The 72,089-nt window shown below is 43.1% G+C and overlaps 3 protein-coding genes across 4 annotated transcripts; all 3 read left to right on the top strand.

The window, feature by feature from the left end:
- Positions 1-553: 553 nt before the first annotated feature.
- Positions 554-2,748, top strand: LOC123744697 (small nuclear ribonucleoprotein Sm D3). The gene is made up of 4 exons (XM_045724285.1): positions 554-677; positions 1,862-2,000; positions 2,134-2,326; positions 2,496-2,748. The coding sequence occupies exons 2-4, from the start codon at positions 1,875-1,877 to the stop codon at positions 2,561-2,563; spliced, it is 387 nt and encodes a 128-aa protein (XP_045580241.1). The 5' UTR covers positions 554-677; positions 1,862-1,874; the 3' UTR covers positions 2,564-2,748.
- Positions 2,749-7,208: 4,460 nt separating this feature from the next.
- LOC123724074 (calcium/calmodulin-dependent protein kinase kinase 2-like) lies at positions 7,209-24,137 on the top strand. The gene is given in 18 exon segments (XM_045686989.1): positions 7,209-7,267; positions 7,317-7,617; positions 8,178-8,225; positions 12,961-13,014; positions 13,613-13,664; positions 15,367-15,405; positions 15,408-15,499; positions 15,684-15,720; positions 15,886-15,907; positions 16,308-16,399; positions 17,085-17,284; positions 17,409-17,462; positions 17,649-17,722; positions 17,816-17,903; positions 18,122-18,253; positions 20,855-20,967; positions 21,597-21,650; positions 22,428-24,137. Coding segments are annotated over 18 exon segments (1,584 nt in total). The 3' UTR covers positions 22,501-24,137.
- A 2,971-nt stretch (positions 24,138-27,108) lies between these two features.
- Positions 27,109-56,082, top strand: LOC106566205 (dual specificity testis-specific protein kinase 2). 2 transcript variants are annotated; one of them, XM_014134109.2, is made up of 10 exons: positions 27,174-27,434; positions 46,424-46,592; positions 46,772-46,968; positions 48,117-48,238; positions 48,354-48,402; positions 48,765-48,914; positions 52,165-52,341; positions 52,663-52,746; positions 53,704-53,790; positions 54,540-56,082. In XM_014134109.2, exons 3-10 carry the CDS (start codon positions 46,786-46,788, stop codon positions 54,639-54,641), a joined length of 954 nt encoding a protein of 317 aa, XP_013989584.1. In that variant the 5' UTR covers positions 27,174-27,434; positions 46,424-46,592; positions 46,772-46,785; the 3' UTR covers positions 54,642-56,082. The 2 variants fall into 2 exon arrangements, with proteins under 2 accessions (XP_013989554.1, XP_013989584.1); XM_014134079.2 differs by lacking the exon at positions 46,424-46,592 and having other exon boundaries at positions 27,109-27,434.
- Positions 56,083-72,089: the final 16,007 nt, after the last annotated feature.

Genomic DNA, 72,089 nt, shown 5'->3' on the forward strand with positions numbered 1-72,089 from the left:
CAAGTTGCTGAGTTGCTGCAGGGGGTGCAGAGCTGTTGGCCGTGGAAAGCATGGCCAGCCGTAGAAAAAATGCTTATTGAAATGATCGATTATCGTAGATTTATCGGTGGTGACAATGTTCTGAAAGCTGTTAGAATTATAAGTGTATGTATGTCCCTTAAGGTCTTTGTGTAATGTGATATTGTACCCCTTAGCTCAATTGTCCATTGTATATAATCTATATATACTTGTGTTCCCTCATGTACTCTCTGTTTTGATTTGTTGTTAATAAAAAAATAATAATTAAAGTCTGGGTTTCCCCTTCTGTCTGTGACTGTAGTTGAATCAGAGTTGAATACACAAAGGAAGGAAATGAAAGGAAATGGCCTGTCAGATTGTCTGTATGTTTAATCTATCTAAACACGTTCATTTTACAATGGGGTCGTCTCCATCTAAAAAAGTGGGGCGCCTAAACTTCTTTAGCAAACCTAAGATCTATAATAATATATCGAGGAAGACAACAAGTCACATGAGGCATCGCTTTATGCTTTAACCGGAAGTTCTTCCTTTCTCCAGTTGCATTCTGGGTAGTCGTAAAAAGCACGAAATACCCTCGCCGCTGATTCATTGGTCACACGTTGCAGAAGCTTGAAAGTTGGAAGACCGCGGAAATCAACAAAGAACAACTTTAAATAAAGGTAAAAACAATGCTACATTTGAAGCAAGTTGCTAGATTGCTTCTACTATCCAGCGAGCCTAAACCAACACACCCATCCTTGCTAGTTTGCTAAAGTAGAGATCCCCAGTTGAGTAAGCTAGCTATGTAGCTACCTAGCTAACTACATTTTGCAGTTTAAATATGTTTGGGAGGCAGGTAGCATGGCGGTTAACACAGTGACGAAAGGTCGATAGTTCAAATACCCGAGCCTACAAAGTGAAAATTCTGTCGATGTGTCCTTGTGCAAGACACTTAACCTGCATTTGCTCCAAGGGCGCCGTAACTACGATGGCTGTAAAACAACACATTTCACAGCGCCTATCCGGTGTATGTGACAATGTTTTGAATTTAACATTTTTCTTATTTACCTGGCTCAATTGTGGAGGTAACGATTAACCTTGATACTCACTTTCCAGTAGAATTGAACATGTTTGTTTTCAATTTAGGCCACCTTGAAGGCTATGCGCAGGCTGAATCACAACGTTAATACAATTGTAACCCAGGCCTAAACCAGCAAGCAGAGGTGACAAAGAAACTGAACTCCATAGATAAGAAGACATCCTCTGATTGGCCAAGTAGAGTTCTGATTACTGTGACCCACCTAGTTTAAAGAACAATAGTCCAAGACTTAAGTCAAACCAGGCATATCCATTAGCAACTATGAAGACCAGTGTTGATCTGGGTCAGCCAAGTGAGTGCATGGACTGAAGACCAGACATTGAAAGAGTCAGGGTTCCAAGTAAAAAAGTGTGGTAGTGTATGGAAGAGTGGGGGGTAGGGCAAACAGCAGGACTTAGGCTGACCAGGGGTGCACTTTATTTATGGTAGGCTATAATCTAACCCCTCACGCTGAAATAAAATGCTTTAGTTTGCCTCTTTATACCTTGTTAATTATAGCTTAAAAAAAACTTAACTAGGCAAGTCAGTTAGGAACACATTCTTATTTACAATGATGACATACTGGGGAACAGAGGGCTAACTGCCTTGTTCAGGGGCAGAATGATTGATTTTTACCTTGTCTGCTCGAGGATTCGATCCAGCAACCTTTCGGTTACTGGCCCAACGCTCAAACCACTAGGCTACAAGCCGCCCGTAATAAGGTACAAATTGTTTTCTATCTCTGGAGACACTGTCAATCTAAACCTGGTCTCGTTGTTTCTACAGGACCTCTGCAAATATGTCCATCGGCGTGCCCATCAAGATTCTGCATGAAGCAGAGGGTCACATTGTGACCTGTGAGACCAACACTGGTGAAGTGTACAGAGGCAAGCTCATTGAGGCTGAGGACAACATGAACTGCCAGGTGTGTCATCTGGCTGCCTTTAGGGTTCAGACTATAGTTTTTTAAATTTATTATCATGTAAGGGAGGGATTTGTTTGTCCTTTTTACAGAATTGTGTGTAGGAAGTATATCAACTCTTATCTCTAACTTTTAGATGTCCAATATCACTGTGACTCATCGGGATGGCCGTGTAGCCCAACTAGAGCAGGTCTACATCCGGGGCAGCAAGATTCGCTTCCTGATTTTACCGGACATGTTAAAGAATGCTCCTATGTTAAAGAGCATGAAAAACAAGAACCAGGGCACAGGAGCAGGAAGGGGGAAGGCAGCCATTCTCAAAGCCCAGGGTGAGTGCTACTGCTTCTACATATACCACTATGGAAAATGATTGAGGGCGAATAACACTAATTTTCACTCGACTATGAGTAGTAACTAATTTTTATATGTATATATATATTTTTTTTTGTTGCTATACATCTGGTAACTTCTGTTCTTATTTAACTGTCTTTTCTGCAGTGGCTGCAAGAGGACGGGGTCGTGGCGGAGGAATTGGAAGAGGAACCATTTTCCAGAAGAGGCGATAGTATCTGCAATGGTTAAAGATTGCATGGTAGTGTTTTTAATATTTTTTTCTTAAGAGAATACTTTTTTCCTTTAGCCAGACATTTACATTTTGCAAGACGGACACATGTTTTTGACATTGTAATTTTTTTTATATATTAATGTATATTTGTAATAAATAGTCACTTCCCCTGTCTGCTAACTTCTATTTGAGGTGCCTTTTGGTCTCTTATTGGGTGATTGTGATATGACCCTTAATGGCTGTGACATGCAATTACTTTGAGGAACTTTCATATTTCACCACCCTTTACCTAGCTATCTGGGTTGTAAAATTACGTGTGTGTACAGTGGGGGGGGAAAAGTATGATCCCCTGCTGATTTTGTATGTTTGCCCACTTAAAGAAATGATCACTCTATAATTTCAATGGTAGGTTTATATGAACAGTGAGAGACAATAACAACAAAAAATCCAAAACATGTCAAATGTTACAAATTGATTTGCATTTTAATGAGGTTAATACGTTTTTGACCCCTCTGCAAAACATGACTTAGTACTTGTTGGCCACCAGGTTTGCACACATCTCAGGAGGGATTTTGTCCCACTCCTCTTTGTAGATCTTCTCCAAGTCATTAAGGTTTCGAGGCTGATGTTTGGCAACTCGAACCTTCAGCTCCCCTCCACAGATTTTCTATGGGATTAAGGTCTGGAGACTGGCTAGGCCACTCCAGGACCTTAATGTGCTTCTTCTTGAGCCACTCCTTTGTTGCCTTGGTCGTTTGTTTTGGGTCATTGTCATGCTGGAATACCCATCCACGACCCATTTTCAATGCCCTGGCTGAGGGAAGGAGGTTCACACCCAAGATTTGACAGTACATGGCCCCGTCAAATGATGCGGTGAAGTTGTCCTGTCCCCTTAGCAGAAAAACACCCCCAAAGCATAATGTTTCCACCTCCACGTTTGACGGTGGAGATGGTGTTTTTGGGGTCATAGGCAGCATTCCTCCTCCAAACACGTTGAGTTGATGCCAAAGAGCTCCATTTTGCTCTCATCTGTGGCCGTGTGGCTCAGTTGGTAGAGCATGGTGTTTGCAACGCCAGGGTTGTGGATTCGATTCCCACGGGGGACCAGTACAGAGAAAAAAATGTATGAAATGTATGCATTCACTACTGTAAGTCGCTCTGGATAAGAGCGTCTGCTAAATGACAAATGTAAATCTGACCACAACACTTTCACCAGTTGGCCTCTGAATCATTCACATGTTCATTGGCAAACTTCAGACGGGCATGTATATGTGCTTTCTTGAGCAGGGGGACCTTGCGGGCGCTGCAGGATTTCAGTCCTTCACGGTGTAGTGTGTTACCAATTGTTTTCTTGGTGACTATGGTCCCAGCTGCCTTGAGATCATTGACAAGATCCTCCCGTGTAGTTCTGGGCTGATTCCTCACCGTTCTCATGATCATTGCAACTCCACGAGGTGAGATCTTGCATGGAGCCCCAAGCCGAGGGATATTGACATTTCTTTTGTGTTTCTTCCATTTGCGAATAATCGCACCAAATGTTGTCACCTTCTCACCAAGCTGCTTGGCGATGGTCTTGTAGCCCATTCCAGCCTTGTGTGGGTCTACAATCTTGTCCCTGACATCCTTGGAGAGCTCTTTGGTCTTGGCCATAGTGGAGAGTTTGGAATCTGATTGATTGCTTCTGTGGACAGTTGTCTTTTATACAGGTAACAAGCTGCAGTTAGGAGCACTCCCTTTAAGAGTGTGCTCCTAATCTCAGCTCGTTACCTGTATAGAAGACACCTGGGAGCCAGAAATCTTTCTGATTGAGAGGGGGTCAAATACTTATTTCCCTCATTAAAATGCAAATCAATTTATAACATTTTTGACATGCGTTTTTCTCTATTTTTGTTATTCTGTTTCTCACTGTTCAAATAAACCTAACATAAAAATTATAGACTGATCCTTTCTTTGTCAGTGGGCAAACAAAATCAACAGGGGATCAGATATGTTATATATTACACACATACACAAGTATGTGGACACCCCTTCAAATGAGTGGATTTGGCTATTTCAGCGCCACCTGTTAATGACAGGTTTATAGAATTGAACACAGCCATGCAATCTCCTTAGACAATCATTGGCAGTGGAATTGGCCTTACCGAAGAGCTCGGTGACTTTCAACGAGCTGTGCCAGTTAACTGTTATTGTGAGGTGGAAACGTCTTGGAGCAGCAACTGCTCAGCCACGAAGTGGTAGGCCACACACGCTCACAGAACGCGAGTGCTGAAGCAGTGTACAAATCAGTTGTCCTCGGTTGCAACACTCACTACCGAGTAACAAACTGCCTCAAAGTAACGTCGGTACAATAACTTCATCGGGAGTTTCATGAAATGGGTTTCCACTAAATGTTCGACCAGCAGTTGTCTACATACTTTTGGTCATGTAGTGTGTATCGTTTTTGTACCACACGGTGGAGCCAGAAATCATCAAGGCTATATTCTCCTATGCCAAGAAAGGGCAATTCCATGGCAAGTTTGTTTCAGTTATGCTCCGAAAAGCTATTTTCTTTTGTGAATCTTCAGGAGGAAATAATACAACCGTTTGTTTGAGAGGGTCCATCACCCCACAGCATTTCACCCACCGGCCACACGGTGTCTGCCCAACTGCATTGGTCCGTCAGGATTTTTGCTAACTATCACAACGATACCCCCGTTTTGTTTCTCTATGTAGCTAACCGGCAACATCAGCGATACTTCATACCTCAAGTGGCTAGCGCGCGGAACACCATTAACGTTAGTTGACAGTTGCACTTTATGACAAGGTAAGTTTTGTGCGACGATTAGCTAGTAAGTATTTCTACCACCCATCACGTTAGGGGTCGAAGGATTGTTTTTGTGAAGCGCGAGCGCCGCTTTTTCCCCAACATATTTCTGTCTGGTGAAGCTAACTAAGTTGGCTAGCTCTACAACCAAATACAACGATACGTGGGAAATCTGTCAAGGTGTATTGAAAATGTAACGTTTTAATATCGCTTTTATAAATAAGCATTTAGCTAAAACATGACCTTATTTAGCAATAAATAGCCTAAACAATAGCTAAACTATTTTAAATTGTAATCTTCTTTTAGGGTTAGCAAACCAGCCATTAGCTATTAACTATAACGTTAGCTATGTAACATATCCTGTACAGCAGTAACGTTTGCTGTTGTGAATGTGAACCTTGCATGGTTCTCTGTTTTGTCTGTTGGTGTGTGCATGTACAGGTTATAAGCATCTTCCTCAGAATGAGCCACCTGGGTACTGAATTGTGGGCTTGCAGAATAACGTTGACATTTAATGCAAATTACTTCCCATTCAATTGTCAACAGACCATATCGATAAGTCATAGGCACTAAGTACACATCATGATATCAAACTTGCCAAGTGTTTGCTTGCAACAACTGTTTGGTCAAGTATATTTGAAATAGGGCTAATGGGTTCCCAGATGTTTAGCCGTCAATCCCATTGAGTCCACTGCATAAATATTACAGTAGTTACATCAGCTATAGTCTGCTTGAGAGAGGAGACTCCTCTTGCCATTCACAGGGGCTTATCTGGTCTCGGGCTATAGATCAGTGACAGGGTTGATCTGTTAATGATGTTGAGAATACTCCTCTGCTACAGATGGCCCTGTGTGAGTGGTGTTGTCCTCAGATTGAGGGAGTTTTATGAATAGAGAAAATGTGAAAGAGTGTTGAAAAGAGTCAAGGAGAGAGCAAAATAAATCTACTCCAAGACTGGTGGTAAAGAGAGAGGGATGGATAGGAGAAAGGGGGCCACCTGGAGGGGGCTTCTCTTCCCTCACACATTTTCCTCATTGTGATCTTGACTTGGGGACGAGTGTTTATCTTATTCTGGCTGCTTTGATTTTCTTTATCTATGTGGCACACTCAGCTCCCACACCCCTGAAAGGCAGAGTCAACATCAGAACACATAATGGCTAAGATTGGGGGGGGTACTTGAGATAGAGGTAAACAACCTTGGTTGGCTAGAATAGATAACCAAACCCCTTATGGAGGCTTCAATGAGTCCAACTGTTCAGAGATGTTGTTTCTGATTCCAGCCATATTTGGAGTTGTTAGCACATGGAGAAACTGTATGCTAGTAACGTCGTAGCCTAGCCTAAGTTCATACAGCTGTAGGTTGATTGGTTCTCAAGTTATGAACTTGCTCTGTGTTAGCATAATTTTACTAGGATTTGTTTGTTGGCACCTCAACTAATTTTGAGTTGAAAGAGCTAAAAAGTTGTTGCAGGTTGGAGTTCCAGGGGGTCTGGCTCATCTTGCTATTTTGCCCATGAACAAGGTCAGGACCTAGGCTCTATGTCTGTCTACAGACCTGTGTTGTAACTGATAGCCTAAATGTCAGACATTGTTTTTTTCATCCTTCAAGTTCTCTGTGTTGAAAGGTGAAATATCATTTTATTGTGTGTTTTCTCTTAGCTGTCTGCTGTTCTGAGGTAGACCACTGATGGAGCAGCGGCCAATAGGCTCTGGGGACAGTCTACGTCATGTTTCCGTGTGTTTCCTCCTGGCCCTCTGCTGAGCCCCGTCGCCCTGTGGCCATGCCCCTCTGCCCACACACACTCACACACAGCCCCTGCTCTGCAGCGGCCCTGCCCCAACAATGAACCCTCACCCCCACCCTGTCCCAGACTACATGGAGTCCCTCATCGTGGTGACCGAGTACGAGCCCAAGGGGGGTGAGGAGGTGGAGGACATGGACAGCTCCGAGACCGGGCGCACCCCTCTTCAGAACCCCCTCCTGCGGCCAGCTGTCCCACGCTGTGGGCCGCCCCGTGGCCCTGTTCCCCATTCCCCAGGAGCACCGGGGAAGACTAAACCTGTCGGACAGGAAGCTGTCCCTGCAGGAGCGCTCCCAGACGGCCTCGTCTCCCTGCAGCTCCCCAGGGCTCAACGGCCGCTTCATCTACCCCTCGCTGCCCTACTCGCCCATCACCTCGCCCCACTCCTCCCCCGGCTGCCCCGTGAGGCCCACCGTGGAGTCTCACCGCGTCTCCATCACTGACCTGCAGGTAGGCTACGGCCTTTTACCCTCCCACTTGGTGTTTTTAATAAAAACACAATTTTTGTGTTAGCCAAATTCTATGAACACACATCAGCTGAACATGTGCATTTGTCCCCAGTGGTAAATGAAGCAGCATACTGATATAAAGGTTGAGTCTATGTGAAGGTAAGGTCCATGGTCTCATTAGATGCTAGCTCACTCCCCATTAGATCTCAGAAGCATAGTCCAGTAGACCCCATGTAGAGATGGGCTGTGTCCCAAATAGCACTCTATGGTCTCTAGCTAGGTTGTTACCCTGCTCATTGAACACTTCTACACTTGACTGGATATAAACTAGCAGATCCCATTACTGATGGTTTGTACAGACTTCAATTTTGAATGTTTAGTCATGCTGACTTTTGGTAGTTTGTTTTCCAAGGTTATCCATAATGAAGGTTGTGTTGGTAAGCACATTGCTTTTACATGGATTGTTGGTTCTGCTAATGCTATACTTAATGTGATGATTGTTGCAGACCAAGAAAAATGCATTAGTCAGCCAATTTTCTTTTTTTTCTCACTCTCTCAAAGGACTGTGTGCAGCTCAACCAGTACAAGCTCAAAGATGAAATCGGAAAGGTACTGTCGTTGCTCTTCAAAGCACTTCAGATTCAGATAAACTTTATTATACCACCAGGGGGAAATTCATTTGGTCATGTGCTTAAAAAGACGGTACATAAAACATGAAAACGCAGAAACTACACAATAGAATTCATTAAAATTGCCATACTGAAGCTACACATTTAAAGTGAAAGTGCAATATGCTGTATACTCACGGAACCAACAGACTATCTGTTGGTATTGGTCTTTTTGTATTTTATTAGGATCCCCATTAGCTATTGTAAAAGCAGTAGCTACTCTTCCTGGGGTCCACGCAAAACATGAAACATAATACAGAATGACATAATACAGAACATCAATAGACAAGAACACCTCAAGGACAGAACTACATAAAAAAAAAAAAAAAAAAAAAATGGCACACACAGCCTACATATCAATGCATACACACAAAAACTATCTAGGTCAAATAGGGGAAGGCGTTGTGCCGCGAGGTGTTGCTTTATCTGTTTTTTGAAACCATGTTTTTGTTTATTTGAGTAATATGAGATGGAATGAAATTCCATGCAATAAGGGCTCTATATAATACTGTACGCTTTCTTGAATTTGTTCTGGATTTGGGAACTGTGAAAAAGACCCCTGGTGGCATCTCTGGTGGGATAAGTGTGTGTGTCAGATCTGTGTGTAAGTTGACTATGCAAACAATTTGGGATTTTCAACACATTAATGTTTCTTATAAAAAGAAGTGATGCAGTCACTCTCTCCTCAACTCTTATCCAAGAGAGACTGGCATGCATAGTATTTATATCAGCCCTCTGATTACAATTAAGAGCAAAACGTGCCTCTGTTCTGGGCCAGCTGCAGCTTAACTAGGTATTTCCTTGTAGCACTGGACCACATGACTGGACAATAATCAAGATTAGACAAAACTAGAGCCTGCAGAACATGGTTTTTGGAGTGTGGTGTCAAAAAAGCAGAGCATCTCTTTATTATGGCCAGACCTCTCCCCATCTTTACAACCATTGAATCTATATGTTTTGACCATGACAGTTTACAATCTAAGGTAACACCAAGTAATTTAGTCTCCTCAACTTGTTCAACAGCCACACAATTCATTACCAGATTCAGCTGAGGTCTAGAATTTAAGGAATGATTTGTACAAAATACAATGCTCTTAGTTTTAGAGATGTTCAGGACCAATGTATTACTGGCCACCCATTCCAAAACAGACTGCAACTCTTTGTTAAGGGTTTCAGTGACTTCGTTAGCTGTGGTTGCTGATGCGTATATGGTTGAATCATCAGCATACATGGACACACATGCTTTGTTTAATGCCAGTGGCAAGTCATTGGTAAAAATAGAAATGAGTAGAGGGCCTAGAGATGTGCCCTGCGGTACACCACACTTTACATATTTGACATTAGAGAAGCTTCCATTAAAGAAAACCCTTTGAGTTCCATTAGATAGATTTGCTCTGAATCCACAATATGGCAGAGGTTGAAAAGCCGTAACACACATGTTTTTTTCAACAACAGGTTATGGTCAATAGTATCAAAGGCTGCACTGAAATCTAACAATACATCTCCCACAATCTTCTTACTATCAATTTCTTTCAACCAAGCATCAGTCATTTGTGTCAGTGCAGTACATGTTGAGTGCCCTTCTCTATAAGCATGTTAAAAGTCTGTTGTTAATTTGTTTACAGTGATATAACATTGTATTTGGTCAAACACAATTTTTTTCCAACAGTTTGCTAAGAGCTGGCAGCAAGCTTATAGGTCTGCTATTAGAACCAGTAAAGGCCGCTTTACCGCTCTTGGGGAACGGAGTTACTTTGGCTTCTCTCCAGGCCTGAGGACAAAGACATTCCTCTAGACTCAGATTAAAGATATGACAGATAGGATTGGCTATAGAGTCAGCTACCATCTTCAGTAGCTTTCCATCTAAGTTGTCAATGCCAGGAGGTTTGTCATTATTGATCGATAACAATCATTTTTCTGCCTCTCCCATACTAACTTTACAAAACTAAATCTTGCAATGCTTTTCTTGAATTTTTTTTATGCATGAATACAGTTGCTCACTGTTCGTTGTTGGCATTTCCTGCCTAAGTTGGCCCACTTTGCCAATGAAATAATCATTAAAATAATTGGCAACATCAAAACATTTTGTGATGAATAAGCCATCTGATTCAATGAAAGATGGAGTTGAATTTGTCTTTCTGCCCATAATTTCATTTAAAGTACTAAAGTTTTTTTCCATCATTCTTTATATACAAATATTTTTAACATCATCCATATAAGAGTCACAGCAAAATCTTTTGTATGATCTCGTATATACTATTTTAGGCCCAGCTGTTGGAACTTTGGCTTTCCTGGATTTAGCCACTATATTGTGATCACTGCATCCAATGGGTACGGATACAGCTTTAGAACAAAGTTCTACAGTAATAGTAAACATGTGATCGATACGTGTGGATGATCTTGTTCCTGTAGTGTTTGTGAACACCCTGGTAGGTTGATTAGTAACCTGAACCAGATTACAGGCACTGGTTACAGTAAGAAGCTTCCTCTTGAGCGGACAGCTTGATGAAAAAACAGTCAATATTCAGGCCCCCAAGAAAGTAGACCTCTCTGTTTACATCACATACTGTACAGTATCAAGAATTTCCCACATATTATTTAGATACTGACTGTTAGCACTTGGTGACCTATAGCAACACCCCAAAAGAAAAGGCTTTAGATGTGCCAAGTGAACCTGCAACCACAACACTTCAATACCACTTGACATAAGATCTTCTCTAAGTATTACATGGATATGGCTCTGAATATGTATGTATGTATGTATGTATGTATGTATGTATGTATGTATGTATGTATGTATGTATGTATACACAGCAACACCTCCCCCCATAAGCATTTCTGTCTCTTCTATAAATGTTATATCCTTGTATTGCTACTGCTGTATCATCAAATAAATTATACAAGTGAGTCTCAGAAATGGCTAATATATGAATGTTATCTGATGTTAGCAAGTTATTAATTTGATGAACCTTATTTCTAAGGCTACATATATTAATATGGGCTATTTTCAGCCCTTTCCTGGGTAGCTTATCAGATATAGACATAATACTGAAAAGAGCAAGCAAAGCAAGAGAAAAAATATACATTCAGAAGTCCATTAATCTCTGTGTGTGTGGGTGGGTGCGTGCACGTGCTGCGGGGTTGAAGCTACGAACCCATAGGCTTGGCTCTCTCATCCCTTCCAGGCTTCTGGGAGGGAGGGTGGACAATGAGCCTGTCGTAGCGGATGTAAGCAATGTCCCCATGCGCTCTGGCAGCTTTCATGGCTGGGATCAGTTCTTTCCTCTTCTGGTGCTCAGCTTCAGGATAGTCATTGAGGAAGATATGCATTCCTTTCAAGTTCTTGGCTCTTTCCAGAACAGCTACCTGTCCTTGAACCTCAGGAACTTGACCACTATCAGCCTGGGCTTTCACCTTGGCCGGTGGTATGTTTTCCAGTCCTGTGGGCGCGCTCCACCTTAAACGTCCTGTGGTCCATCTTCAATTTCTCAGAGATCATTTCCCCTCACTTTGTCCTCCGACGCCCTCCAGGTCTCGTGGAGATTCTGCAATTCCGTCCACAACCATGTTGTTCTGCCTTGATTGTCCCTCGAGATAAATCAGATTATCTGTCATTTTTATCATGGATTCACACACAGAACTGATGTCCTCTCTCAATGACTTTCAGATTACTGTCATCTTGCCGTTCTCCTGTTTCAACTCATCGAGCTGACCCTGGGAGAACTGCAAACTGATCTTAGTGGCTTTTGGAATAAGAGTCCCCATTTCTTTCCGTTTTGATTTTATTTTGAAGAAGTCCCCATTCCTCTATCTATTTCCCACTGCATGTTAAAAATATGGAGGATCATTAAGGGGGCAGTTGCCATCATTCTCAGTTCTCCTTGCCAGCCTTGTCCTCATTTCAAATTCCCTGAAAATCCATAGCCCAGGGAGAGTTAGAGGAGGATGAGAGGCTGGTATAAATAGCCCTAGTCTTCTGTCCTCTCCTTGAGTAGTGTGCATGGCACTGAGTGGGTCTGTTCTGTTCTGTGTGGAGTAGTAGACAATGGGAGCCTGTCAGGATGAAGTTGGAGAGAGTTGTGTCCTGCTATCACCTCATCTCTAGTCTGGGATGGGCTTCCTGCTGTAGCCCCAATCTGTTCTCCCAGCTGGGACCTGCACGTGTGTGTGAAGGAATCGACTTTCCAACTAATTTGACTAAGCTCTGTATATGTGTGTGGGTAGAGAAGCTTGATAGACAAACTAGATTGTGTTGCACAAATCTAAGCTGTGGGTGGGTAGATTTGAATTGGACTGTTGATTTTGAAGCTGCTCCTCATTGAGTACTCAGTCCATACATTTTACATTTTAGTAATTTAGCAGACACTCTTATCCAGAGCGACTTACAGTAGTGAATGCATACATTTAATTTAATTTCATGCATTTTTTTTTGTGCTGGCCTCCCGTGGGAATCGAACCCACAACCCTGGCGTTGCACACACCATGCTGGCGTTGCACACACCATGCTGGCGTTGCACACACCATGCTCTACCAACTGAGCCACATACATTTCCGATGGGTCAACTTGGGATAGCTATTCTGTGTGTGCGTGCATCCGTGTTTGTAGTTTTTATTTGTGTGGATGATTGACAGCTGCTGAATTTCACACTCTAACTGTTCTCCTGTTCTCTGACAAGGGCTCATATGGTGTTGTCAAGCTGGCCTACAATGAAGACGACAACACCTACTATGTGAGTCCTGCTGGCCACCATGCACACACACACACACTCTCTCGCACTGTCATCATTAGGACTGATCGCTATGAAGTGTTGTCACAATACCATTATCGCCATACTCAGAGGTATCATGGCAAAGAAACAAAACATGAAGCGGACCAAATTGTCTTGAGGAAAACAGCCCTAATGTTAGAAACAAGCAACCTTATGTTGTCACGCAGATCACATGTTTATTTTCCAAGCTATATTACACAATATGTTACATACAGTATTTTTTTTTTTTAAAGGACCAAAAGTTTAGTCTGCTTTGTGTTTACCTTTTGTCATGTAAAACCCGGTATTGTAGTATCGCGATACTGTTATCATGATAACCCTATCGCTATGAGGTGTGACAGTATGTGAAGCATAACAGAGGCAATTGGTTGTTCTGTAATTCTGTAATGTGTTTCTTGTATTGTGTAAAAGTAGGGTAATGTTTCACATCTACTCCTTCCTCTATCCAGAGAAGCATTTAACTACACTCCTTTTTACTGTACCTCTCTCCATACTTTGATATCAGACTTCTCTCCTCCCTCCCTCCCTCCCTCTCCTTCTCTCTCCTCCCCTCCTCCAGGCAATGAAAGTGCTGTCCAAGAAGAGGCTGATGAGGCAGGCAGGTTTCCCACGTAAGTACAGAGCCTAGGGCAGATAGTCAATCCATCAGGGAGTACATAGCCTAGTGCTTGGACGATTAACGCAAAATTACCGACATTGCCTTCCTCTTACCGAAGCATTTTCCGTACGTGAGTAATTTTCTGTGATTTTACTACACAACGTTCATGTACATTGTTCTAAAACCTATGCATTATGTTGATTCCTGCTTTGAAAGTATCTGCCTGGAAAGATGCAGAGCAGCAGGTGCAACCCAGGGTGTCAATAACACTTCGAAATTTGACGTTTAAGCAACTTAGAAATGTAACGTTTGGAGAAAGGTGGATAAACATCAGAATCGGAAGCCAAATTGGTAAAACCATGAGATCTTGTTGTACATCAAGTAGCCTAGGCCTAGCGCTGGAAAGTTTTTGTAGGACATTAGCCTACATTTACTGATAGATTCATTAATTAGCCTACATGGCTATATAGCAACAATATCATATGTAGAGTTAGCATTTGAGTTCCCACGTCCTCAAATGGTGAATAATATAGCCTATAGTGCAGTATGCACAAAGAGGTACCATAAGCCACCTCCAACGTAGTTTTAGAGAATTTGGCAGTACATCCAACCGGCCTCACAACCGCAGACCATGGGTAACCATGCCAGCCCAGGACCTCCACATCCGGCTTCTTCACCTGTGGGATCGTCTGAGACCAACGACCCTAGCACAAACTGTCAGAAACCTTCTCAGGGAAACTCATCTGTGTGTACATTGTCCTCACCAGGTTCTTGACCTGACTGCAGATCAGCGTCGTAAACTGACTTTACTGGGCAAATGCTCACCTTTGATGGCTACTGGCACGCTGGAGAAGTGTGCTCTTTACAGATTAATCCCAGTTTCAGCTGTACCGGGCAGATGGCAGACAACATGTATGGCATCGTGTGGGCAAGCGGTTTGCTGATGTGAACTTTGTGAACAAAGTACCCCATGATGGCGGTGGGGTTATGCTATGGGCAGGCATAAGATACGGACAACAAACACAATTGCATTTTATCTATGGCTATTTGAATGCACGTAGATAGTGTGACGAGATCCTGAGGCCCATTGTCGTGCCATTCATCCGCTGCCATCCCCTCATGTTTCAGCGTTATAATGCACGGCCCAAGTCGCAAGGATTTGTACACAATTCCTGGAAGCTGAAAATGGCCCAGTTCTTCCAAGACCTGCATACTCACCAGACATGTCACCCATTGAGCCCGTTTGGGATGCCCTGGATCGACGTGTATGACAGTGTGTTTCAGTTCCCGACAATATGCAGCAACTTCACACAGCCATTGAAGAGTGGTACAACATTACACAGGCCACAATCAACAGCCTGATCAAGTCTATGCGAAGATGTGACGCGCTGCATGAAGCAAATGGTGGTCACACCAGATACTGACTGGTTTTCTGATCTACGCCCACCTTTTTTTAAGGTGTCTGATGCATATCTGTGAAATCCATAAATTAGGGCCTAATGAATTTATTTAAATTGACTGATTTCGTTATATGAACTGTAATTGTAAAATCTTTGAAATTGTTTCATGTTGCGTTTTATATTTTGGTTCAGTGTAGTTACATTTATCACAATTTGACTTTTTGTCCATATCTCCCGGCTCTACTAGCTAGTACACTACTTTGGGATTCTGCTGCAGTAGGCCACTACACTCTCTTTGCTCCTGTCCACCTGCAGGGAGACCGCCCCCCGCGGGCGCCAAAGCAGCCCCTGAAGGCCCCCTCAGCCCAAAGGACCCCTGGAACGGGTCTACCAGGAGATTGCCATCCTGAAAAAGCTGGACCATCCCAATGTAGTGAAACTGGTAGAGGTGAGGCTCTTCAATTTGGATGGCGTTGGTCCTCTTAACTCAAGCTCTTTGTGTACTGTCAATACAGTATCATTGAGACTGCGTAGTCTGCACTGTCCTCGACCCTGTCAGTGATTGCAAGTTTACTTGTGTTTACCACAGACTGCTAGTAGTGTTCCTCTCACCTGCTTTCTTCTCCTGCCAGGTTCTGGATGACCCTGGTGAGGACCATCTGTACATGGGTAAGATTGGCCTGATTCTCTCTCTGCCTGGCAATCCGCATGCGCACACACACGTCCCACTCACGTCCTAATCAGACCTACACACAAGTTAAATTATTTCCCAAAGCTATTATAAATAGCGTTGTTGATGTTGTAGTAATGATGGCATCTTTGTTCTGTTCACAGTGTTTGAGCTAGTCAAACAGGGGTAAGTAAACATTTTTTTACTGTAATCATTACAAGCTGGAACAAGCCCATTCTCTGAAGCACTGACATAGGGCCCTATAAAATATATATATCTTTTTTTGCCTGATTCCCAAAATTCGGTTCTCTTTCCAGGTTTCAGTTTTTCCCAGTTTTCATGTTCAATATATTTAGTTGATTTCATGTTCAATACATTTAGTTGATTTCATGTTCAATACATTTAGTTGATTCTCTAGTATACTCAATAAATTTTTTTAACATTGTTGAATTCTGTTTAATGTCTGGATAGCATGATTCCGTCTGCGTTCTCTGCATCGCAGATTTTACAGTGCCCTACTGTAACGCTCTCTCTGTGTGTGTGTGTCTGTGTGTCTGTCTGTCTGTGGGTATATTTACTTGCGTAGGGCTGTGATGGAGGAGATGCCCACGGACAAGCCGCTGAATGAAGACCAGGCACGGTTCTACTTCCAAGATCTGCTCAGGGGGATTGAGTTCTGTGAGTGGGTTCTCTTCTCTAATCTCAGAACTGTCTGTTCTCTACCTCTCTTTAGACGCCCACTGCCTCCTTTCCCCGACGCACATCATCTCAGCGGCTTTTAGAGGCATTATTGTACTCAAACAGGACCTTATTCCCTATACAGTGCACTACTTTTGACCAGAGACTTTACATTACATTTTCTTTTGACCAGAGCTCTGGTCAAAGTAGTGCGCTATATAGGGAAAATTGGTCCGTTTGGGACGCACCCCAAGACTTACCACTAGCTCTAGTCTACCAGAGCAGTACAGACAGAGATGTGGAAGGAGGGAGATGCACTGTATGGGCACTAGAAGCAGCACTCAAAACCTCTCTCCCTTATACTACTTAGTCAACCTCCCTTCACTAACAGACAAGGTAAGAATCCTTATGTACCTGTATCATCAGGATGTATTATACTAAGGCATGTGTGTAACAGATTGAGATCGTACAAAAGAAATTCACTCATAGCTTGAAATGTTGCTAATTGCGGCATTAAATCAGATCCTTTTCAGTGGCGCAAATGGTTAGTATGCTGTCAAGCAGGTGTTCACAGGTGTTTGCGAGCAATGAGTACCTAGTTCGAGCCATGGACAAGGACAGTGAAGGAAGCGATACTGTTAGCAGCACAGTGACGCCGGTTACATGTGTTGTTGTGGTTTTCCAGTGCATTACCAGAGGATCATCCACCGGGACATCAAGCCCTCTAACCTCCTAGTTGGGGAGGACGGTCATATTAAGATCGCTGACTTTGGGGTCAGTAACCAGTTTGAGGGGGAAGACGCCCTACTGACAAGCACGGTGGGCACGCCCGCCTTCCTCGCCCCAGAGACCCTCTCCGAGACCAGGAAGAACTTCTCTGGCAAGGTGAATGTCACCCCTTGGAGGGCTCTTTGGAAATTAAATATTTTCCTCTGGAATTCCCATAGGGCAACTCGTATGGGACAATTGAATGATATGGGTTTAAGTCAATTTCTGTTTCTTCTTGTAGGCATTGGATATTTGGGCCATGGGAGTGACGCTCTATTGTTTCGTGTTTGGAGTGGTAAACCGCTAACCTCTTTCCTTAACTGTGATGCACATATAACCGCACAATCCACATCGTATAATGCAAGGTCAGGTTTAACACTGATACTGAACAGTTTAACGTTTACATTTTGATACATCATTGTTCACCTAACATGTTCACTTTTGCCAACTGAGTTGACTGTAATTTTACTAACATCAACAGTGTCCCTTTATGGATGAACGCATCCTTAGTCTTCATCAGAAGATCAAGACCCAGCCAGTGGAGCTGCCAGAGCAGTGAGTACTCCATTCAACTCTACTGGGAGTAATATGATCCATTCCAAATGGATGACCATAAGCATAAGTCTTCTTCTTGTTGTGGTCCTACAGTGCAGACATATCTGACGATCTGAAAGACCTGCTACTGAAGATGCTGGACAAGAATCCAGAGAGCAGGATATCAATACCACAGATTAAGGTTTGCTTCTTTGTGTGTGTGTGTGTGTGTGTGTGTGTGTGTGTGTGTGTGTGTGTGTGTGTGTGTGTGTGTGTGTGTGTGTGTGTGTGTGTGTGTGTTTGTGTGTGTGTGTCGAAGTAAGTAATCTCAAGCAATGTTTCAGAAATCCATTATTTTATTCTGGATGAATACATTTGTGTGTTTACATGATGTTGAGATTGTCTCTCTGCTCCTTCCAGGTGCACCCGTGGGTGACGAGGCACGGAGCGGAACCCCTCCCTCTGGAGGATGATAACTGCTGCATGCTGATTGAGGTGACCGAGGAGGAGGTGGAGAACTCTGTCAAACACATCCCCAGTCTGGCCACTGTGGTGAGTGGTGGGAGGAGGACACACACAGGTCACACTGCCCTGCCTTTAACACTGGATTAAACATGATAGCACTGGATTAATGGCTCAGAACTCACACCCAGGCTCCTTTTACAGCAGGGACTTTCTTACTGTCCTGGGACATGAGGTCATACTTTGCAGTTCACAAAAGATACCTTGTTACGAATGTTCATTTATTGGTTTAATATGTTAAATTTCCTTTCAGCTCTTTGATTATTTCATCTACCTTACTGTCATACAGTTTGGTAATTAAACGGTTGTGACCAAAGAAGTTATAGAGTAATTATGGCATGAGTGCAACTTGATATGAAGTGTTGCTAAATATCTAACTAATAAAATACTTTGTTTGAACTATAACCAAGAAAAGTGAAAGTAGGACTATGGACAATGAATGATCTGCTCATAGCCACCCTGTGACGTGTTTCATTCTTACCTCTATGGTATAGCCCTTTCGAAAAGCCCAGGACATAATACAGTCTGAAATCTGATGTTGTCCCCCTAAAAAACCACTGACACAATACAATATCACTCAGAGTAGAGGTCGACCGACTATGATTTTTCAACGCCGATACTGATTATTGGATGACCAAAAAAAGCCGATACTGATTAATCGTCCGAATTTTGTTTATTTTTTTTTTATTATTATTTTTGTTTATTTTAATTTTTTTTATTATTTATTTTTTTAAAGAGGAAAAAAAACATTTAAAAAAAGATATATATATATATATATATATATAATACATTTTACAAAAATACAATTAAATAAAATAAAAATATATATTTTTTTTTATATATTCTAATTTTTTTTTTAATGTATTTGTAATAATGACAATTACAACAATACTGAATGAACACTTATTTTAACTTAATATAATACATCAATAAAATCAACTTAGCCTCTAATAAATAATGAAACATGTTCAATTTGGTTTAAATAATGCAAAAACAAAGTGTTGGAGAAGAAAGTAAAAGTGCAATATGTGCCATGTAAAAAAGCTAACGTTTAAGTTCCTTGCTCAGAACATGAGAACATATGAAAGCTGGTGGTTCCTTTTAACATGAGTCTTCAATATTCCCAGGTAAGAAGTTTTAGGTTGTAGTTATTATAGGAATTCTAGGACTATTTCTCTCTCTACCATTTGTATTTCATATACCTTTTGACTATTGGATGTTCTTATAGGCACTTTAGTATTGCCAGTGTAACAGTCCCTCTCCTCGCCCCTACCTGGGCTCGAACCAGGAACACATCGACAACAGCCACCCTCGAAGCATCGTTACCCATCGCTCCACAAAAGCCCTTGCAGAGCAAGGGGAACAACTACTCCAAGTCTCAGAGCGAGTGACGTTTGAAACGCTATTAGTGCGCGGCTTGAAGTCATAAACAGCTCAATGCTTGAAGCACAGCGAAGAGCTGCTGGCAAACGCACAAAAGTGCTGTTTGAATGAATGCTTACGAGCCTGCTGCTGCCTACCATCCCCCAGTCAGACTGCTATATCAAATCATAGACTTAATTATAATATAATAACACACAGAAATACGAGCCTTTGGTCATTAATATGGTTGAATCCGGAAGCTATCATTTAAAAAAAAAAATTATTCTTTCAGTGAAATACGGAACCGTTCCTTATTTTATCTAACGGATGGCATCCCTAAGTCTAAATATTGCTGTTACATTGTACAACCTTCAATGTTATGTCATAATTATGTACAATTCTGGCAAATTAATTACGGTCTTTGTTAGGAATAAATGGACTTCACACAGTTCGCAACGAGCCAGGCGGCCCAAACTGCTGTATATACCGTGACTGCTTGCACGGAACGCAAGAGAAGTGACACGTCACTTCCCTAGTTATAAGAAATTCATGTTAGCAGGCAATATTAACTAAATATGCAGGTTTAAAAAATATATACTTGTGTATTGATTTTAAAGAAAGCATTGATGTTTATGGTTAGGTACACATTGGTGCAACGACAGTGCTTTTTTCACAAATGCGCTTGTTAAATCAGCACCTTTATGGCGAAGTAGGCTGTGATTCGATGAGAAATTAACAGGCACCGCATCGATTTAAATGCAACGCTTGATAAACTAGTAATATCATCAACCATGTGTAGTTAACTAGTGATTATGTTAAGATTTGATTGTTTTTTTTATAAGATAAGTTTAATGCTAGCTAGCAACTTACCTTGGCTTCTTGCTACCCTCGCGTAACAGGTAGTCAGCCTGCCACGCAGGCTCCTCGTGGAGTGCAATGTAAGGCAGGTGGTTAGAGCGTTGGACTAGTAACCGGAAGGTTGCAAAAACGAATCCCAGAGCTGACGTATAAATCTGTCGTTCTGCCCCTGAACAATGCAGTTAACCCACCGTTCCTAGGCCGTCATTGAAAATAAGAATGTGTTCTTAACTGACTTGTCTAGTTAAATAAAGGTGTAAAAAAAACCCGGCCACAATCGGTGTCCAAAAATACCGATTACCGATTGTTATGAGAACTTGAAATCGGCCCTAATTAATCAGCCATTCCGATTAATCGGTCGATCTCTAACTCAGAGTTGTGTGGTCAGATCACTGATGTCTGTGTCTGTAGATCCTGGTGAGGACCATGCTGAGGAAGCGCTCCTTTGGGAACCCCTTTGACTGGGGCCGTCAGAGGACCGAGGACAGAATCACCAGTCTGTCTGCACCGGGACACATGCTCACGTAAGTCCCCCTCTTAGGCCTTTTACACTGCTCTCTAGTCAGTGGATGAAAAGTATTTTATAAGCAGTTAGGGTTGCAAAATTTCGTTAACTTTACCCAAATTCCCCGTTTTTCCAGAAATCATGGTTGGAGGATTCTGGATTTTCTGCTTTTTCTGGAAAATCTGGGAATTTGGGGAAAGTTACCAGAATTTTGCAACTCTAAAAGCAGCAGGGTTGGGGGCAATTCCATTTCAATCCTGTCTATTCAGGAAGTAAACCAAATTCCAATTCCAAGTGTTCCTCACTGAAAAGCATTGAAGAGAATTGGAATTTCAATGTACTTCTTGAATGGACTGGAATTGAAAATGAATTCCCCCTAACTCTAAAAAAGCAGTTGATGGTTTTTAACAATTGTCATGTAGCTTCATATAACTCTGGAGAAGCTCTGCTAGGGACTTTTTTGTACATGGGCAACATTCCTAACTAATCTGATCTTGCAAAATGATGCTCCTTTTTATTCTTATTCAATAGAAGTAGGATGTCACATAGAGGGTTAAGATTTCTTCTCTCCCTGCGCGACCAATGATATGCTTGCCGGCACTTGCTGTGGCAGCCTTTTAATCTGTCTCCCCCTCTCCTGCCCACCAGCAAAGGGAGAGCGGGCAATGTGAGATACTGCTACATTCATAGTAACCAAAGAAGGTAAAGGACTATGGGCCTGCCACGGCCTTGCCTGCCTATCTATCTCAGTACTATTTAAGTGATATGAAACACACTTAAGTCCATAGGCATGAATGGTGTTAGTTTGTCAAGTGCTCCTGTGTAACAGTTTAACATGGAGTCAATTAAATAATTATAGCCAATACACAGGGGTACTTGAAGCCATGTCTGGGAACCTGTTGCTGATCCCCAACTGCACTAGTATCTGTTATGAAGTGGGGTTGCCTACTACCGAGTGCAAATGTAGGTGTTTTTGGCCAAGTGTGTACTGTACAGCAATGAGCACAAACCGTCAACTTAGAATCTCATTGTCTAAACTCTGATTGTAATGAACTTCATAACATGATCAAGGTCAACCAGCCTGACTGAATCCTTGGCCAAGCACTACAGAATTGTAGCCTAAACACTTTGCCTGTGAAAACCTTGAATTAAATTTGACCAAAGTATCTGGTAAAAATAAAAATACATGGGTTACTGATTCCTCTGCATGCAGCACAACAATACCCTCCTCCCTCGCCCAAGGACATACCAGTGAACTATTTTCATGTTTTTGTTTTGTGTGTGTCTGACCTGAATGTTCAACTAACAGCTTGCTAAGTTCCCTCTGCTTGCTCTCTCCAGTTATGTAACAAGTAAATGGTTCCACTGAGTTTCCCAGCTAAACTGAGGTTAACTAACCATCTCTGCAGTGATAGAATTGACACAGGTACTTAGCACTGATGGCTGTATTGAATTCTGATCCTCTGATCTGTTTCCTAGGAAACAAGAGAGCATGGAGGGCATGAGAAGTATGGACCTGCCCTTCGTGGGAGAAGATGAGGCTCTTTCCTGATGCTGTGTGGTTTTTAAGCGCGAGGGTTGGGGCATGCTAACGACTCGACTTGCAGTCCGCCCTCAAGCCCACCCTTCACTCACTGCTTTATCTTGTGGCGGACATCAATGTTTTTTTTTTTAGGTGGACGGGACTGTTGGAAGAGCTCCAGGACTTGTATAGAGATGTGACTGGAGCCTGGACACCCTTCTGGGGGAAGCTCCCTCATTGTCACTCACTAACCCCTTGTCTGTAATGCATGCTCATGTTTCTAGTCATAGCATGCTCTGTCTCAGGCTTCTGATGTACAGGTCTGTTAGCCTAGGTACCTGTGTTTCTCCACCATTTGAAAAGGCTCTCACGTTTACTGCAGGGGTATGGGGGCGGGAGGGAGGGAGGGGGTGTTTGTGGATGGGTGTACATTTCAAAGGATGACTCCTGGCCCCCACATTTCAGCAGAGCAGAGTACTTGACTATTTATGGTTGTCTGTACCACTCATCAATGTGGACAGTTTAGGAACATTCATGTTTTCAGTGGAAACCTGTATAGGAGAGGTTTATTCATAGTATGGATTTGTGTCTGATTTCTCAATGCAAACATTGTAGAAGCGACATAAGTTGCACATTAATAGAATTAGTTGTTGCTGCACAATCTATTTGTTTTATTAATTAAGTCCTCACTAATGATTCATTGTAAAATGTCTCCCAGTTACTACAACTGGTAAAGAGCTTTTGAAAACCTAATGAAACTAAATGTTTCTAATATATGTGTTTAGCAAAGGGGATGATAGTGTTGAAGCTGAAATCGAAATCACGTTTGTTTCTTTTTATATGCTAATAGATTTACAGATCTCATTTTCAGAACACCAAAAATAAAATGGTTATCATATTTTGTAAAGTAATAGCATTCATAGAGAAACAAACCCCCATTAAACAAGTGCATTGCAATGTCATTGTGAAATTGTATCAGTTACTGGCTCTTACAAATTAATTTTAATACCAAGCATAAAGCCTAGTGCGGCTACAGACCTCTTGTACAATCTATGCATGACATATCTCTTATGGAAATGCTGGAATTAGTTTGACATGGATAAAGATGTCATCAGATATGGTAAGATACAAACGAGATGGTAGAACTTCGACATTGCCAGTAGAGTGCAATCTTTTTAAATTCTCCGCTTTTTCTACATTTTTAGATGAGACCAAAGCGGTTGAATAATCTCCCCAGTTCTCTAGTGGCATGTGTTTTTAACCTCGCCCTTTTTACATATAGTTAGACAATGTTGGTGTACAGATCACTTCAGTCACTGAAGATGTTTATGATTCCATAAGATATTATTGAAACAACATTAATTCAACAATGAATGCTTCCACATAGTGATTATTTCAGCACCAAAGTGTCATTTTCTTGCATGTCACTGCTGTATGTGAAAACACTGAATTGTATGTTGTGTTTTTTAAGACTTACTATGCACTCTGTTGCAATGCTGGACCCTCTCAGTCAGCCTGTCATGTATGCTGTGTTGTTAGATGGTATCTGAGTGAGGAGGTCTCTGTATAGCTGACCACTTACAGTGTCTTCAGAAAGTATTCATACCTCTTGACTTGTTCCACATTTTGTTGTGTTACAGCTGGAATTAAAAATGAATTAAATAGTATTTTTTCTCACCCATTTACACACAAAATGTAAGCAAATGTATTGAAAATGAAGTACAGAAATAGCTCATTAACATAAGTATTCACACCCTTCAGTCAATGCATGTTAGAATCACCTTTGGCAGTGATTATGACTGAGTCTTTCTGGGTAAGCATCTAAGCTTTGCACACCTGGATTGTAATATTGGCCCATTATTCTTTACAAAAATGTTCAAGCTCTTTCGTATTTGTTGTTGATCATTGCTAGACAACCATTTTCATGTTTTACCATAGATTTTCAAGCAGGTTTAAGTCACAACTGTAAAAATTCACTGTCTTCTTGATAAGCAGCTCCAGTGTAGATTTGGCCTTGTGTTTTAGGTTATTGACCTACTGAAAGGTGAATTCATCTCCCTGTGTCTGGTGGAAAGCAGACTGAACCAGGTTTTCCTCTAGGATTTTGCCTGTGCTTAGCTCCATTTCATTTCTTTTTTATGCTGAAAAACTCCCGCCCTTAACGATTACAAGCATACCCATAACATAATGCAGCCACCACTATGTTTGAAAATATGGAGAGTGGTACTCAGTAATATTTTGTATTGTATTTGCCCAAAACATAACACTGTATTCAAGGCAAAAATGTAATTGCTTTGCAAATGTTTTGCAGTATAACTTTAGTGCCTTGTTGCAAACAGGATGCATGTTTTGGAATGTTTTTTATTCTGTACAGGCTTCCTTCTTTTCACTCTGTCAATTAGGTTAGTATTGTGGAGTAACTACTATGTTGTTGATCCATCCTCCGTTTTCTCCTATCACAGCCATTAAACTCTGTTTTAAAGTCACCATTGGTCTCATGGTGAAATCCCTGAGCAATTTCCTTCCCATCCTGCAACTGAGTTAGGAAGGACACCTGTATCTTTGTGGTGACTGGGTGTATGGATACACCATCTAAAGTGTAATTAATAACTTCACCATGCTCAAAGGGATATTCAATGTTTGCTTTTTTTTTTTTTTTTACCCATCTACCAATAGGTGCTCTTTACAAGGCATTGCAAAATCTCCCTGTTCTTTGTGGTTGAATTTGTGTTTGAAATTCACAGCTTGACTGAGTGACCTTACAGATAATTGTATGTGTGGGGTATAGAGATTAGGTAGTTATTAAAAATCATGTTAAACACTATTATTACACACAGTATGACCTTAACAAAGGGGTTGAATACTTATTGACTCAACATTTCAGCTTTTCATTTTAAATGTATTTGTAAACATTTTTAAAAACATAATTCCACATTGAGATTATGGGTTATTGGGTTTAGGCCAGTGACCAAAAATCGCAATTTAATCTGTTTTAAGTTCAATCTGTAACACAACAAAATGTAGAAAAAGTAAAGGGGTGTGAATACTTTCTGAAGGAACTGTAGTATAAAAGTACCTGTTTGTGAGATAGTGATCTAACCATCTTGTCAAATGTTCAGGGGGGGGCTTTTGAAAAGAATCTAACATTTAAATTATGGATAAGATACTGATGAATATTACGAGATCAGTCTCCCCCCCCAAAAAATCGAAATATTCTAATTCTGGATAAACACACTCATGATTCACAATCAGGGGCGCAACTTTGGTTTTAGAAGTGGGGGTTACATAACTTTTCATTTTTTTTTAAATCCAGGGATAAACACTCCAAACGGTCTACCCAACTGCTCGGAGGCATCCGCATGGTCCTAAAGCACAGCACACTGCACCGTTGCCTCGTTTTGTATCACATTCTAATGATAAAACTGTGGGGGGACAAAAATGCAAATTCAGAATGTGGGACTTGTCCCAGTGAAGGTTGTGCCCCTGCTCACAATTAAAAGGCTACATCAGTTGAAGTGTTCTCTTTTCTCTTTGTGTCAAAATGTATAGTAAAAAATATGTTCTGATATAACCCACCATCATGGGTTTAAGTTAAACTGTTAAAAATGTCAAACACAAACCATATTTTATCACCCCTCCACATGAAAGTGCTCCCTTCTAAGAACAACATATCGAAGAAGAGGTTGGGTTTGACTACAGGGTTAAATTAAGTTCTACCCCCAGAATGCTGTATGATATTTGTATTAATACATATATTTCATCTTTGCTTTTTGTTTCATCACAATCTGTGCCCGATCTTATAGAAAGGTCTAGGATTACCTTTACTGTCCATATCACACAATGTACTATGGTATAATGTCATCCATTGTAGTGAGACGTTGGGGCCTCTACCCAAATGCATGCCAACATACTGTAAACATACCATTGAATTGTCATAGCATGACAGAGCTCACAAAACGGGAGCTCATAATGAACTATTCTATTCATATTGCATCCAGTTCTTTATTTGAATAAATTACAGTTGCCTTTCTGCAATGTGTGTCCTGTCTCTGTCACATTATTGTTGAGTTTTTTTTGCAGAATCGTATTGTGCACTTGTTTTTTCGGGCCATCATAGGTGTAATGCCCAATGATGTGTATACATTGGTAATGGCCAAATTTTATGAAGCTACATCAACTTTTACTTTACACAAAAATGACCACCAGAGTGCATCCTATCCCATTTCATGATACAGGATGCACTCTGCACATTCACTGCCTTGGTAAAAAAAAATGCCTATAGCTGAATAATACTTCTTATTAATCAAGATAAGCCTAATAGGTGAATGTATTATCAGATTTGTACAAACCAGCTTCAAGCAAACTTGTTGAATGTCTATGGTAAATGTATTTCATGTAGGGAATAGGGATTTTCGTGTTCTTTAATAAATTAAGAGTCGTTAATTTATTATAATATGATATTCAGATCAACATTTTGGGAGGACATCTAGACTTGCTATACATACGTGAAAATGTTAAGAGAACAAACGGTTCTTCAGAATATGAACGTTTCTCATTGCGACAGTGGCAGCTGTCTGTGTTGTGGTTGGTGTGGTGTGTGGGAGGGAAAGAGAGCCACTAGGCAACACTTTCATCGGTCTCACTTTTTACGGAGTGACAGGATGAAGCGCAGTGAGCCCTGTAATTGCAGGGTGTTCCCAAGGCAACAGATAAGGCATGCATTTCGTCATCCTGTTTGGGTTCAGTTTCTGAAAAACAACTGAGACTGACGGTGACAGATTGAGACTGACGCATTGATTGCTCTGTTTGGTCGAGACCTGCATGAACGCAGTAACATTTAAAGTGTTGCGGCGCTCGCGCCATTCTAGTCATTGCATCTTCTATGGGAAATATATATTTTAATCTATTACGCAGCCGAGGAAGTTCATTGAAGAAAACGCTTGTCTACACAACAGGTTGCCGCAGTAAGTAGCATATACATGTAAAACTTGACAGTGGCTATTTTGTAGCCATCAATTAAAGCCTATAGTTTACAAAGTTTACAAATATCACCTGATAACATGGTTTGTTTTACGCTTTGAACGCACGCACACTTGCAACTTTTTATCTTTTAGCTCAGTTCCAATATATTTCCCCCGCTGCTATGCTTTCACAGTAGCCGACGTCCAAATGGGAATCGTGTGAAGAATTTACTTGTGATTGAACATACAAGACACAAACTAGGATACACCTCGGAATGATAGGTGAACTTTAGAATGATATCATATCCCAATAAAATTAGAAATCTTATGCAGCATCATGCAACAGTTTATTATATCCTTGGCATACACTTACACATCCTAAAATATAATACATTTTTTTTAATGCAAGTAGGGCTTAATAACTAGTCTGAACCTTAAAATACCTGTAACTTGATCATACATGAGTAAGTGCCAGTGGCGGTTGGTGCCGTTTAAGGTAAAGGAGGATGACACTTTTTTTTTATGAACATGGCCTTATTTCTATTACAGCATATTGGATGACTGTCATTCATATGCCTTACAAAAAAAGATTGCAGTCAGAATGCAATATTACTACAGTTAGAGTGCAGTTTAACTGCAGTATTCTGCAAATACTGTGTCCAAAATATAACCTTTTTTTAATTGCAGTAATTTTGCATTGTAACTGCAGTTACAGTGCAGTTCAACTGCATTACACTGCAGTTATTCTGCAGTCATTCTGCAATTACTGTGTCCAAAATACCACAGTTGACTGAAGTTACTGCAGTTTCAAAACGGCAATCTTTTTTTGTAAGGGACTCCATTCACCCAGCTCAATGTAACATCGATAGGTTTAGGCTACTACATGATACTATAATTTTCCCTGTACCCACTGAGGTTGCTATAACCTAGCCTATGAATGAAAGTTTACAACGTAACTTTTTTTTTACAACAACAGGTCAAGAGATTTGAGTAATCAAGGTGACAGACAGTGACACATTCAATACCGCTTTGCACACACTTTCTTGCATCTCTAGCTGATCTAGGGTGTAATCATTACTCCAACAGCTTCAAACAAGAGTTTCTATTGGACAAATTCAGGTATGTTTATCCCCGTTTCGTTCAGTTGGTTTTGGTTGAAGAAACTTTTTTTTTCAGCAGAATCGGCACAATGAATACACCACTGATCACAAACAAACACAGTTCACTTTCATAGCAGCCACATACAAACAGCTCGTTGTATATATAATTCCTTCTCGCATCTATCTATGCACTCTCTTCCTCACCTTTTCCCTTCGCTTGTCGACTTCAGGGCACAACACATTAGATGTCTGTGACCAGGCGAAAACTCTTTCCAAGCCAAACCTTTATATCATGACCTGCTACATACAGCCTACATTGTTGTCACGTCATAGTCAACATAGGTACTAGAACTAACAAGTTAGTAATCCCGCTACAATCATGCAGTACAGTCAGCAGCGTGCAGTTACACCGGTGGGCCCAGGTGGCAATACATTTATAAAATCAAAAGCTTACCTTGACTTGGAAGAGTTCCAATGTTGGATAGACATAGCCAGCTAGCTAACATATCATCCCTCTCTGTTTGAGCCTTGTGTTTGAGTAGGCTAAAATAGGTAGCTGTCTCCTGCTTCTCCTTAATTTTGGAAGAAATTAATTTGTTCAAAACTATTCAACAATTGTCTTTCTCTCTCTCTTTGAGGCATCTACTCACCACATTTTTTGCACTGCATTGCTAGCTAGCTGTAGCTTATGCTTTCAGTACTAGATTCATTTTCTGATCCTTTGATTGGGTGGACAACGTCAGTTCATGCTGCAAGAGCTCTGATAGGTTGGAGGACGTCCTCCAGAAGTTGTCATAATTACTGTGTAAGTCTATGGAAGGGGGTGAGAACCATGAGCTTACTAGGTTTTGTATTGAAGTCAATGTACCCAGAGAAGGACGGAAGCTAGCTGTCCTCCGGCTACACCATGGTGCTACCTTACTGAGTGCTGCTGAGGCTACTCTACTGTAGACCTTCATTGCCGAACAGTATGTTCCAATCAATTATTTCGTTACATGTGAATATATTTAGTATAGTTTTATCTAAAAATGATAACTTTTAATGTTTCACTATTCATTTTTTCTTCTGAAATTCACCGAGGAGGATGGTCCTCCCCTTCCTCCTCTGAGGAGCCTCCACTGGTAAGCACTGAAACATGGAACAGGTGCTCTCTTGTTAGGTCCCTATATCATCCAAACTACACAAGTAGCCTACTGAAAGTGCAAATTCAAATCTGTTCCTTGCAGTAATAGTTTTATCACCAAGAGTGTGGAATGTTTCATGTGTGTTATGTGGTGTGGTAGTGACACTTGTTTGCATGTCTAATCACATTTGTCCCTGTCTGTGTGCTTTGTGTTCATTGTGTTTGTGTGTGTGTGTGTGTGTGTGTGTGTGTGTGTGTGTGTGTGTGTGTGTGTGTGTGTGTGTGTGTGTGTGTGTGTGTGTGTGTGTGTGTGTGTGTGTGTGTGTGTGTGTGTGTGTGTGTGTGTGTGTGTGTGTGTGTGTGTGGTCTGGTCTCTCAGCTGCTGGACAAAGGCACTAACTTCTGCTGGTCTTGCTTGGGTTACACACACTGTGGGACTGACTGTGCACCTTGTCCTGTTCACCCCGACAAGATGCATATGAATAGCTTACTGAATCGATGGAGTAAGTAATACACTCTTCTAGTCCAACCATAAGCTCCTAACAGCATACTTACTACTTTCCTCCTTCATTTGCGCTCAATTCCTCACGTTTTTCCCCAAAATATTATTGGGCCCACTCAAATATAATTCTAATGGGGCAGCCTTCTTATTGGTCAACAATAGACAGACCATCTCTTGTTGTCAAATTGACTGGCTCCAGCAATCCTCTTGTTGTCAATTCAATAACGGATTAGTTAATTTGAGACCAGTGAGACGGTTTGTTTTTGAGTTGTTACTTCTAGTACCTTTAACACGTTTCCCTCCCTTGAAAGAAAATAATTGGAGAAAAGCTCTTGTTGAATGTGATTGCATTGCTTTAATCCTATCTGTGCACCCCATGATTTTACATTGCTTTAATCCTATATCTGTGCACCCCATGATTTTACATTGCTTTAATCCTATATCTGTGCACCCCATGATTTTACATTGCTTTATTATCCATCAGCACGGCAAGTTCTTCACATTTTTCAGGGGCTTAGTTTACATAGAATATGTTTACATGAAATATGGCTTGTCTAATGATCTAACCTAAACTTAGTTTGTGCCAAGCCAGTCACAGTGATAAAGTAGGTCTAAACTTGTTGAAATCATGAGTTCCTTTTCTACCTAGTTACACTCGAAGTTGAAGGAAATAGATTGTACAGTAATAAATATAATGTACATGTCATTAGACATGTTATGGGAATTACAGGATAATAACATGACTGGCCAATTATTTCTCTTGATTGACTGTTTTGAGTATGGTGAACAGTGGGGTAAACTCCTACACTCTGCTGTGTTCCACACATTTACATTTATTTTTCTTGTGGGGGACGTAAGAGAAGACATATGAGATATAAGGGTAGGCGGTGAACATTGGAGATCTAAGGGTAGGCAGGGGACATAGGGGACCTAAGGGTAGGCGGGGGCTTGATGCATTGCCGTGAATTTATTACTCTACCCAGGAGCAGGGAATATCAGGAACTGTGCTACTGCCACCCAAACAAGGAGGACAGATCATAAATCAGTTATTAATATCAGACAACAGAACAGGCATTGTGAGTCTTCAGTACAGGAGGCTCTATAACAGGGAGCTTGTGCATACAGTAGAGTTGATGTTCAGTAGGGGTACAGTTCATACAGTACTTGATAAACAGGTAAGACAGATTAAGTTTACGTTCTTATAATTCACATACTGTATTTATATATTTATATGTACAACAGTATGTGGACACCCATTCAAATGAGTGGATTCTGCTATTTCAGCCACACCCGTTGCTCACAAGTGTATAAAATCAAGCACACGGTCATGCAATTTCCGTAGACAAACATTGGCAGTAGAATGGCCTCACTGAAGAGCTCAGTGACTTTCAACGTGGCACCGTAATAAGTCAATTCGTCAAATATCTGCCCTGCTAGAGCTGCCCCAGTCAACTGTAAGTGCGGTTATTGTGAAGTGGAAACGTCTAGGAGCAACAACGGCTCAGCCGAGACGTGGTAGGCCACAGCTCACAGAACGGGACCACCGAGTGATGAAGGCCGTAGTGCGTAAAAATTGTCTGTCCTCGGTTGCAATACTCACTACCAAGTTTCATACTGCCTCTGGAACAATGTCAGCACAATAACTGTTCCTCGGGAGCTTCATGAAATGGCCGAGCAGCCGCACACAAGGCTAAGATCACCAAGCGCAATGCCAAGCGTCGGCTGGAGTGGTGTAAAGCTCTCCGCCATTGGACTCTGGAGCGGTGGAAATGCGTTCTCTGGAGTGATGAATCACGCTTCGCCATCTGGCAGTCCAACTAATGAATCTGGGTTTGGCGCATGCCAGGAGAACGCTACCTGTCCCAATGCATAGTGCCAACTGTAAAGTTTGGTGGTGGACTAATAATGGTCTGGGGCTGTTTTTCATGCTTCGGGCTAGGCCCTTTAGTTCCAGTGAAGGGAAATCTTAGCGCTACAGCATACAATGACATTCTAGACAATTCTGTGCTTCTAACTTTGTGGCAACAGTTTGGGGAAGGCCCTTTACTGTTTCAGCATGACAATGCCCCCGTGCACAAAGCGAGGTCCATACACAAATGGTTTGTCGAGATCGGTGTGGAAGAACATGACTGAAAGCCCTGACCTCAATCCCATCGAAAACGTTTGGGATGAATTGGAACACCGACTGTGAGCCAGACCTAATCGCCCAACATCAGTGTCTAACCTCACTAATGCTCTTGTGGCTGAATGATGCAGGGACTTGCATCCAATGTTCCAACATCTAGGGGAAAGCCTTTCCAGAAGAGGCGAGGCTGTTATAGCAGCAAAGGGGGGACCAACTCCACATTAATGCCCGTGATTTTTGAATGAGATGTTTGACGAGCAGGTGTCCACATACGTTTGGTCAAGTAGTATATATTTACACTACATGTATATCTAGTGTAACTGAAGATTCCATTAAATATCAGCACATTTTGTAGAAATATTTGTATGAATGAAATTATTTGCATCAGCCTTTGTAAGAGAAACGCAAAGACTGTGCGGTTCCTCAGGCTCAGAGACATAATCTCCTCTCATGGCGTTCCAATGACGAGGTCAGATCTTTGACCCTGTGTCCTCTGTGAGTACAAAGCCTTCCTCAGATCTATGCATCATTGTCACTCATTTAGAGAAGGAATGAGAAACGCTCTTAAGAATGTTCTCTCCCTCTAGGAGTGATGCACGTTTTGTCTGTGCTTTCTGTTTGCCAAGTACTGTTGTTGGTTATGTTAATACTAATGCTATATTCTGTGGTGTTTCACTAATGGAAAATAGTTTGTGGCAGCCATCGATTGTTCAGTGGGAGCAAAGTAGCTGAATGAATGTGCGTAGGTCATCTGTTTGGGTTGGTTTACTGACCAAAACAAAGGAGAACAACGTGGTCGATTCATAAGGGGCTTAACAGCGCCAGTTAGCCCTTATCTGTGTGGCACAACGATGGCACGCAATCCTTGGCTGAACTCTGCCATGAGGTGACCATCTCTACATGATGTAAACACAGAGGGTAATGTTGGCCGTATTCAGATGCATGAAGGACTTGTGTTTGTATGCAGATGGATCTGGTGTGATTCTGGAGGTTGGCCATAGGTCATTTTCAGCTTTGGTTACTCAATGTGGAACTGTGACACGTGTCGCTTAGTTCGCCGGTCATCCAGTAGGGCTTAAATACTTGTCAGGTCATAATTGGGGAGCATAGAGTGATCATGAGGAACAAGGTTACATTAAGCTAAGGGTCAAGGCCTCGGAGCGGAGGGCTAACCCTTCATAAAAAGTCATTAGCACGACTGTCTGCATGTTTACTTGAAAAGTATCTACTTTAAAAGCCTGGCTACACAATTGAACTGAAAACAAACTGAATCCCACATGAAGCTGCCCCATTGTGCATAGTTCTGGTCAGGGAAAAGTTAATACCCAGTAAACAGTTTTCATACCCATAGTTTGTTTACTTGGTGTAACATTAGCCTTCCCTGTAGCTCAGTTGGTAGAGCATGGTGTTTGCAACACCAGGGTTGCGGGTTTGATTCCCACGGGGGCCCGCACAGAAAAAAAATGTATGAAATGTATGCATTCACTACTGTAAGTCGCTCTGGATAAGAGCGTCTGCTAAATGACTAAAATGTAAATGATGTAAAATGTAGAACCCCGAAATATCCTATCTATTGGATTGGAGTTTCTGTGGGTCTCTGATGGTGTGCCAGCTAGGAGGCACAGTAGTACAGGGTACCAGTGGTACAATAGAGAGTTCACCACCAGTAGCAGACTGCTCCAGCTGTAGTTAGGTAGTGGTTCTGGGCAGGGATGTGGAATGTGACAGGGCTGTGAGGATTAGTTGAACCTTTGAACATCATATTGTTCTGTACTCAGGCACCTGGCCTGGTACTGGCTGCTTTGGCACTACTGGAGACTGGTGGGCCCCAGATACCCATTCTGAACCAGAGCCATACAGATCTCTAGGCCAATCTGAACCATTCACCATCTTTTCACTCCAACCAATGCAGGAGCTGGATAGTAATGCGTTTCGCTACACCCACAATAACATCTGCTAAGTATGTGTATGTGACCAATAAAATGTTATTTGATTTCATCTGTCTCTGGTTGGTTGTGTGTTTATCAGAACGCTGATCCAGTTATTAAGCTACCAGACCTCAGTCACTGACCTCTGATTGATACTCTGAGTCTGACTTTAATAATACACTTGACACTTACTCAAGACAATGTGACCGGGGGAAGGACAATGGGTGATTTAAAGGAATAAAATACACTATGTCTCTCATGTCAAATATAATGACCACGTCATTAGGAGCTGAGAATACCCTGCCCAATACTGTTGAGTCATGAGTAAGTTTAAACTTTGAGTTTTAAGCAACACGATAATAATATCTCTTTGTTTAAAACAGGGTAAATCCATTTGAATTCAATCACGTTTTGACAGAATCCCTTTTGTTTTAAACAACATGACATGTTCATGTTGTGTCTCAACCGATGGTGGGCACAACACAAAAAACTCAGATGTAAAATAGGATCTTAGCTACCACAGAATTGGAGCTTACCTGTTTTTAGATCATTGGCATTAATGTTTTTTCAAGAAATTATAAAATGTTTGACAAACCTGTTTTGTAAGCTTTAAAATAATATCAATCTCAAAAGGTTTATCTTTTCCAGTGATGAAGACATGGTTGTCTCATGCTATGGTGGAGTATGCAAAAGGTGTACACTTTGAGCGCTTTTATCTCTTGAATGTTTGGCATTCAGGTCCAAAAAGTCACTTTCGTAGCATTTCTACAATGGGCAAATATGTATGGAAGGTTTTGTTCCAATCGAAAGGGGTGCTGTCAAAAAGTTATTGAATTCAAATGGATTTACCACAAAAAAAAGTTGTTTAAATGCCTTGATTTAATAACTTTCCCAGAGCAAGCCCCTATAGAGCTAAAGGAGTGCCTAAATGATGTAGCATTAAGAAGACTTTTGTCAAATCCCTCTACTTGGACAGGACAGACCGTGACTAGCAGTGGATCTTCATGGCTTTAGGCTTCCCTGTGGAAAACTGTGAGGACTGATAGACAGATAATGAGAGATCATTGGGTATTTGTTATTGAGACTGTGTGCATGTGACTGGTGATTTTACAGCCAGCTCAGTCAACTGTTTACAAAGTTGAAAGCGTTCAAAGAACTGCCATTCACATGGAAAATATGTATAGTACAGTCCCACACCCTGATGTCAATGTTATGCATGTTGAACCTTCAACTTAGCCTGGGTGGTTTCCTTAAATAAAATCATTCCAGCAGTTTACAGTGAGGGGAAAAAAGTATTTGATCCCCTGCTGATTTTGTACGTTTGCCCACTGACAAAGAAATGATCAGTCTATAATTTTAATGGTAGGTTTATTTGAACAGTGAGAGACAGAATAACAACAAAAAAATCCAGAAAACGCATGTCAAAAATGATTTGCATTTTAACGAGGGAAAGAAGTATTTGACCCCTCTGCAAAACATGACTTAGGACTTCGTGGCAAAACCCTTGTTGGCAATCACAGAGGTCAGACGTTTCTTGTAGTTGGCCGCTAGGTTTGCACACATCTCAGGAGGGATTTTGTCCCACTCCTCTTTGCAGATCTTCTCCAAGTCATTAAGGTTTCGAGGCTGACGTTTGGCAACTCAAACCTTCAGCTCCCCTCCACAGATTTTCTATGGGATTAAGGTCTGGAGACTGGCTAGGCCACTCCAGGACCTTAATGTGCTTCTTCTTGAGCCACTCCTTTGTTGACTTGGCCGTGTGTTTTGGGTCATTGTCATGCTGGAATACCCATCCACGACCCATTTTCAATGCCCTGGCTGAGGGAAGGAGGTTCTCACCCAAGATTAGACGATACATGGCCCCGTCCATCGTCCCTTTGATGCGGTGAAATTGTCCTGTCCCCTTAGCAGAAAAACACCCCCGAAGCATAATGTTTCCACCTCCATATTTGACGGTGGGGATGGTGTTCTTGGGGTCATAGGCAGCATTCCTCCTCCTCCAAACATGGCGAGTTGAGTTGATGCCAAAGAGCTCCATTTTGGTCTCATCTGACCACAACACTTTCACCCAGTTGTCCTCTGAATCATTCAGATGTTCATTGGCAAACTTCAGACGGGCATGTATATGTGCTTTCTTGAGCAGGGGGCCTTGCGGGCGCTGCAGGATTTCAGTCCTTCACGGCGTAGTGTGTTACCAATTGTTTTCTTGGTGACTATGGTCCCAGCTGCCTTGAGATCATTGACAAGATCCTCCCGTGTAGTTCTGGGCTGATTCCTCACCGTTCTCATGATCATTGCAACTCCACGAGGTAAGATCTTGCATGGAGTCCCAGGCCGAGGGAGATTACATTTACATTTCAGTCATTTAGCAGACGCTCTTATCCAGAGCGACTTACAGTTGTGAATGCATACATTTCATACATCTTTTCCTCAGTTCTTTTGTGTTTCTTCCATTTGCGAATAGTCGCACCAACTGTTGTCACCTTCTCACCAAGCTGCTTGGCGATGGTCTTGTAGCCCATTCCAGCCTTGTGTAGTTCTACAATCTTGTCCCTGACATCCTTGGAGAGCTCTTTGGTCTTGGCCATGGTGGAGATTTTGGACTCTGATTTCTTCTGTGGACAGGTGTCTTTTATACAGGTAACAAACTGAGATTAGGAGCACTCCCTTTAAGAGTGTACTCCTAATCTCAGCTCGTTACCTGTATAAAAGACACCTGGGAGCCAGAAATCTTTCTGATTGAGAGGGGGTCAAATACTTATTTCCCACATTAAAATGCAAATCAATTTAACATTTTTGACAAGCGTTTTTCTTAATTTTTTTGCTATTCTCTCTCACTGTTCAAATAAACCTACCATTAAAATTATAGACTGATCCTTTCTTTGTCAGTGGGCAGACGTACAAAATCAGCAGGGGATCAAATACTTTTTTCCCTCACTGTATAACACACACACACACACACACCACACACTCTCCCAAAATGCACACACAGGCCGACATACACTTTATGGAAGCAGCAGGTTGTGACCCCGGTAGACAAACCATCTTAGGTAACAGGAAGTAACCTGAGAGAGCCGTGTCATAGAGGCTGAGGCCAGAGAGCGAGGGCGCAGAGAGCTGTGTCACAGGGGCTGAGGCCAGAGAGGGAGAGGGCAGTGCGGTGCCACAGGGGCTGAGGACAGAGAGCGAGGGAGCAGAGTGCCGTGTCACAGGGGCTGAGGACAGAGAGCGAGGGAGCAGAGTGCCGTGCCACGGGGGCTGAGGCCAGAGAGGGAGAGGGCAGAGTGCGGTGCCACAGGGGCTGAGGCCAGAGAGGGAGAGGGCAGAGTGCGGTGCCACAGGGGCTGAGGCCAGAGAGGGAGAGGGCAGAGTGCGGTGCCACTGGGGCTGAGGCCAGAGAGGGAGAGGGCAGAGTGCGGTGCCACTGGGGCTGAGGTCAGAGAGGGAGAGGGCAGAGTGTGGTGCCACAGGGGCTGAGGACAGAGAGGGAGGGAGCAGAGTGCCGTGTCACAGGGGCTGAGGACAGAGAGGGAGGGAGCAGAGTGCCGTGCCACAGGGGCTGAGGACAGAGAGCGAGGGAGCAGAGTGCCGTGTCACAGGGGCTGAGGACAGAGAGCGAGGGAGCAGAGTGCCGTGCCACAGGGGCTGAGGACAGAGAGCGAGGGGAGCAGAGTGCCGTGCCACAGGGGCTGAGGACAGAGAGCGAGGGAGCAGAGTGCCGTGTCACAGGGGCTGAGGACAGAGAGCGAGGGAGCAGAGTGCCATGTCACAGGGGCTGAGGACAGAGAGCGAGGGAGCAGAGTGCCGTGCCACAGGGGCTGAGGACAGAGAGCGAGGGAGCAGAGTGCCGTGCCACAGGGGCTGAGGACAGAGAGCGAGGGAGCAGAGTGCCGTGTCACAGGGGCTGAGAGCGAGGGAGCAGAGTGCCGTGTCACAGGGGCTGAGGCCAGAGAGGGAGAGAGCAGAGAGCTGTGTCACAGTGGCTGAGGGAGAGAGCAGAGTGCTATGCCACAGGGGCTGAGGACAGAGAGCGAGGGAGGGAGAAGTTACCCAACCACAGCTCTAGGGTTCCACTACACTGAATTATTGATCCAGCACATCAAGGCAAAGCCCAGGCAGGCCAGAAGCCGATCCACTTACCATCAACACAAGTCCCAACCCTGCCAGCTATCCGTGCAGCATCATGTCACAGGCACCATAAATTAATCATTATCCACGGGGGCGGCCCATTTGTAAAAGCTCAATTTCGTCACTATTCAACCTGATCTTTTGTTTGTTGCATTGCCCATAAGGATCTTACACTAACTGTATTGCATATGAGAGTGATGTACACTTGTATATTGTGTGTGAAATAATGCATTGAGTCTGAGCCGGTCTGTGATGCTGGCCAGTGTAAGATTGTTGTTGATCAAGTTTATTTTTATATTTTTGTGCTCATCACATCACCCACACAAGGCAGGCCTTGTTCTTTTTGACTCCCCCCGCCTCCTCTCTGGCCCTCTCAGAACAAGTGTTATGAAATCAACTGCTGTCCATTTGTGTGTGAGGGCTGAGTGGCGCTATGATTGTTTAGTAGTGGGCAGCCCTCCACATGTTCTGACATGTTTAACCAAGCTTGTTCCATGATTGCCTCTGTCTCTCACTGTCTATCCATACTGATACAAAGTACATACCTTACTCCCACTAGCACAACCACATTCTCTTTTCAGTAGCTTGTATACTCAGACATTTTAGTCTCAAACATGAATTTCCCCTTGTAAACTACAGTCAGTCAAAGAATGACACAGAGTTTGCGTAATGCTCCAGAGGACCACTCAGAATACACCCTCATACATGCAAGGCATAGTGTTCAAGAAGGCAGGTTAGCCCACACAAACTCAGCTAGTTCTCATGAATCTGCACATGCGCACACACACACACACACACACACACACACACACACACACACACACACACACACACACACACACACACAGCCTTGGTATGAGGAAGGCCTTTCTGCCCACTCTCCTGAAAGCTCTGAGAGTTTTAGTGGGAGAGTATGTGAGGGGGAAGCAGAACTCTGCCAAAATGCTTTCTCATTTTGAACGGTCACAATGTGAAACATCAAGTTCAAAATCTTCTCAGTCCTAAAATAAAAATGCATTGGTAGGGGACCAGCCAAGCAGGTTTCAGGAGTGTTGAAAACAATGACTTCATCGTAAAAGGAAAAAATATGACGCGTGTGCGTGTCATGCACAATAGGTGACAGCTCACGCAGTGTCATGTGTCTAACACATGTGAAGAGCCATGTTCTAGTTTGTGAAGCAGAAAGGTAAAATATGAACTATCAGGTGTTGATTTGACTGTCTCTCTGTTTATCTGTACTGTACACCATGGTTGCATATACAGTGGAATGAGAACAGATTTCTTTGTCCACATTCATCAGCAGAAAATAACCCCATGCCTACTATAAAATATGGTGGTGGATCTTTGATGTTATGGGGCTATTTTGCTTCCACTGGTCCTGGAGCCCTTGTTAAGGTTAATGACATCATGAACCAACCCAGTACCAGAACGTTTTTGCCAAAAACCTGGTTCTCTGTCAGGAGGCTGAAACTTGGCTGCAAGTGAATCTTCCAGCAAGACAATAACCCCAGCACACATCAAAATCCACAAAGAAATTGTTAATTGGCCATAGAATCAACAGTTTGCAATGGTCTTCTCAGTCTCCAGACTTGAAACCCATTGAAAACCTGTGGTTTGAATTGAAGAGGGCAGTCCGTAAGCGCAGGCAAAGGATATCAAGGATCTGGAAGGATTCTCTATGGAGGAATGGTCTAAGATCCTTCGCAACGTCTTCTCCAACTCAAAACATTTTAGAAAAAGGCTCATTGCTGTTATCCTTGCAAGGTGAGGTATTGAAAACGGGTGTCAACAATTTTGACCCATACCTTTTTTTTGGACCAAAAATAATGACTTGCTCTTTCTCTGAGCAATTGTATTAGAGAAAAATAATATAATTTCCACAAAATGTTATAATACAATATAGCTTAGTATTTGAATTATTTATTTAGTACAGTAATTTTTGCTCATCTTTATGAATGGTATAAATAGTTTTGGACCCAACTGTATATTCCATAGTGCTGAAAGTCTCATGTTGGAATGAAAGAGATCAAAGGGCAGTGTATGCAGAGATGAGTAGAAGCAATCTTTTCACAAATCTGAGAGAGAAAGCAGGATTTGATCTTTAGTGAGATGAGACAAGGTCAACGGATTTCAGATCCATTTCTCTATGTAAATCCCTTAATAATCCCTTCTGGGACCTAAATGGGCTGATGATGAATCCTATATGGGCCTGTAGAAAGGCTTTAGCTCTACTGTAAGTTGTCTAACATGTCCTCTGTATACAACATTATGCCTTGTTTACGTCAGCTGGATTTTGTAATCAGCTGCGATAGGGGAGCTTTGTACCAGTACACTACATGACAAAAAGTATGTGGACTCCTGCTCGTCGAATATCTCATTCCAAAATCGAGGGCATTAAAATGGTGTTGCCCCCCCCCCCCCCCCCTTTGCTGCTGTAACAGGCTCTACTCTTCTGGGAAGGCTTTCCACTAGATGTTGGAACATTGCTGTGGGGACTTGTTTCCATTCAGCCACAAGAGCATTAGTTAGGTCGGCCACTGATGTTCGGCTATTAGGCCTGGCTCACAGTCGGTGTTCCAATTCATTCCAAAGGTGTTCGATGGGGTTGAGGTCAGGGCTCTGTGCAGGCCAGTCAAGTTACTCCACACCGATCTTGCCAAACCATTTCTGTATGGACCTCGCTTTGTGGACGGGGGTGTTTTTATGCTGAAAGAGGAAAGGGCCTTCCCCAAACTGTTGCCACAAAGTTGGAAGCACAGAATCATCTGGAATGTCATTGTATTCCGTAGTGTTAAGATTGCCCTTCACTGGAACTAAGGTGCCTAGCCCGAACCTTGAAAAACAGCCCCAGACCATTATGCCTCCTTCACCAAACTTTACAGTTGGCACTATGCATTGGGGCAGGTAGCGTTTTCCTGGCATCCGCCAAACCTAAATTAGTCCACATACTGCCGGATGGTGAATCGTGATTCATTTCTCCAGAGAACATGTTCCACTGCTCTAGAGTCCAAAGGTGGCAAGCTTTACACCACTCCAGCCAATGCTTGGCATTGTGCATGGTGATCTTATGCTTGTGCGTGGCTGCTCGGCCATGGAAACCTATTTCTTGAATGTCCTGGCTAACAGTTCTTATGCTGATGTTGTTTCCAGAGGCAGTTTGGAACTCGGTAGTGAGTATTGCAACCGAGGACAGACAATTTTTGTCATACTACGGCCTTCAGCACTTGCCGGTCCTGTTCTGTGAGCTTGTGTGGCCTACCACTTTGCGGCTGAAACATTGTTTCTTCTAGACGTTTCCACTGCACAATAACAGCACTTACGGTTGACTGGGGCAACTCTAGCAGGGCTGAAATTTGACGAACTTTTGAATACATAGTGTAGATTGTGTGAGAGGGTGTGTCTGGAGGCCCGGGGTTGCAGGGAGAGCCAAGGGTTAGAGTGATGGACTCATTGGACTAATGGCTGTGCAGACTGCAGAGTGGAGTGTGGCTGCTAGGACCACCTAGGAAAGATTGGATGGAGCTAGCGCTGTAAATGGTTGGTTTATTTATTTGCTATAAATATGGTTGGATGGTTAAAGAGAAAGAAGGCCTTTACTGGCAGTCCCCCACGTCATAGATGGCTGAGGATTGAGCAGCGATGGCTTTTTAATGTTGGGGTGATGTAACAGTCTATCATCCACACTGACGTGTTAAGCTGTTGTTGATGAAATAATATCGGTCTTGTACACATTGGTCATGCGGTATGTAACACACACACACACACACACACACACACACACACACACACACACACACACACACACACACACACACACTTACTCTTTGTTCTCTATCTCTCTCTTTCATGATTTATTTCCATCAATTTGATTCGTGATTCAATTTCCAGGCCTTTGTAAATACGTTTAAAATAATTGTGTTTCAATTGACCTGCCTGGTAAAATAAATACAGTGCCTTCAGAAAGTATTCATGCCCCTTGACTTATTCCACATTGTGTTGTGTTACAGCCTGAATTCAAAATGGATTAAATAAGTATATATTTTTTATCTCAACCATCTACACACAATACCCCACAATGACAAAGTGAAAACATGTTTTTCAGACTTTTTTCAGAAAATGAAATGCAGAAATATCTAATTTACATAAGTATTCACAACCCTGAGTCACCTTTGGCAGCGATTACAGCTGTGAGTCTTTCTGTTTAAGTCTCTAAGCGCTTTCCACACCTGGATTGTGCCAAATTTGTCCATTATTCTTTTGAAAATTCTTCATGCTCTGTCACATTGGTTGTTGATCATTGCTAAACAACCATTTTCAGGTCTTGCTATAGATTTTCAAGCAGATTTAAGTCAAAACTGTAACTGGTAAGCAACTCCAGTTTAGATTTGGCCTTGTGTTAGGTTATTATCCAGCTAAAAGGTTAAAGGGGAATTCATCTCCTAGTGTCTGGTAGAAAGTAGAACCAGGTTTTCCTTTGGCCTCATGGTGATGTGTTGTGTTGGATTTGTCCCAAACATAACCTTTTGTATTCAGGACATAAAGGAAAAGCAGCCAACAAGTGCTCAGCATATGTGGGAACATTCCAGGTGAAGCTGGTAGAGAGAATGCCAAGAGTGTGCAAAGCTGTCATCAAGGCAAAGGGTGGCTACTTTGAGGAATATAAAATATCTTTTGATTTGTTTAACACTTTTTTGTTACTATATGATTCCATATGTTTTGATGTCTTCGCTATTATTCTACAATGTAGAAAACAGTAAAAATGAAGAAAAACCCTTGAATGAGTAGGTGTGTACAAAATTGACTGGTACTGTACATTTTTAAAGTCATAAGAGAAGTACACAAATATTGACAATTTAAATATAATTATAACCTATAGGACAGTCAACAAGTAATTTATGGTTTACTAGGAGCCACTAGTAAACCAAATCTATCCCCACACCAACACACTTACAACTTCACATTGGCCCAGGGCTGGACGGTGAGCTCATGTGGCCCTCATGATCTCACCACTCTACGTTACACACTCCAGGGTAAAGGCTGTATGTTTGCATGTGAGTGTAACCCAATCGACCACCCAAATAATAGATCACTCGTGTTAAAACTGACTTTTGCTCTTTGTCGAGAGAGAGAGAAAACAACTGTACTTTGAAAACAAAGACACAGTTGAGTTTACAGCTAATCAACATTGGCTTGTCTGCCCAGATATACTGTATGGCAGTGTGTTTCAGATAAAACAGTCCTCTTGGCAAAGTCATAACATTACCATGACTCACTGTATTTTTGTGGATTTATGACATTCCTTGGAGTATTCCATTGTTTATGACCTTACTGTGCTCGAAAGACTGAGGAAGCCCCTGTCTTAGAAGCCTTGTCCTGGAGCCAGTGGCCTGTGTGTGTACATGGCAGGGAGGTGTGATACAGGGGCATGTATACGTATGACTTTTATATGACCTGTGTTTGGCCTGGCGCCTGGTCAGAGGTCCCCTGGGTTCGCTGTCTCTGTCTAATCTCCACTCTAACATGTGAACTCCACCGACCACGTTTAGTGCATGTTGCAAAATGTATTTACACACACGTTATTCAGTCATTTCACCAACACAGCTCGTGTGAACGCGGATCTGCGTAGCCAAGCTCTAAAATAGAACTGGGTTCTCCACGTGCTGTAAGTCACCTCCTTATTGGATATCAGGAAGATACAAACCCACATGGATGACTGAAAGACAAACCAGGTGAGATTAATTAAAGATTTTGTATGATTTCAGGTCAAAATTCTACAAAGATAAAGCTAAAAAGAGGACATATGCATTTCCGGTAAAATAACAACCCAATGTTTATCTCCCAGGGCAACCTAGCTAGCAACAGCTAGATAGCTAAATATCCATGAATGTTTCATGTATGTTTCGACATGCCCCCAAATTAATATAGTTGGTTCACTGTTGATTTTGGTATTTTAACCTGCATGTTATCATCGCGTCTGGTGTGTATGGATGAAATTGACATGCGGGCGGGCGATGGCGCACGTGGACGCATGCGCGTGGCCGGTGTAGTCAGCATGTTATCCCCCCCCCACCCCCCCCCCACGCCATCCTGCCCCCCAATCCATCTACCTCCTGACCTTAGTGGATCTAAACTGACCTTAGTGGATTTGTGAACACTGAAGAATCTAGTTTCTCGTGGCTTCTTCCTAGTTAATGGACTTTTCATGCTTCTGTTGCACTAGATAGTAACATTATTTATTTTGGCAATGTTCTACACATAAAACTGACTTGATTCTATCTCTGTCACCATGTATGCTCTCCCACTAAATGTATTCTCATGGATACCTTATCTGATCATCATGATGAAAATATTTAGCAGAACTCTTTTCAACCACGCACCATTTGCAGAAGCTATGAGAAGCTTGTCTGACGGAATCTGTGTGAACAGACAACAAACAGGAGGTTGTTTGGCCTTGAGCAGGTGTTAGCCTTCTCTGTAGCTCAGTTGGTAGAGCATGGTGTTTGCAACACCAGGGTTGTGGGTTCGATTCCCACGGGGGGCCAGCACAGAAAAAAAAAAAATGGATGAAATGTATGCATTCACTACTGTAAGTCGCTCTGGATAAGAGCGTCTGCTAAATGATGTAAATGTAAATGTAAATGTAAAGAGGATGGAATGTAAATGTAGATACAGTAGCCAAGGCCTCAGCCTGGTATAATTGTTTTCTGCCTTGGAGCTGAAAGGAACAATGACATATGCTGTTGTGATGGTGTCATAGACCTCTGCCTATGTACAGTATGTATTTGTAGTTTTAGGCTACACACCGCATAAGCAAAGAATAATGAATCTAAACCGTGATTGTGCATCTCCAGATGGGTTTTAAACCTGTCATAGTTATGCTGGGCATGTAAAAAACCACTTTGTAAAGGGGATTTTCAGGTGAACAAAAGAGAAGAGCAGTCATGGATATAGTCAATCATAATGTTTCAGTTTAATACAAGTTGCAACAGCGATATACCTCCCGCACAGAAGCAGAAAAAATGTCTAGCAAAGACAGGCCCCTTTATATTCTAATCTGACTTTACCAAATGTACTGTAAACACCAGGCAGAGATGCTGGGAGGCAGACACAACATCAGCGGCTACAGAATCACAGTGTCATAGATACATTATCAGTATTCCCTCGGCTCAGTGTGGCGTCAAACTTTAACCATCACATTCAACACTGGTAGACATTTGATACTGGCAGTTAAACAGGTCAAAGGTACGAACATCAGTACTTAGTTACAGTAAATAAAATACAGCTGAGGAATTTATAAAATAATTCCCATTAAATAATTAGAAGGAAATTGCTAAGTTATTTGCAATTAATTGTATGCATTAAGATCTTTGAGTGCAAATTATGGTTTCATCTCACAATGTCTTTCATCTCATCAAAATGTTTTCCCTTTCCTCAGAATCTGTTTCATTTGCATTTTAAATGAGTATATTTCCCTTTCAAATCGCCCCCATTTTATTTCAAGATCAAAAACATTTCCTTTTTCAGAAACATTTTTTCTCATTTTTACTACACTGAGCAAAAATATAAACACAACATGTAAAGTGTTGGTCTCATGTTTCATGAGCTGAAATAAAAGATCCCAGAAATGTTCCATACGCGCACAAATCTTATTTCTCAAAAAGAAAATGCACAGATTTGTTTACATCCATGTTGATGAGCATTTCTCCTTGCCCAGGATAATCAATCCACCTGTCAGGTGTGGCATATCAAGAAGCTGGTTAAACAGCATGATCATTACACAGGTGCACCTTGTTCAGGGGAAAATAAATGGCCACTTTCAAATGTGCAGTTTTGTCACACAACACAATGCCACATATATCTCAAGTTTTGAGGGAGTGTGCAATTGGCGTGCTGACTGCAGGAATTCCCATAGGGCGGAGCACAATTGACCCAGCGTCGTCCGGATTAGGGGAGAGTTTGGCCGGGGTAGACTGTCATTGTAAAATAATAATTTGTTCTTAACTGACTTGCCTAGTTAAATAAAATGTAGACCAGAGCTGTTTCCAGATAATTTAATGTTAATTTCTCTACCATAAACTGCCTACAGCATTGTTTTAGAGAATATGGCAGTAGGTTCAACCGGCCTCACAACCAACCACACCTCCACATCTGGCTTCTTCACCTGCAAGAACATCTGATCATCTAAAGTCCTTTTGTGGAGAAACTCATTCTGATTGGCTGGGCCTAGCTCCCCAGTGGGTGGGCCTGGCTGCCAGGTGGGTGTGCCTATTCTCTCCAAGACCCAATCATGGCTGCACAGTATAGTTTTGAGTGTTTGCCGCCAATATTTTTGGATTGAAGCAGAGCATTGTGATAATTCTAGTTCCTCTGATGGCTTTAACACTGGGATAGGGATAGTGAGTGAGACTGAGTGTCTGACCCTGTGCTTCTCTAGACGAGCTGTCCAGGATGAGGTGTGAATTAGAGGTGACCCCTGAACCCAGCAGCCCCACGCTGCTCGGAGAGGTAGCAGACACCTACTGCCAGGTGGACCGCTGGCAGAAGCTTCGCACCGCTGTCCGCAAACTGGAATTCTGGGAAGACTTCAGTGCCGAGCTGATTGGGAGTGGCTTCTTCTCCAAGGTGTACAAGGTATGAACGGTCCAATTTGTACATGGCTAAAAAATAAATTTGTGTGTGCTTGTGAATACATCAACGTGTGTGAAAGCGAGAACAAAAAATAACTGACTTTCTACACCCCTTGCCTATGATTTACTTTCCATATTTCATGTTTGTTTCAGTTACAAAAGTGTTCAAAAATGCCATCATGCTGTATATGGCATACATCCTGATAAGTGTATTATGACATATTTCACAGAAGCCAATACATAAATTATAGTCCCAACCAAAGAGCAACCTACATTTTGTGTACTACCAACTCGGGTGTTAACTGAAAACATGATGCCTTGGCTGATCCCTGAAGCACTCCTCAGAGCAGCAGCCACAACATGCCCAAGTAATTACACTGCAGACATGTCCTTCTCTGCATTCACATGCCCACGAGACATAGGAACACAGCTTAAGTTCTCTTAATACTGTCTAGATGTGAGGTACTGTCTGTTGAGTCAAATGAACAACATTGAAATGCTAATGACTGAACACTGGCATCATCTTCAACAGTCCTAGTAGTTCTTGGAGGTAATGTCAGGTCACAATGGCTCTGTAGCAGGGCCATCATGCAGGGCCACCGTGCGTGTTTGTGTTGAGATGGAACTCCCAGACGCTCAGATACGGATCAGAGATGGCGATATAAAGTCCTGAAAGGAGGGTGATTACACGTGCGCAGTCAGTCAGCCAGTGTGATGGTTCAGGAACCTGTGCCAGGCTGTCTCCCAAATGGCTCCCTATGTAGGGCACTTCTTTTGACATATGGGCCCTGGTCAAAGGTAGTGTACTACATAGGGAATAGGTTGCTATTTGGGACAGAACCAGAGAATGCTACTGTGGAGGGAACGTAGCGTACCAAGGAACCAGTCTGGCCTCACAGAGACAATAGGATGTAGTTAACTCACCTCAAGAAGAGATCAAGACTGCTAAGATTCTGTTGCTCTAGTCTCAGCACATTTTCATCTTGTGTTGGTATGCAAGAAACTGCATTGTTTGTTTTGTTACCCTGGCTCTAGTTCATAGAGATCCAGCCTTGTTTACAACAAATACACAATAGTGAGATGGTCCAACTGTTGTCAATCACAGCTGAGCAACATCCGCTCTGTAAATGTATAACACCCTTTGTTGTCTAGGTGTCTCACAGCACAACGAGGAAAGTGATGGTGGTCAAGATCTATAAGAACGACGTGGACCAGGACAGCATCGTACGAGAGATCAGTCTACTGCAGAAGCTCTCACACCCTAACATTGTCAGGTCAGTCCCTTTCCAACATATATGACAAATGCTTGTTATTAGAGGAAGATGTGTAGGAGTTGCAAAAAAAAAAGTAAAACTGTGATAGTAATGCAAACTATTATTATCCTCACAGGTATCTTGGAATCTGTGTGCGAGAAGAAAAGCTGTACCCAATACTGGAGGTAAGTGTCCTTAATCACTTAGGACACCAACATTTTCCTCTCAGTATCTGTGCATCTCACCGTAGAATCCACAGATTGGTATCCTTGTGTAAAACCCACAGAAATGATTATCTCTATGGTATAACCCATCTCCATAGACACATGTAGATTCTTTATGGTACTTTCCCTCTGTATTTGTGCATCTGGCTGTGCATCTGGCAGTAGTCACGGTTGTTGACGGGAATAGATTGCTAAGTATGTGTTTAACCATGGAAATAGGATATCTATGTACTTTATATGGTACTGAATAAAGGATCCATCTCCATAGACATAAATATAGGATCTCTATGGTACTAATGCACCCCCTCTCTGTGTTGTGTCAGTATGTGAGTGGGGGCTGTCTGGAGGACCTCCTGGCCCAGGAGGACGTGTCTCTGTGTTGGAGGGAGAAGGTGGACCTGGCCTGTGACATCAGCAGGGGCATGACCTACCTGCACTACAAGAACATCTACCACAGAGACCTCAACTCCAAGGTTTACACACACACACACACACACACACACACACACACACACACACACACCACTGCCAGGCCAGGGTTTCGTCTGGACAGAGGACTACAGTGGTGCCAGAGCAAAGTACACTTCTAATGCAATCTGGGCTTTTAATTTAAAAAACGCACATGACTTTCATTTGACATAATCTTTTTCCATGTTGATTGAAGGTATCAAGGACAAGTACAGTATATGTTTCTGGTTATTTCTTGATCTGTAAATCCGATAACAAGGGTCATCCGACTATTTTCTCCAGCACGTAGATCAGAGGTCGTCAACTTGATTCAGCAAGACATAGATAGATATCCACTCTACCTGCACTATACACTAACACACATAATAAGGACCTAACCTAGTGCCTACTGTACCTGTACTAGCTTTAGCCAAACTGAACCTGTCACTGTATACAACACAAATGCTAAGCTGCAGCGTTGGCATTCTTCATAGCCTGTATTAGTCCCACTGGACAACTTTAAGTCCTCTTTGAAACAGTGTTTCCTCTTATTCATGCCGGTTTAGTTATGCCAAAGCTTGTTTTTTCCAGCATAGGCAGATTACAGGGATTCTGCCTCAGATATCACTAACTACTGACTGAATTTCACTGTAGGGGAGGCATTCCTGTCAATGTGGGCTTTTGTTTCAGTTATGGGCCTTCCCAGAATCTGGCCCTGCTATTTTAGACCTTCTCAAAGGTTGCATCCCAAATAGCACCTATTCCCTAAAAAGTAGTGAATTGTTTAGGTAATAGAGTGCCATTTGGGATGCAGCCTTTGAGAAGGTCTTAATAGCAGGGCCAGATTCTGGGAAGGCCCATAACGGAAACAAAACCCCACATTGACAGGAATGTCAATGTACAGTAAATAAGCCTTGTCCAAACCAGAACAGCCCATAGGACAGAAGCCTATCTCATGTTTCTATAGTGTGAGGCAGTATAATGTACAAGTACACCCCCTGGACAGGACCCTAGTTTAGAAAACAAGTAAGAGGGGGCTGAGGTTGGGCGTTTCCACCTCCTGGATAATTCTCTGTGAACATTATGCAAGGGTTTGTTTATATACAAGCATGCACACACTCACATCTCCCTTTCTCATGATCTATCCATCCCATTCCAAACTCCTCTCTTTGGTAGTAAACCACATCAGTCATGAGATTATGGGTTGTGGTGGGTGTGATTCTCCCATTGCTCTGTCATTACAGGCCCATGGTGTGGCAGGAAACGCCCTGCATGCTCTTACTAGAACCAGTCATGTCTCCCCAGCAGCACCAGGGATAGAGAGTTATAGAGATATAGGCTGAATTCTGTTTTAAATAACACAGATACTCTGTCTAACCGCTGGCCCATAGGTCGAGATACCCATACTGTCTAAATCACTGTTACTGACCTATTGGTCGAACCTTACTGTTCCGATCTGTCATTAGTCTCGGAAACCCAGACCTAGGATGTCGGATTCTCTTGGACATTTTGAAAGGGGAAAAAACAGTTGTTCTGAGAAGGGTACTCTTCAGACAGACAACTCTCCCAACAAATCCAAAGTATGGGTAGGTGAGGCTTAAAATGGGGGTGGGAATTGTACTCCTATTTAGCTAGGGTAACAAGTGGATACAGTAGTGACGTCATCGGTGACTCACGTCCCATTTCCAACTTGTCCTTTCTGTCCCAACTAACGCCGGAACTTCTATAGACGTGTAAGCTGGAGCATTGGTACATTGTGGGAGGCAACCCATCTGTCTAGAGAGACTACTCTGCCAGCAATAGTATTGGGCCAACAAAATGGCCACAGGTTACATCCCAATAATTCACTGTTCAGAGAGGATGGTTGGTGAAGGGACGTTTCAGACTAGATTATGAGGCAGCCTGCTGAACCAGCTGGTTTCAGATGGGTACTGTTTGTCCTAATGCAGGAGCAATAGTCAGCTCAGAAAATGACAGAGGAACGAATCTGAAGTGTCTTTTCACAGTCACATCCAATGTTATGATTGTTTTACATTTTTCGCTGTCGCTGTGCCTCTTTGTCCATGTGAGAATTGTGTGGTTTGACCAGTGGTGGGAAAAGTACTCCAAATTGTCATACTTGAGTAAGAGTAAAGATACCTAAATAGAAAATGACTCCAGTAATTCACCCACCAAAATATTACTTGAGTAAAAGTATTTGGTTTTAAATATACTTAAATGTCAAAAGTAAAAGTATAAATCATTTACAATTCCTTTTATTAAGCACGCCAGACGGCCCCATTTTCTTGTTTTTTAAATTTACATATAGCCAGGGGCCATCTCCAACACTCAGACATCATTTACAAATGAAGCATTTGTGTTTAGTGAGTCCTCCAGATCAGAGGCAGTAGGGATGACCAGGGATGTTCTTTTGATAAGTGTGTGAATTGGACCATTTTCCTGTCCTGCTAAGCATTCAAAATGTAATGAGTACTTTTGGGTGTCAGGGAGTAAAAAGTAAAATATTTCCTTTAGGAATGTAGTGAAGTAAAAGTTGTCAAAAAATAGAAATAATCAAGTAAAGAACAGATACCCCCAAAAACGATTGAAGTATTTTTTACTTAAGTACTTTACCCCACTGCGTTTGACCTCCAGCACAGTGATAATTCATAACTGTCAGTATTCAAACAGTGACTAAAGAGGTGTTTCATATCATGTAGAAACATATGAATATATGGTCTATGGAATTAGGTTACTACCTCAGGCTCAAACGTAGATAGAATGGAGGAGGTTAAAATGACTGTTGTGTGGATGTAGAAGTGTCACACTGGCCTCTTGTGGTCAACATGTTGCACTGCAGTGTGACAGTAATGACTTCAGTTATTGCCTTTCTTGTGAGTCCCAGCTCTATGAATATCTACTGTACATTTATGAATACATTTTTATGTCTACTGTATCGTACATTTTGAATAGATTTGATAGCAGTGACCAGTGTGCAGAACCGTTGGCTGTGTGCAGAGTTGTCTAACATTGCCTGAATGTTGTGTGTGTGTGTGCAGAACAGTGGTCTAACATTGCCTGAATGTTGTGTGTGTGTGTGCAGAACAGTGGTCTAACATTGTCTGAACATTGTGTGTGTGCAGAACAGTTGTCTAACGTTGTCTGAACATTGTGTGTGTGCAGAACAGTGGTCTAACGTTGTCTGAACATTGTGTGTGTGCAGAACAGTGGTCTAACATTGTCTGAACATTGTGTGTGTGCAGAACAGTTGTCTGAACATTGTGTGTGTGTGTGCAGAACTGTCTGATACGGGAGACGTCTCGGGGCAGGGAGGCGGTGGTTACAGATTTTGGCCTGGCCAGGGAGGTAATGGTGGAGCTGCCAGCTAACGACCCAGAGAGGAAGATGTCTCTGGTGGGTTCTGCCTTCTGGATGGCCCCCGAGATGCTCCGAGGGGAACCCTACGACCGCAAGGTAGGTAGCCTACACACACTCTCTGCATCCCAAATGGCACCCTATTCCCTATTGAGTGCACTGCTTTTGACCAGAAGTCTATGGGCCCTGGTTGAAAGCAGTGCACTAAAAAGGGAAGAGGATGCCATTTGGGACGCTGACAGTCTTACACCCTGATATAGAAATAACCAGAATTTAATTTAATGGTTTCCACTAAATTATAGAAAATACTTACTTCTGATCCTTCCTATTATTATAATCTATTCATAACATTCATTTCATTGATTTAATTCATTAATGGAATTAGGACGATAAAGTCAATAACATAACTTCTTCCTCCAGGTGGATGTCTTCTCTTTTGGCATCATGCTGTGTGAGATTTTGGGCCGGATCTCAGCAGATCCCGAGATCCTTCCCAGAACACGGGTAAATTAAAAACATACACACACAGTTTTGTATTGCTATCCTTGTGGGGACCAAATAATTGATTCCTATCCAAAATCCTATTTTCCCTAAATCTAACCTAACCCATAACCCTAAGTCTAACCTTAACCCCAAAACTATACCTAACCGTAACCCCTAACCTTAATTTTAACCCTGACCCCAATTGTAACCCTAACACCTAAGCCTAAAATAGCATTTTTCCTTGTCGGGACTGGAAAAATGTCCCAACTTGTCCAATTGTTCCTTGTTTTACTATCCCTATAAGGACTTCTGGTACCCACAAGGATAGTTAAACAAATAACGCACACACACTTATCAAAACCAAAGAACCATAGACTACTAGATTTAGACTGGCACTACACACGTGGAAATTATACAACAACTGAGCTATGAGTTAATTAAATGTATTTCCTCACAACTCAGACATTATATTGAATCCTGCAACATAATTTGGCAATTAGCAGTCTTGTTACTTGATAATACTCTTAGTTATTAGGCTATTAGTGACAGTGCCATTTGCATGTAGATGATGGTGAAATGAGTCATCTAATGTCCCTGTCTGTCATCCCTGGGGTGATCAAGACAAGGTCAGAGACAGGCAGCAGAGAGAGACTTTAATGTGCTCGTTGAGGTTTCACATAAATTTGATTTATTTGTGACATTTGTCATTAGAACTGGGAGGACCGCAGGGTCAGTTAGTCACACTGCTATCCTATCTATACAGTATGTGTTCTGCGAATCCATCAGTAGTCCCTGATGATCAAAACTGAGGTATACAGTAGCCTGTATACAATAGTGTGGATCTCAAGACTTTCCTTGTTTGCCATGACGTACATTGGTTATCTGATCAGGCTCTCTAACCTGTAACTACTTAGTGATGCTCTATGGGCCCGTACATGGTGGGCATAGCAGTTGACACAGTGTTTGTTCTCTCTGCAGGACTATGGTCTAGACGTTGAGGCCTTCAGTGAGATGGTCCAGGGTTGTCCACGACGCATCCTGGAGCTGTCAGCCAACTGCTGTCTGGTGAGTGTGGACTGGAGGGAGGGAGTGTGAGGGAGAAACGGAGAGAGATGCTGAGAGACAATGTTAGAGAGTGAATGTGAGAGCATGTCTCAGAAAAGGAGACTTAAGCCGGGATTCATTAGGAGGGACATTGACCGACAAACACAGCTCTTTTTTTAGGTGTGCTTTTTAAAGGGAATTTAGGTTTGAGGCAACATCTGCAGCGTTTATCATGAATGCGATCTCTCATTGTCTGTATTTCAGTGCGTAGTGCTTTAACAGCACTATAACATGCTTCGTATATATCCCGGTCATAGAGTTTGCCTCAACTACGAGAGTGTAAGAAAGATATGCATTTGCCATCTACTGTAGAATATCACTCATGTTGTTCAGATGGACTCATGTTGTCCTCTTGTCCTGAGGTTGAGATGGACTCATGTTGTCCTCTTGTCCTGAGGTTGAGATGGACTCATGTTGTCCTCTTGTCCTGAGGTTGAGATGGACTCATGTTGTCCTCTTGTCCTGTGGTTGAGATGGACTCATGTTGTCCTCTTGTCCTGTGGTTGAGATGGACTCATGTTGTCCTCTTGTCCTGTGGTTGAGATGGACTCATGTTGTCCTCTTGTCCTGTGGTTGAGATGGACTCATGTTGTTCTGTGGTTGAGATGGACTCATGTTGTCCTCTTGTCCTATGGTTCAGATGGACTCATGTTGTCCTCTTGTCCTGTGGTTGAGATGGACTCATGTTGTCCTCTTGTTCTGTGGTTCAGATGGATGCGTTTCGGAGACCCTCCTTCTCAGAGCTGCTGGATGAGTTGGAGGACATCGCTGAGAGCCTGGAACCCCCTGACTCAAACCTGACCACTGGGTGAGGGGGTGGGGTCACCATGTACCCCCCTCAGCCCTCCTCCCCCTGAACGGAGGACAATGTGGACGGCAGCAGGCAGCCACCCCAGTCTTATACAGCAGAGGCACTTTATAGTTCAGGTCCGCTCTACAGGAACCAGGTGTAGGGCTCATAATGCAGCTCCTCCTGTTGACTCTGTGTGTTTCTCTGAAACAGAACCGGATCACTGGAAGTTCAACACTCATCACCCCCCACTGTCTTTCTACAGTAGCTCAGCTAGTGTGGGTCCATTTGAAAGGGGTGGGGGTCGAAACAAATAATTCCCTAAGGAGCATTTCCTCCTGGCTCTTAAGTTGTATTATATGATGTTATTATTCCACTTTAAGTTAAGGATGTAGAAATCCTTATTTGTAAATAGTGCATAAGGAGGACTGTCCAAGTAGTCCTGATCCGTCTATTCTCTTCTATCATAATATCATCATTTAAAACAGGGGTTCCCAACCTAGATCTGCAATGCTTTAGGCTAGAAACATGCAGTTAATTGTCTGAGAAAGACGCAACTCTGATGCACATGGGAATATCTTTCGTTTGTCTCTGACATTCAGAAGCTTAGCTACGACCTTCTAAAGTCGAGGAAATTGGACTGCTTGGGAAGTAATCTTATACAATGTGTGGCTCTGTCGCTATCAATTGATCTATTCACTTTCTGTAAAAGAGTATCTATAATAAAATGATCATAATAAAACATATTTGGTAGCGGAATAACATTTGAGGAAATCGGGTCTAGACTTTATTTTCCTTATCCATTATTATTAAATAGCCCATCTAAAAGATGTCACGAGTCTTCTTAAACTACGTAGAATTGCAGGAAATTAGCTTAAAAACAGCTAAATTTTCCTTGGTCCCTCAAATGAAACAAAATCAAGCTGGTAGTCTATATTAAATACACCATCTCAATAAACAATAATAAATAAAAAACGGGGAAAGGGGTGTGACATTTTTCAAATGTGAAAAAGGCGGTCCTGGGGGTAAAAAGTTGGAAACCCCTGATTTTAAAATAACATTTATGTAGGACTTCTCCCCCTTTCTTTCATCAGCCAGTCCAAGTGGTGACACAATCAAAAATAAATCCCTCCCTCTGTTAAAGTAGTCATCTGAATGATGTCATTTAACAGTGAGGTAATGGTGGACTGCAGCAGGATTACAGGAGTCAGGATTACATTGCACTAGAAGTGACTGTTACAGTACATGGCTGAAATCTATAGGATGAAGGAATTGTGCTACTGTGTGGGTAAGGACCAAACAACACTCTCTTTCTGGTTTCTAACGTCAACACTGTTCTGTTGGAGATTAACAGAGGTGGCCAGTGTTAGGTACAGTGGGGGAAAAAAGTATTTCATCCCCTGCTGATTTTGTACGTTTGCCCACTTACAAAGAAATGATCAGTCTATAATTTTAATGGTAGTTTATATGAACAGTGAGAGACAGAATAACAACAAAAAAATCCTGAAAAAACATGTCAAAAATGTTATAAAATTATTTCCATTTTAATGAGGGAAATAAGTATTTGACCCCTCTGCAAAACATGACTTAGTACTTGGTGGCAAAACCCTTGTTGGCAATCACAGAGGTCAGATGTTTCTTGTAGTTGGCCACCAGGTTTGCACACATCTCAGGAGGGATTTTGTCCCACTCCTCTTTGCAGATCTTCTCCAAGTCATTAAGGTTTCGAGGCTGACGTTTGGCAACTTGAACCTTCTGCTCCCTCCACAGATTTTCTATGGGATTAAGGTCTGGAGACTGGCTAGGCCACTCCAGGACCTTAATGTGCTTCTTCTTGAGCTACTCCTTTGTTGCCTTGGCCGTGTGTTTTGGGTCATTGTCATGCTGGAATACCCATCCACGACCCATTTTCAATGCCCTGGCTGAGGGAAGGAGGTTCTCACCCAAGATTTGACAGTACATGGCCCCGTCAAATGATGCGGTGAAGTTGTCCTGTCCCCTTAGCAGAAAAACACCCCCAAAGCATAATGTTCCCACCTCCATGTTTGACGGTGGAGATGGTATTCTTGGGGTCATAGGCAGCATTCCTCCTCCAAACACGGCGAGTTGAGTTGATGCCAAAGAGCTCCATTTTGGTCTCATCTGACCACAACACTTTCACCAGTTGTCCTCTGAATCATTCAGATGTTCATTGGCAAACTTCAGACGGGCATGTATATGTATTCTTGAGCAGGGGGACCTTGCGGGCACTGCAGGATTTCAGTCCTTCACGGTGTAGTGTGTTACCAATTGTTTTCTTGGTGACTATGGTCCCAGCTGCCTTGAGATCATTGACAAGATCCTCCCTTGTAGTTCTGGGCTGATTCCTCACTGTTCTCATGATCATTGCAACTCCACGAGGTGAGATCTTGCATGGAGCCCCAGGCCAAGGGATATTGACAGTTCTTTTGTGTTTCTTCCATTTGCGAATAATCGCACCAAATGTTGTCACCTTCTCACCAAGCTGCTTGGCGATGGTCTTGTAGCCCATTCCAGCCTTGTGTAGGTCTACAATCTTGTCCCTGACATCCTTGGAGAGCTCTTTGGTCTTGGCCATGGTGGAGAGTTTGGAATCTGATTGATTGATTGCTTCTGTGGACAGGTGTCTTTTTTACAGGTAACAAGCTGCGGTTAGGAGCACTCCCTTTAAGAGTGTGCTCCTAATCTCAGCTCGTTACCTGTATAAAAGACACCTGGGAGCCAGAAATCTTTCTGATTGAGAGGGGGTCAAATACTTATTTCCCTCATTAAAATGCAAATCAATTTATAACATTTTTGACATGCGTTTTTCTGGATATTTTTGTTGTTATTCTGTCTCTCACTGTTCAAATAAACCTACCATTAAAATTATAGACTGATCCTTTCTTTATCAGTGGGCAAACATACAAAATCAGCAGGGGATCAAATACTTTTTTCCCCCACTGTAAGGGTTGGTGTTCAGTGTGGTTCAGTACTAGGGCCAAGTAGACAGAGGAAGGAGCGCTATCCCTCCCTCTCAGGATGTGAATAAAATAATACTAAACTCAATTAAACACTAACCTTAGGAAGAACTTAACTGTTGTGTATCGTTTTATACTAAATGCCTTTGTTTCTTGTAATGCTTGTACTGTACGTTTTTTGCCTCACCCTTTTGTGGGGATACATTTTGTTTACCATATCAGATTCATACAGTACTTTATGTTTATTTTGTGAATCTGTTGGTTGGGTAGAATTTTGCTTACTTTACAGATCTTTAGATTTATATGGAAGATTTAAAGCAATGTTTAATAAAAGGCATGGAGCATTGATGTGTGTGTATGTACTTAAACTGGACTTTTAATGGGATAAAAAAAGATTAACACTATTGTGCTCATTACATTAGCCTCATTAGCTGAAGACATGAAGATGTTGAATAATTTAAAACCAATATTGCTGCGTTCACATAGGTAGCCGAATTCTGATCTTTTTTTCACTAATTGGTGTTTTGACCAATCAGATTAGCTCTGAAAAAGATCTGATGTGAAAATATCTGATGGGATTGGTCAAAAGACCAATTAGTGGAAAAAATATCAGAATTGGGCTGCCCGTCTAAACGCAGCCATTGTGGTGGTTCATGCTCAGAAAATGGACTTGGAGCTCTTTCTTAAATCTGCAGTTCTCCTAATTTACTGCAGCAGGGGAGTCGTGTAGTAACTCCCATGTTGCTTCCTCCAGCCTATTGGTATGACATGCCATGATTCCCCTTGTCGCTGTGGAACCAAAACAAATGGAAAAAGATCTCAACGGTTGTTTCCTGAGGGTGAACGGTATGTAATGGTTTAAAAAGGTTTGCTTTTTGACCATCATTTGTACCAATCAATAGGACATTGTCAAAGTCAAGAAAATCCCTTGCATTGGAAAGAACAATTTTCTACACCACTAAACCTCTATGTGAATTTGCCAGCACTCTGCAGCTATCCTGCTCTGAGAGAGCGATATACACTATATTAGAATTCAATGGCTCCTGATCTGGAGATTACATGCTGTTATTAAGGAGGGTGTAAGTATCGTAGTTTATCAGAATTCAATGGCTTGCGATTTGCGAGAGATTTCTGATGTGATAATGACACATTGAGGGGAGGCAAACCATGGGTAGGCTGTAGTAGGTTTGGTAGGCGAGGCACATGCTAGGGTTATCCCTGTTTAGTATTCCTGTGAGGCCTTCCTGTGTCTCTCTCCACACGTCTGACATGAACATTAGCATTCGCAAAAGCCTCGCTTACTACACTGCAGCCTCGCCGCTCTTTTATCTGTAATTGAAGGAGCTCCGAGGACCTGCATTTACAGCTCTGACACCACGGATGGGCCATTCATCCATTAATTGATGAACACGATCAAAAATCTATTTGGCGCCGAGGAGCGCAGAGGGAGGAAAGGTGATAAACTACTAGAGGTAATCACATGTAACGTGTGTAATAGTAAGGAAAGGATGTGGAGGAATTAGAACAGTGGCGTACCACAGTTTCGCGAGCAAGGTCTGAGCAAATGGCCAACTTCCTACAATTCTACACGTTTTGCCATGGGTAATCTCATGCTATTCTAATTTAACATTTTTAAAGCACATTTTGTGTAATTGTAAACATTTATGTCACAGCCTGACCTGTTCATATGCTATCTGGGGGGGGTGACCTCCAAGGGGTGGTTGTTCCCTAGAGTCCATGACGGGGGAGGTCCTAAGTCAGCAGTCTTAGAATTGCACACTTCTGCAGGTGTGCTGCTTTTTTGGATCCTCTGGTTCCTCTCTGGTTCCTCCCCTCCTCTTGTTTCTCCCAGGCCTTCCATGGTCTCCTCGTTTGGAGAAATGGCAGGTTTGGCCTCTAAAGAGAAGGAGGGATCTGACAAAGCAGCTGATGGGGGGGAGGGAAAGAAATCTTCTGTAAAGAGATCATTTTTGAATTAGACGGACCTGTTTTAGTGCAGAAAGATGGTTAATCGCAGTCTGTATAAAGTATTCAGATAAAGTAAATAAATTATTAAAGTGGGTCTTAAATGTAAGAGAAACTCCAGTGGTACTCCAGCATTACTGTCGGATGAAAAGACATCCATTTCCTGAATATGTTTTGGCTAGGGACATCAGAGATGCTACTGTGAATGGAAAATGTCTAATTCCATACATTATTGATTCCAATCCCCCAAAGTGCTCCACAATGAAGAGAACAATCACTCAGTTAGGCCTTGGTTGAAGAACTAAACAAACTACTAAGTCTTTGAACGTGCCAATCATGAACAAACACACACCAACGTGCACACGCACTCACTCACACACTCTTTAACCTCTATACGGAATAGTCAAATTATAACGTGTTGCAACTCGCAGCTTCAGACAAATGTTCAAAACGTATGTTCTGACAGTGATGGAAAAGTAACAAACTCTTTATGGAAATTCACACTGCTCTGATTTCAAAATGATATGTACTGTCAACTGCTGTCCTCAGCAGACGTCTCACGTGTTGGCTCATGAGCCCAACATGCTCAAGCTTCAAGCTCTAGTTCTTTCACTAACTACCAGACATCCCAGTACCTAGCCCTCCCCCCTCCCTCCTGCACATCACATATTGCAGCTCTGATATGCCCAGTAGCAGTGTGTGGATAAAATCACTGGGGAAGCCAAGACAGTAAAAAAAAAAGTGTGTTGTGATCATTGCGTTGATTGCTCTATAACCTGTTAGTTCATATGCCTTGCGACCATGATATATAGGCCAAAGGCCGAGACAATAAGAAGACTCAGTGGCAGAATAAATTCAACCACACCTTTGTTTCATCACAAAACCGGAGAGCAACCTTATCCGGTGAAGTCCACAAAGCATATTGCAGCTAATAAACAGTCACGTGACCTACAGCATGGACAATCAAGTTAATGTTTCGGATTTAGAACACTGGATAGTTACCGCAAGTCGCAAATAAAACGGGAGCTGCCTCCACTATTCCAGCACCATTTCAACTTCAACATCATAAAATCACCTATCCTTAGTCGAATACAGTGACAACTAAAAGATTCCCAAAACAATTTAGTCTAGTCAATGTAAGCTAAATATCATGTGGCTGTCCATGGTTAGATTTCTCTGTTTGTTTGTGTGTGTGTGTGTGTGTGTGTAAGTAGACTAAAATGGTTGCTCACTAGCCTGACTTCCTTTCATGGGCATTGATTAGCTAGCTAGTTAGCATTAGCCTACTACATCTAGCTACATATTGAACTTCCATCCTCTCAGGCCAGATGCACAATGTATAAATTTATGATTGGATCAGAATCGCCGTTATAACATTGGCCAGTATGGAGAATTAAGTAAAACCACACGTCCAAATCCCTATCTCCGTCCATGGCTAATATAGGAAAAGGTCAATTTTATCTAGCTAGCTACAGGAGGACAACAACACAACAAGATGTCACAATTCAACTATTTTTTTCTGTCAATAATGTTTGGCTTGATGTGATGTGATTGGTGCGAAGCCAAATCCAGACTTGCTTCCCTTGACACTTTTTTTTGGTGTGGCAGGGCCATTCACAGTTGAGCTCACTCAGGTTAGTGGCTATTATTGTATATTTTTTTATCAAGGGAAGCCAAATGCTCGCTGACTTCCCTTGCATTCAGTGCTATGGGCGGCAACAATGTCATACTCTTTTTGACCAGACAGAATCAGACAGATACGCTACACAAACAGAGACAGAGGGGCGCTGTTTCGCTCGCTCAGATGCTATCTGCGGTGAGATACATTCAGCCTCTTGCGAATTGAAAGAAAATTATGAAACACAGACAGACAAAAGATAAACTATTTTATTATTATTTATTTTTTATTGGTACATTTTTGGGGGAAGCCTGGCTTCTCTTGGCATCCATGAATACACACCACTGGATACTACTCTGCTACAAAAGCCCTTGTTTTGGAATTGAAGAAAATGTCTTTCTACAGAAACAAATTGAAATTGAGTATTTTAGGAAAAGGGCCTTGTAGGTTGCTATATCCTGGATCAAAATGTATGCTGTTTTTCTGAATGTGGAAAATTAGGTTAAAGGCCTAACTTTCCATCCTACTCAATAACACATAGATAGTGTATGGCATAAAGAGAGGAGCTGAATAATTGATAGACAAAGCAGAACAAACAGTAGGCAGCCGTGGCTCCTCCATCCACAGTGACTGAGACCTTGACTGAGCATTTGGTACATTAATTTGAGCTATTGATCTGCCTTGTGGTTTCAGTAGAGAACCTATTGTTGGTTTTGTGTAGTTGCTAAGCACACACGCGAACACACTCCTGTTTCCTCTGTTCCAAATGGTGATAGATGGCATGTTTAGAGCATTAGGCAATGCTCTTTTTCTGAGTTCAAGCACAGTGAAGCGTCAAGGGACGGGAGGGGGAGAGAGAGGGAGGCAAACCAGGTTAGTGAGAGAAGGAGATGAAAGAATGAAAGCTCAATTCCCCCTTATCTTCACCATCAATGATGGTCTAATGTGACATTAAAAGTAGGCCTACTTATGAGAATCACAGGTGGCCAAGACTTACCAGAGAAAAATCCCTGATTGTTGCCATTATTGTCTGATTTAGGTTAGTCTTGTTTCAACCTGTGAGACACTTGTACTTAGAATCAACCTGGACATGTAAGAATTGACTAGAATATGTCTGCCTACATGTGCATGTTAACCATCCACAGCCTGCTGTAGCCTACTCGTCCACAAGGTTTGCACTCAGCGCTGGCTGGACCACTGAGGTGACATTGACCTTGACACACACACTTTAACAAAAGTAATTTGAGAACCATGCTCCCAAATTATTACCAACACATCGACTGTCTAACTCACGGAAATTCTACTCTTGACCACTGCTACACACCTTTTCGACATGGGTATAAGGCCTTATCCTGTCCTCCTTTTGGAAAATCCAACCATGACTCCATCTTGTTTCTCCCTACCTACAAACAAAGACTCGAGGGAAGTTCCGGTGGTCAGACCAACGCTGTACAGACCTGACCAATCAGAATTCATACTCCAAGACTGTTTTGATCACGTGGACTGGAATATGTTCCAGGTTGCCTCTGGAGATAATGTCAATGAATATGCCGACTCTGTGCATTATGTGATACCGATAGTATCTTTCAAAAACGTACCCGAATCAAAAAAACGTGGATTGATAGCAGCCTTGTAGGAAAACTGAAAGAGAGAGCTACTGCCTATAAACAGGGCAAGGTGACTGGGGACAATAGTTTGGTTAAACAGTACAAATATAACTTACGCAGATCAATCAAGATGTCAAAACACAAGTATAGAGACAAAGTGGAGGAGCAATTCACCGGGTTGGACAAAAGGCATGTGTGGCAGGGGCTCCTAACAATCACGGATTACCAAAAGAAAGCCAGCCACATCACGGTCACCAACGCCACCCTACCAGACGAGCTAAACACCTTTTTCCTCAAGATTCGAGAACAATGACGCTGAGCTCTCGAGGAGAGCCCCCGGTGAAAATTGATTTTAAACAGCGTTTGACATGCTTCGAAGTACGGTAATGGAATATTTTGAAAAAATGTTGTCACGATACACGCCGGCGCGTCACCCTTCGGATAGTGTCTTGAACGCAAGAACAAAACTCAGCTATTTGGATATAACTATGGATTATTTGGAACCAAAACAACATTGGGTGTTGAAGTAGAAGTCCTGGGAGTGCATTCTGATGAAGAACAGCAAAGGTAATCCAATTTTTGTTATAGTAAATCTGAGTTTGGTGAGTGCCAAACTTGGTGGGTGTCAAAATAGCTAGCCATGATGGCCGGGCTATCTACTCAGAATATTGCAAAATGTGCTTTCACCGAAAAGCTATTTTAAAATCGGACACCGCGATTGCATAAAGGAGTTCTGTATCTATAATTCTTAAAATAATTGTTATGTTTTTTGTGAACGTTTATCGTGAGTAATTTAGTAAATTCACCGGAAGTTTTCGGTGGGTATGCTAGTTCTGAACGTCACAAACTAGCTGGTTTTTGATATAAATATGAACTTGATTGAACAAAACATGCATGTATTGTATAACATAATGTCCTAGGAGTGTCATCTGATGAAGATCATCAAATGTTAGTGCTGTATTTAGCTGTGGTTTTGGTTTTTGTGACATTATATGCTAGCTTGAAAAATGGATGTCTGATTATTTCTGGCTGGGTACTCTCCTGACATAATCTAATGTGTTGCTTTCGTTGTAAAGCCTTTTTGAAATCGGACAATGTGGTTAGATAAAGGAGAGTCTTGTCTTTAAAATGGTGTAAAATAGTCATATGTTTGAAAAATTGAAGTTTTTGGATTTCTGAGGTGTTTGTAATTCGCGCCACGCTCTATCATTGGATATTGGCAAGGCGTTCCGCTAGCGGCACATCTAGATGTAAGTTAAACAGGTTACTACTCTGGCCCAGAAACTAGAATATGCATATTATTAGTAGATTTGGATGGAAAACACTCTGAAGTTTCTAAAACTGTTTGAATGGTGTCTGTGAGTATAACAGAACTCATATGGCAGGCATAAACCTGAGAAAAATCCAAGCAGGAAGTGAAAAGTCTGAGAATTGTAGTTCTTCTTTTGATTCTCTATCGATGCTCCAGTGTCTGTGGGGTGACGTTGCACTTCCTAAGGCTTCCATTGGCTGTCTAAAGCCTTCAGAAAGTGGTTTGAGCATTTTCCTGTCACTGGGCAGATAATAGGAGCTCAGTTACTGAGTGGTCTGCCTGGCAACAAAGGGATTGGATATGCTCGGTCCCGCGAGCGCCCCCCTCCTTCTTTTTCTTCTTGAATGAATATGCTATTGTCCGGTTGGAATATTATCGCAATTTTACGTTAGAAATACAATAAAGATTGATTTTAAACAGCGTTTGACATGCTTCTAAGTACGGTAATGGAACATTTTGACATTTTTCGTCTCTCGTTCTGCGCTCACGCGTTATGCCTTTGGATAAGTGATCTGTACGCACGAACAAAACAGAGGTATTTGGACATAAATATGGATTATTTGGAACAAAAACAACATTTCTTGTGGAAGTAGCAGTCCTGGGAGTGCATTCTGACAAAGATCAGCAAAGGTAATACAATATTTCTAATACTAATTCTGAGTTTAGGTTGCCCCGAATTTGGCGGGTGTCTGAATAGCTCACCGTGATGGCTGAGCTATGTACTCAGAATATTGAAAAATGTGCTTTCTCTGTAAAGCTATTTTAAAATCTGACACAGCGGTTGCATAAAGGAGTAGTCTATCTATAATTCTTAAAATAATTGTTATGTATTTTGTCAACGTTTATGATGAGTATTTTTGTAAATTGATGTGCACATTCACCGGACGTTTTGGTGGGAATACATTTTCTGAATATCACGCACCAATGTAAAATGCTGTTTTTGGATATAAATATGAACTTTATCGAACAAAACATACATGTATTGGGTAACATAATGTCCTAGCATTGTCATCTGATGAAGATTGTCAAAGGTTAGTGCTTCATTTCGCTGTGTTTTGGGTTTTATTGACACGTCCTTGCTTGGAAAATGGCTGTGTGATTATTTTTGTCTATGTACTCTCCTAACATAATCTAATGTTTTGCTTTCGCTGTAAAGCCTTTTTGAAATCGGACAATGTGGTTAGATTAACGAAAGTGTATCTTTTAAAATGGTGTAAAATAGTCGTATGTTTGGGAAAGTTGAATTATGACATTTTGTTGTTTTTGAATTTTTCCGCCCTGATATTTCACTGGCTGTGTCCCGCAGGTGGGATGCTAGCATCCCACCTAGCCCATAGAAGTTAAGGGGAACCATTTAAATGTCTTGGAATGGCCTAGTCAAAGCCCAGACCTCAATCCAATTGAGAATCTGTGGTATGACTTAAAGATTGCTGTACACCAGCGGAACCCATCCAACTTGAAGGAGCTGGAGCAGTTTTGCCTTGAAGTATGTGCAAAAATCCCAGTGGCTAGATGTGCAAAGCGTATAGAGACATACCCCAAGAGACTTGCAGCTGTAATTGCTGCAAAAGGTGGCTCTACAAAGTATTGACTTTGGGGGCTGAATAGTTATGCACGCTCAAGTTTTCAGTTTTTTTTGTGTCTTATTTCATGTTTGCTTCACAAAACAAAATATTTTGCATCTTCAAAGAGGTAGGCATGTTGTGTGAATCAAATGATACAAACCCCCCCCAAAAAATCTATTTTAATTCCAGGTTGTAAGGCAACGAAATAGGAAAAATGTCAGGGGTGTAGCGGGGTGCGTAATTGGCGGCAGAGAAGTCAGGCGCAGGAGATCAGAACTGGGTAATAACCGGAGATTCATTAAGCAAAAACCAACGGCAACCAGAACAACAAGATAAATGGGTACAAAATAACCCGTCGTACGCTCACGGGGAACGTGCACAAGCACTACAATAAACAATCCCACACAAAGACATGGGGGGGAACAGAGGGTTAAATACACAACAAGTAAATGAGGGGATTGAAACCAGGTGTGATGAAAACAAGACAAAACAAATGGAAAATGAAAAGTGGATCGATGATGGCTAGAAGACCGGCGATGCCGAGCGCCGCCCGAGCAAGGAGAGGACCGACTTCGGCGGAAGTCATGACAGTACCCCCACGACGCACGGCTCCAGCACCCGGAGGACGAGGCGCAAGGCTATCCGGATGGAGACGTTGGAACTCCTGCAGCATTGAAGGGTCCAACATGTCCTCCACCGGAACCCAGCACCTCTCCTCCAGACCGTATCCCTCCCACTCCACAAGGTACTCAAGGCCCCTCGCCCGACGCCTCGAATCCAGTATAGAGCGAACGGAGTATGCCGGGGCCCCCTCGATGTCCAGAGGGGGTGGAGGAACCTCACGCAGCTCAGACTCCTGGAGCAGGCCAACGACCACCGGCCTGAGGAGAGACACATGGAACGAGGGGTTAATACGGTAATCGGGGGGAAGCTGTAACCTATAACAAACCTCGTTCACTCTCCTCAGGACTTTAACCTGTTAGGGCTAGGGGGCAGTATTGACACGGCTGGATAAAAAACGTACCCGATTTAATCTGGTTACTACTCCTGCCCAGTAACTAGAATATGCATATAATTATTGGCTTTGGATAGAAAACACTCCAAAGTTTCTAAAACTGTTTGAATGGTGTCTGTGAGTATAACAGAACTCAAATGGCAGGTCAAAATCTGAGAGATTCCTTTACAGGAAGTGGCCTGTCTGACCATTTATTGTCTTTCTTTGACATCTCATTCCATTACAAAGGATCTCTGCGGTAACGTGACACTTCCCACGGCTCCAATAGGCTCTCAGAGCCCGGGAAAAACCTGAATGTCGTCATTCCAGCCCCAGGCTGAAACACATTATCGCCTTTGTCAAGTGGCCGATCAAGGGACTGTGGGCTTAGGCGCGTGCACTGGCCGCCCCCGTCTTTGTGATTTTTCCTCTGTTTACCGAAAAGGAGATTCCCGGTCGGAATATTATCGCTTTTTTACGAGATAAATAGATTTTAAACAGCGGTTGACATGCTTCGAAGTACGGTAATGGAATATTGAGATTTTTTTTTGTCACGAATTGCGCCATGCGCGCGACCCTGATTTACCATTTCGGATAGTTTCTGGAACGCACGAACAAAACGCCGCTATTTGGATATAACGATGGATTATTTGGGACCAAACCAACATTTGTTATTGAAGTAGAAGTCCTGGGAGTGCATTCTGACGAAGACATCAAAGGTAATAACATTTTTGTTATAGTAAATCTGATTTTGGTGAAGGCTAAACTTGCCGGGTGTCTAAATAGCTAGCCCGTGATGGCTGGGCTATGTACTTAGAATATTGCAAAATGTGCTTTCACCAAAAAGCTATTTTAAAATCGGACATATCGAGTGCATAGAGGAGTTCTGTATCTATAATTCTTAAATAATTGTTATGCTTTTTGTGAACGTTTATCGTGAGTAATTTAGTAAATTGTTAGTAAATTCCCCGGAAGTTTGCGGGGGTATGCTAGTTCTGAACGTCACATGCTAATGTAAAAAGCTGTTTTTTGATATAAATATGAACTTGATTGAACAAAACATGCATGTATTGTATAACATAATGTCCTAGGTGTGTCATCTGATGAAGATCATCAAAGGTTAGTGCTGCATTTAGCTGTCTTCTGGGTTTTTGTGACATTATATGCTAGCTTGAAAAATGGGTGTCTGATTATTTCTGGCTGGGTACTCTGCTGACATAATCTAATGTTTTGCTTTCGTTGTAAAGCCTTTTTGAAATCGGACAGTGTGGTTAGATTAACGAGAGTCTTGTCTTTAAATAGCTTTAAAATAGTCATATGTTTGAGAAATTGAAGTAATAGGATTTTTAAGGTATTTGAAAATCGCGCCACAGGATTCAACTGGCTGTTACGTAGGTGGGACGAATTCGTCCCGCCTGCCCTAGAGAGGTTAAATGGCCCCACAAATCGCGGGCCCAGCTTCCGGCAGGGCAGGCGGAGGGGCAGGTTTTGGGTCGAGAGCCAGAACTGGTCTCCCAGTGCGAACACTGGGGCATCACTGCGGTGACGGTCTGCGATGGTTTTCTGGCGCAGCACGTCCCGCTGGAGGTGGAGATAGGCGGCGTCCCATGTCTCCTCCGCGCTCCTGAACCAGTTGTCCACCGCAGGAGCCTCGGTCTGACTCTGATGCCAAGGCGCCAGAACCGGCTGTTACCCCAGTATGCACTGGAAGGGGGAGAGGTTAGTGGAGGAGTGGCGGAGCGAGTTCAGAGCCATCTTGGCCCAGGGCATGAACGCTGCCCACTCCCCCGGCTGATCCTGGCAATACGACCGCAGAAACCTGCCCACATCCTCGTACACTCTCTCCACCTGCCCATTACTCTCGGGATGAAACCCCGAGGTAAGGCTAATCGAGACCCCCAGACGTTCCATGAACGCCTTCCAAACCCTTGAAGTGAACTGGGGACCTCGATCAGACACTGAATCCTCAGGCACCCCGTAGTGCCGGAAGACGTGCGTAAACAAGGCCACCTCAGTCTGTAGGGCCATAGGGAGACCGGGCAGAGGGAGGAGATGGCAGGACTTAGAGAACCGATCCACAACGACCAGGATCGTGGTGTTTCCCTGTGAGGGGGGAAGATCGGTAAGAAAATCCACCGACAGGTGCGACCAAGACCGCTGTAGAACGGGTAAGGGGTGTAGCTTCCCTCTGGGCAGGTGCCTAGGAGCCTTACACAGAGCGCACATCGAGCAGGAGGAAACATAAACCCTCACGTCCTTGGCCAAGGTAGGCCACCAGTACTTCCCAGCCAAATAGCGCACCGTCAAACCGATCCCAGGATGACCAGAGGAGGGTGACGTGTGGGCCCAATAGATCAACCGGTCATGGACAGCAGACGGAACGTACAGACGCCCAGCGGGACACTGGAGGGGAGCGGGCTCTGCACGTAACGCCTGCTCAATGTCCACGTCCAGCTCCCACACTGCCGGCGCCACCAGGCAGGAGGCCGGGAGTATGGGAGTGGGATCCATGGGCCGCTCCTCTGTGTCATACAGTTGGGACAGTGCGTCTGCCTTCACGTTCTGGGAACCTGGTCTGTAGGAAGGGGAAAAAACAAAACGGGTGAAAAACATGGCCCACCTTGCCTGGCGAGGGTTCAGTCTCCTCGCTGCTTGGATGTACTCCAGATTGCGGTGATCAGTCCAGATGAGAAAAGGGTGTTTAGCCCCTCAAGCCAATGTCTCCACACCTTCAGAGCCTTGACGACAGCCAACAGCTCCCGGTCCCCCACGTCATAGTTTCACTCCGTCGGGCTGAGCTTCTTCGAGAAGAAGGCACAGGAGCGGAGCTTCGGTGGCGTACATGAGCGTAGAGAGAGCATGGGTCCTATCCCAGCCTCGGACGCGTCCACCTCCACTATGAACGCCAAAGAGGGATCCGGATGGGCCACCACGGGAGCCGAGGTAAACAGAGCCCTCAGGTGACCAAAAGCACTGTCCGCCTCAACCGACCACTGCAAACGTACCGGGCCACCCCTTCAGCAGTGAGGTAATGGGAGCCGCTACCTGACCAAAACCCCGGATGAACCTCCGATAGTAATTGGCAAACCCTAGGAACCGCTGCACTTCCTTTACCGTGGTGGGAGTCGGCCAATTACACACGGCTGAAATGTGGTCACTGTCCATCTCCACCCCCGAGGTGGAAATGCGGTACCCTAGGAAAGAGACGGACTGCTGGAAGAACAGGCATTTCTCAGCCTTGACGTACAGGTCATGCTCCAACAGTCGACCAAGCACCCTGTACACCAGGGACACATGCTCGGCGCGTGTAGCGAAGTATATCAGAAAGTCATCAATATACACCACTACACCCTGCCCGTGCAGGTCCCTGAAAATCTAATCTACAAAGGCTTGGAAGACTGATGGAGCATTCATCAACCCGTATGGCATGACGGGGTACTCATAATGCCCTGAGGTGGTACTGAATGCCGTCTTCCACTCGGATATGTGGGGTCATGACACGCTAACCAGGCCCAGAGGAGCGGTGGCCTCCCTAATCAACCCTGACCCTATTGGTCGACTTGCTAAGGCGTGAAAGGGGAAGGGCACAGCCACGGGAACAATGGGGATCCCTAAACTAAGGGCGAACGATCTGTCTATAAAATTCCCAGCCGCGCCTGTATCGATGAGCGCCGTATGCTGGCAATGTGGGGAAAACTCAGGAAAATTAACATACAAAAACATGTGTGCAACAGAGGGCTCTGGGTGAGAATGGTGCCGGCTCACCTGGGATGACGCCAGAGTGCCCTGCCTGCTGCCTCGATCCCCAGAGGCACCAACCCAGCACCATGACCTCTGCGGCCACAGATGGTGCACGAGACGGAACCTCCTCCAGTCTCCCTACGCACAGCACCTCCCAGCTCCATGGGCCCCGGAGCGGCGGTGCTGGGGGATGGAACCGACAGAACCCAATCTGGACGTCCACGGGTAGCCAGCAGGTTATCCAGCTGAATGGACATGTCCACCAGTTGGTCAAAGGTGAGGGTGGTGTCCCTGCAGGCCATCTCCTGATGGACGTCCTCTGTAGCGATAGTGGTCGATCAGTGCCCTATCGTTCCATCCCGCGCCGGCGGCCAGGGTCCGAAAATCCATGGCAATCTCCTGGGCGCTCCTCGTCCCCTGCTTCAGATGGAAGAGACGTTCACCCGCCTCTCTACCCCCGGGTGGGTGGTCGAAGACTGCCTGGAAGTGGCGGGTGAAATCCTCGAAATGGTCCAGCGCCGCATCTCCTTCTCCCCACACGGCGTTGGCCCACTCCAAGGCTTTCCCAGAGAGGCACGAGACGAGGCCGGACACCTTCTCACAGCCTGAAGGAGCCGGGTGGACGGTTGCCAGGTAGAGGTCGAGCTGCAACAGGAAACCCTGGCAGCGTGCAGCCTTCCCGTCGTACTCCCGGGGAAGGGCGAAACGAATCCCACTGGGACCGGGTGAAGAGGGGGCGAGTAGTGGAGGCCCCGGTTGTGCTGATGGAGGCGCTGGAGGAACTCCTGTCTCTCCCAGCGGTCCATGGTTTGGACAATGCAGTCCATGGCGGCGCCGAGATGGTGGATCATCGCCGCGTGCTCCCGGAAGCGCTCCTCCACCCCTATTCCAGGAGTACCTGCTCCTGCTCACTCCATATGTTGGTGTGGGATTCTGTAGCGGGGTGCGTAATAGGCGGCAGATAACCAGAAATGTATTAAGCAAAAACCAACGGCAACCAGAACAACAAGATAAATGGGAACAAAATAACCCGTCGTGCGCTCACGGGGAATGTGCACAAGCACTACAATAAACAATCCCACACAAAAACATGGGGGGGAACAGAGGGTTAAATACACAACAAGTAAATGAGGGGATTGAAACCAGGTGTGAGGAAAACAAGACAAAACAAATGGAAAATCAAAAGTGGATCGATGATGGCTAGAAGACCGGCGACGCCGAGTGCCGCCCGAACAAGGAGAGGACCCGACTTCGGCGGAAGTCGTGACAAGGGAGGGTGAATACTTTCGCAAGTCATTGTACTGTATCTTAATCCGTTCCCCTCTGACATCGCTCGTCCATATGTAAAATCAGCAAAAAAGTTCCCTGTAACGATCAGCGTTGAGATTGCCTGCAATGATAACAAGCTCAGTCTGATGATGCTGTGACACACCGACCCAGACCATGACGGACCCTCCACCTCCAAATCGATCCCCCTCCAGAGTACAGGCCTCGGTGTAACGCTCATTCCTTTGACGATAAACGCAAATCCCACCATCACCTCTGGTGAGACAAAACCGCGACTTCGTCAGTGAAGAGCACTTTTTCCAGTCCTGTTTGGTCCAGCGATGGTGGGTTTGTGCCCATAGGCGACGTTGTTGCCGGTGATGTCTGGTGAGGACCTGCCTTACAACAGGCCTACAAGCCCTCA

This window comes from Salmo salar, chromosome ssa09 (genome assembly GCF_905237065.1).
Source record: "Salmo salar chromosome ssa09, Ssal_v3.1, whole genome shotgun sequence".
Taxonomy (NCBI): domain Eukaryota; kingdom Metazoa; phylum Chordata; class Actinopteri; order Salmoniformes; family Salmonidae; genus Salmo; species Salmo salar.

What these genes read in the sequence shown, in the direction of transcription:
- LOC123744697 (XM_045724285.1), top strand. Translation starts at nt 1,875, where the DNA reads ATGTCCATCGGCGTGCCCATCAAGATTCTGCATGAAGCAGAGGGTCAC. An exon ending in AGGACAACATGAACTGCCAG is followed by an intron (nt 2,001 to 2,133) that starts GTGTGTCATCTG and finishes TCTAACTTTTAG; the next exon opens with ATGTCCAATATCACTGTGAC. An exon ending in AGCCATTCTCAAAGCCCAGG is followed by an intron (nt 2,327 to 2,495) that starts GTGAGTGCTACT and finishes TCTTTTCTGCAG; the next exon opens with TGGCTGCAAGAGGACGGGGT.
- LOC106566205 (XM_014134079.2), top strand. Translation starts at nt 27,353, where the DNA reads ATGGGAAATATATATTTTAATCTATTACGCAGCCGAGGAAGTTCATTG. An exon ending in CTACACAACAGGTTGCCGCA is followed by an intron (nt 27,435 to 46,771) that starts GTAAGTAGCATA and finishes GTGCTTCTCTAG; the next exon opens with ACGAGCTGTCCAGGATGAGG. An exon ending in AGATCCTTCCCAGAACACGG is followed by an intron (nt 52,747 to 53,703) that starts GTAAATTAAAAA and finishes TTCTCTCTGCAG; the next exon opens with GACTATGGTCTAGACGTTGA.